This window comes from Lampetra planeri, chromosome 46 (genome assembly GCF_965212315.1).
Source record: "Lampetra planeri chromosome 46, kcLamPlan1.2.h2, whole genome shotgun sequence".
In the NCBI taxonomy this organism is placed as follows: domain Eukaryota; kingdom Metazoa; phylum Chordata; class Hyperoartia; order Petromyzontiformes; family Petromyzontidae; genus Lampetra; species Lampetra planeri.
This window is the reverse complement of record NC_136152.1, coordinates 2,387,752-2,459,840: the sequence shown is the minus strand read 5'-3', so window position 1 is coordinate 2,459,840 and position 72,089 is coordinate 2,387,752.

Below are 72,089 nucleotides of genomic sequence, written 5' to 3'. Positions count from 1 at the left end.
AAGCTGCGAGCGCGTGCGCGTGTTGGATGCGCGTGCGCGTGTGGGTGCGCGTCCGGGTGCGCGTGTGGATGCGCGTGCGGGTGCGCGTGCGGGTGCGCGTGTGGATGCGCGTGCGCGTGTGGGTGCGCGTGCGCGTGTGGATGCGCGTGCGGGTGCGCGTGTGGATGCGCGTGCGCGTGTGGGTGCGCGTGCGGATGCGCGTGCGCGTGTGGGTGCGCGTGCGCGTGTGGATGCGCGTGCGCGTGTGGGTGCGCGTGCGCCGCGTGTACCACTGCGTGGGCGTTCTCCTTCAGCCCAGAACATAACTTTGGATTTTTTTTTTCAATCCGATTGGAAGCACACACGTCCCCATGAACGGCGCTGAACGGAAGCGCTGCTTAGTATCAGTCCTTTCGTACAGCGTGCGAGCGTAGCCCACTCGTGTGCCCCGTGTCAGCGGCGATATATTTACGCGGCGAGCATGGTGTCGCACCTTTGGTTCTGACAGTCTGCACAAAGGAATCCCAGACACGACTCGCAATTTCCATATATAGACATTTTAATTGTATTGCTTACGTTCCAACGAGCATTCTATTCTGTTGCAACTTTGGTTATGCCCACGTTTAGTTTTAAGTCACGCCCAAAAAACATGGAATGTTTGTAACAACAAGAAAAATTGCCAAACTTATGATGATAATGATAATTGCTTCTTTAACCAGGAAGCCACGCTGAGTTTAGGAAGTATTTTTCAGGAGGGTCCTGTGTTGTACGTTTTTTTATATTAAGATGTTTTCAGCCAAGCTTATGAGAAGAGGATCTGTGGTTAGCGGTTGTACGATAAACGGCTTAATGCGATGCAAAGATGTGATACAGGCGTATCTTGTCAGGTGCTTTGGAGTAGTTTTCACATCACGAGTCGTTAATGTGTCATGAAATTCTCCAAGGTCAACTTTAAAGAAAGATTTTATAAAAGTAATGGACAAATACCAGATCAGATCTTGTGTTTGAAAAACAAACCCACATTGACCATGCTTGCAAATCCTTTCAGCACCATCGCACACATTGTTGTTATTCCAAACTGCTTAACATTGTAAGCACTTGAAAAGTTTACAGATGTAGTTGCGAGAGAATGAAGTGGGACTTGGGCAGGAAATGTCACTTAGGAGGTATGATGATGGCAGATGGTCAACAATAATAATAGCAGCTGAGTGGCAGACAAGGAATGGGACGCACCCCTGAAGAGATGGAGCAAAGGAATCACTTTGTATCCATGCCGCTGCCAGGTGGATTTGCCACATCGCAAGATCATGAGAGATGGTGGCAATGGCTTAAGGAAGCCTTCATCCAGCAGCCGATTGACCATGGCTGACCATGATGATGACCACCACAAAATTGCTCAGGCATTGTAGCACTTGCAAAACACTTTACATTTGAAGCTCTTCATAAACTTTACTGCATGTAAACATCTGGTCACTGTCAATACTTGGGTGCTGTGGTTCGAGTAAAGTTCGGCTTAGATCGGGTTAAATGAGGCAAGAAAGTCCAGCGAGCGATGAGTCTGTGAAATGTATTAAAAGCCCTCTAAACTTCCTGCTCTCTCTAATCCCCTTAAGGCCACAGACCTGACCATGAAAGAAAACTCTCTGCATTGTACATTGTTAAAAGGGCTCTGTGTAAAAGCTTTCGCTCATTAAAAATGAATCACGAACAGGAGTAGTGTTCAGCTTCAGCGTGTTGCCTCGACGTTCTTAAAGTTAATCATTGACACGAAAAGAAAATAGAGACGGAATAAAAACACGTTATTGATTCAAATAATTATTACATGACTTCGAATCTGCGGGAGTGCAGCTGAGTGGGCCGAGTGCCTTCCACGGTGGACAACACACAAACTTTTATTCTACTCGTGAAATCAGCACCGCCGAATGCTCGTTCGGAGTTAGCGCTTCCCCCCCGTTGAAGCGTGGGGTTTTTACACACCTGCTCGCTGTACTCACCACTTTACCAATTCACGTGGAAGCAATGGGTTCAATTCCCATTGCTGTCAGCAATTACACTGGTCAACAACAAAAAAACATTTTTTTCTGGCCTGGACTTTTGCAGCTGGCTTAGACTAATTTCAGGGTGCCGATTCCAAAGCTGGTCTCAGATTTGCTCTATCACATCTCATTTGTATGCTATCGGCATACCCCATTTTCATTGATTTTACCCCAAATTAACTCCGTCACTTATGATTGCAAGTTTTTGCGAGTCAGTGACTGCTTTAGTGTTAAAATATGGTGCTGTATTTTTAGGATAGTGTGTTTATAATATAATTTTATGAAAATATCCACATTTATTTAATATTTTTCTTCTGCAGTTTTGATTGAAAATGCAATATTCGATATCTCAAAAAACCTGATGTGATAGACAAAAACTGATGCCAGATTTAAAATCAGCACCCCAAAATTACCTTAAACCCGTTGGAATAACTTATGCCAGAAAAAGTGTGTTGACCAGTGTAATTAGCGTGGACGTGGAACACACACAATTCGAAGGAGAGTTAAAATTCTGGTCAGCGTCGAAAGCCCATCATCCCTCCGGGATTGATACAATATGCACTGCTTTTTTTGTCCCTGCCATAGGAATGGGGAATGTTCACAAATGTGTCGCCCACAAATCTTAATGTTTAAATACTGTGCAGTGCGGTCATCAATTCCTACACATAAACACTTGCACACAAAATTTCCCCAGCTTTGTTCACTCATTCTGGATCAAAGGTAGAGTTTGTGTACTCATCAGAGAGCGCATTGCTTTCTGCATGATCCTGAGAACTCTGGCAATAATTTAAGTTGGTATAATGGCAGTGGTTGTTCTACAGAATTATAACTTGAGCTTCCGACCCTGTAAATTGTGAATCTATTCTTGGAATCGAATATGATTCTATGGTTCCGAATGGAATCCCCATTCTAAAATGATGTTTAATATTAACTTAAATTCTAAATGGAACAATGCGCGGTCTTGGGGTTGGGGATTGCATTGAGCCCAGTATGGTATTCAGGCAAGGATAGAGGGCCCGTGCTGTTGGGGAGGCCTCGTGGAATCATAATTTAAATGTATGCGGTGCTGTGGTGTTGCGATGTTAACTCTCTCGCCTAGTATGCAGGTCGTGGGTTCAATCCCGATCCTGACACCTGTATATTTGGAGTTTGTATGTTCTTCCCGTTGTCGCGTAGATTTTTCTCCGGGTCCTCCGGTTTTTCCCTCCACATTAAGAAACATGCGTTCATGTATGTATGTATGCATGCATGTTGAACTTCCTTTATATCATACATAGCCAACCATGATAATTGGAGTTGCGGGGGAAGGACAACAAACTATACACAAAAATCAGTTCTGTCTGCTATAGATGTCTACGTAAGCCACAGGATTATCCACCCCGATTCTGGCTTGGTGTTCAGGGCAGATCTCAATACAATCCCTGCAAGAATCTCCCAGCTGTAGGCCAACATAGGAATGTGGAATTGTCATCATTGGCTCAAGACTGCCAACCAGAGATTTAGCAACACCACCCCTACCGTGCATCTGAACAGGGAAACCACACGTGATGTGTAGAATGAAGTCCAAATAAATTAAAATGGAATAAAAATTGTATTTCAACGCGATGCTTGTAAATAGTTCATGTTTATTCGAATACATCAACAACGATCTACATTCTCACAGTTAAATATTGACTCTTGCTAATGGTGTTACAGATCTTTGGGCATTACGGCTTGAATTAATGATATCACTAATGGTACCGAATTTCAATGCTGCACCAAATTTGTTTAAGCCTGAAGACTAGTAAAACTGTGATATCAAGTCAAATATAAACACATCTCCTTCTGCATGGAGAAATACAATATTCTATCTCGTTACCCGATTCACCACCAACGATTTAAAACCACCAAACTGATTTAGTTTCAGAGGCTAGCCTTTTTGCTGTTGACAGGATTACGATTGTAATCATTAATGAGAGTGGCAGAGAGGCATAACATCATGATGGTTTTTATTTTCTAACCTACTGCTTCCCGTTTGCCATTCCCTCAAAGTGACCGCATCTTAATGGGATGGAATTATTTTTATTAAAAATCGACTCTTCTGAAAAAAAAATGTACTGCACTTTTGTTCAGCTGAGTAGCCACAATGTGCACACTTTGTTTATAAATGTGTAGCCCATTTCCTAATTCGGCACCTTACCGACTAGTGTAGTCAAAAGATGCTCACACTCAGGATGGCATTTTAACAACAATAATAATGATGACAAAACGCCCTACAGCAGACAGATCAACGGCCCTCACACCATAGCTCTTCCCTTCACTGTCCCAAAACAGCTGGAAAAAATGGCCCCTACGCCTTTTTAACATGACGGCCAAAATGTAAGTTGTCCACAAATGTAAAGTTTTTTTTAAATCCTTTTTTTACAAAGAGTCCTTTCTAATTGAGTTGCCTGAGGTGGTAAAACTGTGCTCAGGACACTTTCCTTTGCAGTCGGAAGGTCAAAAGTTCAAATCCCGGTCAAGGGTCAACTCATCCAATCATTTATCTTGGTCGAATGGCTTCCACTGTGAAAAGTAAAACAAGCAATTGTCCGACGGATAGACTGGGCACCCATTTTAGGAATGTCAAATTTCAACCACATGTTCGGGACCTGTCAACGGAAATTAGCACCAGCCCAAATGCCAGTTTCAACGTTGAAATGCGACAACACTAATCCCTGCCATTGTGTTGACTCTGAACAACGTCCCACACCTACGCACGAGATTCAGAGGGAGTCGTTTTGGAAACACGCGGCACGAACTCTGCCCAACGCAAATGTTTGCAGTCAAATGGAGTGGACAAAACGCGTGGGCTTCAAGCCACGTGCCCAACAAGTACTGCATCAGCAACTCCACCACCACGCTGCCCTGCTTCCGCTACACCAAGGGTGGGGAACGTCCGGCCCACGGGCCATATAAGGCCAGCGAAATCATTTGGTGTGGTCCTGCCAAGGCAACCGCAGGCGGGACTCGAAATTCAATAAATCTAAGAGCAAACCTGGAAAAGCATCAATACCAGCTAACATCACACGCCTCACCAAAGAGAAGCAGTTCCAGCCATCACATTAGGGGTGAGTTCATTAAATGTTTGACCAAATATATACTCCGCGCCAACGATTAGAGCGGTTGGCGATGTACGGCGCGAAAGAAGTTCAACATACATGCGTGCGAAAAGAGGATAAATAACAAGACAAAAAATTATATATATATCCTCGAACCAAAGCATGCTCCCCCCTACTCCCCAAGAAATTGTGACAATTAATCGAATCGATTGATTGAGTTACTCAAACCATCTTAAAATCCGACTTCCTTCCTTCCCGACTTTGCCTTTGACACGAGCTGACGTTTCGCGACATTGATTGCAGCATGAAGCCTTCACTTGTCACCGAGTGTTGGTGACACGGAGCACGAACACACACAGCTGTCAACCTCTTATCAGCAGTGCCCTACCTTATTACAGACCAATTCAGACCGTATTGGTCATCCCGTGACCCTTATAAATCTCAACGTTCATCCTACAAAGTCCCATCAGAAGGGAGAAACACAAACAAATACAGTAAAACCTTGGATTGCGAGTAACTTGGTCTGCGAGTGTTTTGCAAGACGAGCAAATTTTTTTAATAAATGTTAATTTGATAAACGAGCGAGGTCTTGCAATACGAGTAGTACGTGTTTACGCTTTGTCTGCCGAGCGTCACGTGATCACAACTGATATACGAGTGCTTTGATATACGAGTGCTTTGGATTACAAACACGTTTCCGGAACGAATTATGCTCCAAGGTTTGTCTGTAGAGTAAAATAATGTGGTTGCCCGTATTGAAACGGCTGCACGTGGTATGGACCTGACAACTCAATTTCCCTGTACACGAATACCGGTAAACTGTATTGGTTGATGGGTAATGTGAACATGCAAACAATGAGGTCTGGAAGGAGAAAGCTCAACTCGCATTCGCCATCTCTCACTCGAATCAAGGCTAAGTTGTGAAAACATCGACATTGTTATATTTGCCAAGTGTCGCTTCCTTCCCCCGAGGTGTCTCAAATGCAATTGCATTGCCCACAGCACCCAGTGGTAACTGATTGCCCGTTTCTAACCGCCACAAAGTTACCCTTCGGAGAGAGACACCTTGGGAAGTGAATGCCGAGCCATTCACCTGATGGCGCCCGCTGACAGGAATTGCATAATTAATCGGAGAATGTACCAAAGGCAGATAAGAAATAGAATGTTAATTGCAAATTAACAAGGTAACCAAATCCCTCCTTCACCCACCCCCTCCCTGGAAATGTTTCGTTTGTACAAGTGTAGTGACAGGGTGCCATCTGTTGACCAGGAGAGATGATTACAGGTATGGGTGCGCTATATAATAGCCAACCATAAGGGGGGCGTAACTGGGCTAAAGGTCAGAGGCGGGGTCAGTCGGGAAGCTCCGGGAACCTGCTCGGAGGTTCTAGAAGGGGGCGTGGCCGGAGACGGGGCTTGACCACGCCGAGGAGTATATAAGGTGGACGTAACCGGAGTTTCGGGGCTGTCGTGGGGGTCCGGGTCCTGGCTGCCGTCGCTGTTTTCGCCGTCATTTCTTCTCCATCGCCCGGCCGCGTGGCCGATCCGCTGTACGGCTCCCATCGTCGTCGTCGCTGTATAAGTCAGCCAGCTACATAGTTGGACGTCGGCGATGGGGCTGTATGAGTGGGTCAGCCATGCGTAACCCAGTGATTGTGCCTGTAAAAGTGTGAGAAATAAACAAGGAGCCCTCTACACGTCGTGTCTCGGAAGTCGCTCACTACACAAGCATTGTAATTAGTTTTTTTATTTTTTATCGTGAACAAGTAAACAAGTGTGGGTGCTAGTGGCTGGGTTAGTTTCGGCCCGTGTCACGTGATGACAGAGATAAGTGTGTGTCTGTATGTATGTATGGGTGTGTTGTGTATCTGTGTGGGTGTCTTGTGTATCTGTGTGGGTGTGTGTATCTACTCATGGGCATTTCTATGTCAGAGGAAGAAATTCCAGATTCGTGTGGTACGGGAACAGTTTCCCATACGACAACCACTGTTAACGACCAACAAAGTGGTACTAATTTTATTCACCAACGACTAGATGATGGGCTGAGGTGGTCCCTGACCGGAAGTCTGTCTACAAGATTGAATGTCTGTTACCGGAGCGTGCAATGTCCACCAAGTATGAGTGCGTGCCTCATTTCATCAACCAACAGCCATGCATAGCTGCGTTTTACCCATCAGTGACATGATTTGTGAATTCAACTCAAACCTAAACCGACGACAATAATAATTTCAACTTGTAGCACGCCGCAGAGCGTCCATTCACTCTCGAATGGAAGAAGACAACTCGGAGGCTCGAGGACGAATCCCAGCCAAGCGGGAAGGCAGTAGCCAGGAGGTGAACCGACGCCAACAATTGCCCCAGCTCTGCGGTCCTCTACATATTGAGATGTCTTGAGCCAATTTATGAGTGCTTATGCATGACGACAGGGACGGTCGAGCTTGAGGCAACACCCGTTTATTAACACTTATGTAGGTACAGTGTATACTCGAAGATGTAGCGGCCTCGTCACCCGTTTCCTAAGGGTAAGTATTCCCAGGCAAGCTCCCACTTATTCTCACACCCGTCCTCTCAAGGAGACGACCTGATCTGGCCCTGGCTAGGCACAGATCCGACCACCAGCCACACGAAGTCGGCCCTTAGAAGGACATCGACCTTCGCGGCTCTGGAGTCGCACCGCTGGCTTGCTCTGACTGGCACTTAGAAGGACAGAGATCAGAGGCGTTCCAGGGACTAGCTAGCTTGGCCTTCGATCTTCACTGGCTCTTCATCTTGACCCGTTCCCAACGTACTGCCTCGAGCTCTCTGGCGCTCCGCCTTTTATACCGAATTACCACCGAGGGGCGGGGCTGTGTGGGATCACAGCATCCCCTCCACAGCCTGCCCAGGGTGGTAACCGTTGCGGACGTGATTGTGGACACCCCTCTGTAACCGTCTGTTTCCCTCCCGTAACACCCCTACACATGTGAGAGGAAACTTGAACACCCAGAGGGAAAAAAACCCACGCATTTTGTGCAGATGGAACAGATGGAGATTAGTCCGCATTGGCTGTACCCCCTTCTGGCAAATCCAGGGTATGGAACGTCCTCGATGCCCCCAGGAAGGGAGTTTCACAACTTCTGTGTGATCCATCAACCCTTGCTGCGTCCACAGTGCTCGATTACAAGTGTGCATATGTGTGTCATGTTGAGCTCCCTTCGCACCGTACGTAGCCACCCTAGCTCCCAGCCCTATTCCTGACCTGCATCCTAAGCTCTACGCCAAGTAACCATTAAGCGGAACCTTTCAACTTTAATCTCTGACCTTTAATCTGGGCGAGTGGCGCTGTGGTGAGAGTGCTCGACTCACATTATCATTCCGATACTTTTTGAACGGATTGATGTCTCACTAAAGGTTAAGTATATATTTAACCGAAAACAATTGATATTTTATGAACTAATAACATAAGCAGCAGCCATGGCAAATCATCATTTTTATTAATTATTACAGATAATTTAACTCAAACCTAATTCAATGTTGCAATCTGCCATTTTTTTTAATAAAATGTCGTAAATTCAAGGCTATCATTCAGCTTAAGTCTGGAGTGGCTGCAGATGTCACTCTAACCCACCGTATGTGCAATTCGATTCCCGCAGGTATCATGAGCTTAAAGATTCAACATTAGTTGATAAACCAACGCAACATCGTACATTTTACCCGACAATTTTTTTGTACTGTATATTATTTTATTCATATCGTCATTTATGCGATACAATCATTTCAGCAGTATTGTTTCAAGGCAAGCAAATTCTGGTCCAGGAACAACACTGTCTTATTAGCAGTCAGAATTGCTTGAATGAATGCTGGTGAATTTCCCATTTTACATTTTTACACTGCGGGTCCTAGTTTGAACTGAAATGATATAACACGTAACTCGGCGTAATCATCAGCGTCATTGTGGATAAATATAAATAGCACGATACATAGAAATATCTCCTTCACATATCAATCTCTCCACTTGAATGTGTTTTTTGGCACAACCCGTCAGCCGCACGGCCTTCTGGGAGTGGCAAGATGTTAACTACCTCGCCTGGTATACAGGAGGTTCATGCGCTCAAGCCCAAACCTGACACTTGTATATTTGGAGTTTGCGTGTCTCTCTCCACGTGGTCGCGTGGATTTTCTTTAGATTTTCCGGGGTTTTCCCTCCACACTTAGAAACATGCATTGCGAGTCAATTTCCACACGATAATCCCCTTTGTTGGGCTATCATTTGTGGCCAGGTCGCTTCTGAAAAATAGCTACATAGCTCAGTGGGACCTTACCTGGTGCAATAAAAAAAGGTTTCGTTTCGTTTCAGCAGCATTGTTTTAAGATACGCAAATAGAGAGGTTCAAATAAACACGCTGTTGCATTTCGTGAATTAAATTATGATGACGATGTAATTGCATCTCTCTCACATTTAAAATGTAGCAATCAGATTTATTTTGAATTACCACCTCGAAAAGATATAACTTTTTTTCCCGATTGAAGTGTACTTTGTATCGTTATCATTGTACACGGCTGCAAATTGGTGGAATGTTTAGTTTTTTTTGTGACGAGTGTTGCAATGTTGTTCGACTACTCGTTCGCTTATATTTGCTTTCTAATCCACGTCTGCGTTGAACAAAAAAAGAAGAGAGACCCCTTTATTTTCCGTGGCCTCGTGTCTGGTTCAAATGAAGCTGATGATCATGGATGGGCCCGCGAGTCAATAAAAGATTCTTGCTTTTCAAAAGCAATCTGCGCGGCAGATTCATTGCAAAGCTGAGTAATGTTTTATAGCCAATCTGATCTCAAATCGTGATTTACAGCGGGCTTTCAGACTACCACAGAAATGATCAAATTAGATTTTCTCCCACGGAGAGCGCACATTAAAGCACGCTTTTTTTCTTCAAAGCATCTAGGAATATGGACATTTTTTTTTAATTTTGGGAGGAGTAAAAGGACGCAGGCAGAAAGAATAATCATTTCAATATGAAATTCACAGCCTAACGCTGCAAAAAGGCTTAGAAGATCTGGCAACCAAAAAAATATATAGTAGAAGGAGACTGTTCTTTATGTACATGTGTCCAATGCAGAATTCGCGAGCGCTTTCTAACGATACTTCGCCCACTTGTGTCAAGAATGTGGATTGTAGTAATTAAAACACGCTGGCCAAAAGCATTTGCCACCAAGAAACAATGGCAAATGCGTCTTACAATTAGTGCTCCTATCTCTATGGGTCTCGTGTCTGTGCGTCCGTCTGTGTATTTGTCTTGTGTGCACTGCGCTCACAATAGCAGAGGCAAATATTGAAACCAGCACTGGGCCTCCTCTAGGTCGACTCGGCCTGAAATGAGTACCTGGTGCGGTGTGTAAACATCAGCACTGGGGAGACGAAGGCGATCGGGCGTGGCGCTGGCGACCCCACCCACCTTGTGTGCCGTGCCGGTCTTCGTAGATGCACGCTCACGGCATTTGCCCCAACAAGTCTGGTGAGGCTATACGGGGGATCTTTGTCTTTGTGTGTCTGTGCACCGCCCCACAATGGGAGGAGGAGGAGAAGCAACGATGATAACGAACAGAGTAAGGAGTGGGCAGCACAGGCGGTCCATCTGCCGGTCATCTCAGTCGATTAACCCATAACACCTGGGTAGGACCTCCTGCCAGCAGCGAGTCTTAAAACATGTAATGTGGCTTCAAAGTGCACCTAGCCTGGCACAAACGCTGCGTTCACATCACCGCCACTTAGTGGCAAATGGTGGCAGTTGTTATTTGGGTATGTGTTTGAAGCATTATTGCAAAACGGTTGCCACAAGCACGCAGAATGTTGACGTTTAGAAATGATGCAATATTTCCTTTGAAGATTTATACGCGGCACAAAAAAAAACAAAAAAACAGGTTTAAGAAGAGGCAGCCTGCAGTTGAAATCGGTATGGTTGCCAAGTACCGTTTTGCTTTGTGCCAAGGTACATCAGGGATGCTGCCGTGGTGCCACGAGTATCACGCACCGGACTTGCAATCCAAAGTTTGGTCTGAACAACACCGGAAGCAATCGATTATTTTCAGACGTCTTGGAAGACGTTGGAGTACCAGATCATTTTACCGCACACGCGCGCGACCTGTGGTGAGCCCAGTTGCGTTGCTGGGTGTACAGAGGTGGGGATTTGACAAAACAAGCAAAAAACAAGAATATAAAGGTGTCAGTTTTTGTACCAGTTGAAAGGGTAAAAACCTATTACTATATTTTGCCACTGGTAAAGGAGGTCTCATCGTGTAAATGCTTCACCCGAGCTCTCAATACTCTGATAGTGCGCTGTCTTTGAGTTGTACGCCTTTTGGCGTCATCTGGTCCAACACCAATGGAGACTAGGCTCTAAGAAAAGCTGTCTCGGGTGTGGACCAATCAACTTCAAGGACAGTGCATATCATTATCAGAGTTGTTTCTTTTTGTTTGCATTTTGACTGCTTGTGTTGTGGTTATTGCAAACATGATCCCTTGTATAAAGGTGTCAGTTTTTGTACCAGTTGAAAGGGTAAAAACCTATTGACTAAGAATACGTGTGCCCTATTGTTTCAACTGCAGCTCTGGAATCGAACCGGTGCACCTCTGGGTTTGCAAGTCCAGTGCGCAAACCATTAACCACGCGGAAACATTTCTAGGTGAACACCGCACCGTACACTACGCGCTGGGTGGATAATCGTAGTTCACGTATTCACGAAAAGGCTACCAAATGCAGCGCTAATTGTATTTACAGCAAATATGGGCAACAAAAATAACCTCAAGCGGTGACACGTGACATATGAGTCACTCAAAAGAGGCAAAGAAAGAGAGAGAGAGAACAAAAACTGGAATTGCAGTCACAAAATTAGAGAAATGGGGGTTCTCATTGAAAGGAAATGCAGATTTCTGTGAGGGTGGTGGTGTTAATGGCGGCGGTGGTGGTGGTGGCGATGGTAGTGGTGGCGGTGGTGGTGGTGGCGGCGCTGGTGGTGGTGGCGATGGTAGTTGCGGCGGTGGCGGTGGTGGCGGTGGTGGTGGCGGCGGTGGTGGTGGTGCATCTGCCGCAGTTTGGCACGGATAAGGGGGGGGGAAGTGGGGTGAAGGGTGCCTGGGCGGACGGGGGGCATCGTTTTGTCTAATTGGGTGCCCGCCGCGGAGTAGAATCCGACTCTGAAACCCGCGTGGGTGGTCGCCCCCCTCCCCACACCTCTCGTCGCGAGCGGTGATTCATCAACAGGGTTCGCTGACATTGTCAAAATCCCGGCGTTCATTCACCGGCGGGGAGCTTATAAATAGCTGCTCGTCGACTGCTGCAGCATTCACAATGTTTCGCGTTGTTTATTGTCATTGTTATTATTGTGGTCGTTTTTATAATTGCACGAACAAATTCATAATTTGGGGGGGGGGGGGGGAAATTTGCTGTTTTTTATGGACTTTGTGAAACCGGGCATGGAGAGGTTTAGCGTTCGTGATCAGAGACGGGTGTTTGAGGTAATAATAATATCTTCTTGGTTATTTCGGTAAAGTCACGTAGAAGGGAAATAATAAAGTTATAAAAATAAAACATAATAAAAGAAGACAGACCTGTTCTCCACCTGAGGACGGCTGCTTGCGTTGTGGCCGAAACGTCGTGAGAATGATTTTATTATGTTTAATTTTTATTATTTTATTATTTCCCTTCTACGTGACTTTACCTAAAGAACCAAGAAGATGAATCCCTGCAGTCACGAAAGCTTTAAATCGAAATGTAATAATAATAAAAATGTATAATTATTTGTAAGGCTGCTTGCACTAATGTATCGCGGCGGCAATGCGCGCGTTTCTCATACACTTTGGAAAACTGGACTTTTAACAGAGCTAACGGACTAAGAGTGTCTGGTCCGCGAATATGGTGCGCATGCGGGCGCTAATGCGTGAACGTCCGCGGCTGGATCGGGGGAAACAACTCGCCGGTGAAACGGTGAGGGAATAACGAGGAAGGGGAGATCGTGATGGATGAGACGTGTGACGTACGGGGTAGAGGAGGGCAATATTACTGGTAGGAACCTCCTGGTTACACCAGCCCACAAGGGATTATTGTGTCCGTCGTGCAGGGAGGGGATGGGTGGGGAGGGTGGGGCTGGGTGGGGAGGGGAGGCTGTGGAGGGGCTGGGTGGGTAGGGTGGGGCTGGGTGGGGGGGTGGAAGGGGTGGGGCTGGGTGGGGAGGGGAGGGGCTGGTCACCCCGTGGTGCCCTTATAAAACTCAACGTTTAACCTACTCACGCCGGCTTGTGCCCGCCCTCACAGTCAGCCATATTTGCGGAATACACCACGCCGCCTTTGACCCTGGCCATTGACCGAGCAATCCAACGTTCCTACCAGCTCCCTCCGCAGGAATGTGTTTAACCTGGCAGGAAGTAGAATGGCACCCAGAGGTCTAAATCCTCACAAGCCAGGCGGTGGCGATGGTTCTATGAAAGCAGATCTGGGTCGGGTGTCGGAGGTGGGACAGCTGAGGGCTCTGCAGAGGCGATGGTCAGACGTGGCAAAAGCCGAGTGGGGGAGTGGTGGCCTAGGCAGGAGCTCGTACGCTGCTTGTGGCAGAGGTGCACGATTCAAATCCAGCAGCTGCCCTGGTTGATACAGCGACGTCGAGGATGCGTTCCTGATAGGTGCGACGACGATGACCTCTTGACCTGGATTCCCATAATGCATTGGGGAACCGTCCATAAATGACGTCACGCGATTTTGTACGATTTTTGACCCCACCCCTCCTCGTCACACGGCGTCACAAAAAGTCAGACTCCCCTCAAATATGACGTCACAAAGCTCTGCCCCCCCCCCCCCAAACCATATTTCCATTTTGAAAATAAAACATGCTTCAAATCGCTTTAAACTATTGTCATTCTAGTGCGTATTTAATGTGGCGCTGCACTCTGATGTTGTAGGAGAAAACATTTATTAAAACGTCTATTTAATTAAGTAGAACGTGTTGTCTATATTTATTTAAAGATTCGCATTTTGATGTGACGTCACATTTCTCAAACCCCCCCCCCCCCCTCGTCATAAATCGTCACAAATGTCTGATCCCCCCCCCCCCCAGGTGCGTGACGTCATTTATGGACGGCCCCTTGTTCCTAATCGATGAAAGTTATTGAAACATGTATAAAGCTATTAATAATTCAATGTCTGTAGATGCGTCAATCTTTGTTTAATGATTAAAAAATACATTATTTAGAGCCTCGTGTCAATCTTCTGTTGTATGAACGCCTACCCCCAAAGCCTTTCAGTCATCGAGACGTGTTTGTCCAGGGGGGAGGAGGGTGAGTGCAGGGAAGGCGGCTAAAGGTAGGGAGCATCGATCCAGCAGCATAGAAGTACAGTCCAACGCATGGCCACGCAAGCCCCCTGACCACGTGTTTACTGCATCGTGGTTGTCCACCCAAGCACTGTCCTTCATCTCCCGAGACTTGACGAGATCGGGGCAGTTTCTGAGCGATTCGGCTGTCAGCATTGGGAGTACAACGGCGTTTGGTTATTTACAACAATGAATAATGCCAACTTGTAACGCTCGCTCTCGAACCGCGAGGTCGACCCGGAGGATACGAGGAGGAACCACAGACGAGCGGGAAAGGCAGCAGACAGGCAGAGAGCTGACGCCAAAATTCCCTCCCGAGTTCTGGGGTCCTTTATATATTAAGGTGTTATCGGCCAATTCATGAGTGCTTACGTGTGGGAGGAAACCGGAGCACCTGGAGAAAACCCACGCATGCGAGGGGCAACACTCGATCCCATACAACACTCTATCCCATACAGCACTTTATCCCATACAGCACTCTATCCCCTACAGATATAACGGGTGGAGTTCAATTTTATACCTAGCCTCATGGTAGTACCTCTAATACCAATAGATATCGCAATGCTGTGTCGTAATGGGCTTTACAATTTCGCCCCAGGATCAGCCGTATGGCACAGCTGACAGTTAAATTCTGGAAATCGCCTGGTAATTTCTGTTGGTTGTTATTGCTGCAGTGTGCCTTTTGTTGTATAGCCAACGCCATGGACCCAGTATGATCATTTGTAAGATGGTAGCAGCACGAAGCCGTCAGGGATGATGGTGACGGGAGATATATGTATCACTCAGCCTGGGTCTATAATTATCAGAACTGTGCTGCAGTGTACTGCAATAAAGTCCAATACAATACTCGTACTGGTGCCAGGAATTGTGTTGGACACAAATTCGTTGGCACGTGTCGTGTGGGGTACTGCAAGATCCGACCATGTCCTTCCGGTGCTCGGTGAGCTGAATTCGCCTCCTGTTGCTGAACAAAAACATTACGAGGTCGCGCTCATTGCACACACGAAGTGTTTGCCACAGATGAACTACAATACCTTTGCTGATCTCGTCAGGGAAGATAAACCATGACATGAACTCGGGACATCCTCACAGCAGCGGTTTTTGGCTGACCGTCATGTTAATAGCTTCATTAGACCTTATTCTTAGGTTTTTTCGGTAAAGTCACGTAGGTAAAACATTAAAATTAATAAAAGTAAAATAAAATAAAAATCACCGCCGTATTTCGAGCGAAGTTACCGAAAAACCCTAAGAATATGAATCCTTGCAGTCACGAAAGCTTCAAATCTAGAATTCATTAGACCTCCTTTGCCAGTATCAAAATATAATAATAGGGGTTTTTCCCCTTTTTTTCTGGCAAAAAAAAGGTTTCAGTTTTGTTGCCAGAAAAAAGGGGGAAAACCCTATTATCATTAGTCTCCCACTTATTCTTGGTTCTTTAGGTAAAGTCACTTCTATGTGTAGTAGTACAGCACTAACCGGTGTGTTGGAGAGCAAATCCACAACATTTACAATCTGAGTACGACGTTTCGCCAGTGATTTCAACCGGCATCATCAGGCGACAGCCAGATTCCTCCAGTCTAAATGAAGGTTCTGCTTTCTGAAGGTGCCGTCAGTGTGCTGTGTTATCAAAAACGCGTTCACAAATTAAGTTCGCAGCACTCCACCACACGGAGTTGTCGCCTTGCCGTGGTAGAGAATCTCGCGTGCCTCCATGGCCCAGAGAGAAAAGCCGGTGGGAGCATTGGGCTTCCCAGCAGGTCCAACCATGCCGGACTGGTCAAAGGGTGGAGGGCAGACGAAATGTACAACCCCTGGTCCTCCAGGCCGGGGGTTTCGGCGTGGAGCTCACAACCCCACCCTGGGGAAAAGAACTGCTATGGAAACTGCAACAAGAACACATTCAATTACCACGGGCCTGTGTTGGGATGAAGCAGAGAAAGCTGCCAAAGGACCGGCCGGTGTGGCGTGGGATTTGCTGCGGCCTTATGCTCCCCATAGGGAGCGAAGGGGAGTAAGCTGAGCTAAACTAACTCCGCCACGCGGGCTGCGGAGAAATCGACGCGCTCCCCTAGGAGGAGGCTCGTGCTCTTCAATTCCTGCAGCCACCGGTTACTCTGGTAATAGGCTGCAGGGTGTCCGCAAAGGATGTCATCCGTTATTAGAGGATCGTAATTGGACTGCAGTGTGAAACGCGTGGTTCGGATCCCGTGGTCGCGCGAAAGATGAAGGGAGTGGCCAAAAAAGAACTAAGAAGGTGGGGGGGGGGGGAAAACCGAAGGAAAATGCCGAAAGAGAGTTTGAGCGGCGGATGGCAGCAGCGTTGGAAACAATCGCAGCCGAGGTGATGGAAAACACCGGGCAGGCACTCTCTCAAATCCAGACGTGGTGTCGTCACAGGGCCGCCCGCAGTGTTCCCGTACGCCTGGGGATGCAGGCCCAGAGACTGAACGCCACATGCCCCCCCACCCCCGCCCCTTATTAATATCATTAGTGACACCGGGGTGACGTTTAAGTTGGGAGCGACCACGCCGCAGTACTGTGGTGGCGTTGCTGAGAGCCACATCATACTCTTTGGTTCTTTCGGTAAAGTCACGTAGGTAGAACATTTATAGATCACGGCGTTTCGATCGCATTACAAACAATCGCCATCAAGTGAGACAAACACAGGAGGAGAACTGTATATTTAAGTGACTTTACCGAAAGAACCAAAGAGTATGGATTCCTGCAGTCACGAAAGCTTCAATTCAAGCCACATTATTGTTGTCGGTCCTTTAATCACCTAGAGCCGCCCACATTGGAATCTGGGATCTCAGGGGTGTCGGAGTGAACTAAAAACTCTACTTTTTTATTTTATTTTACCAGGTAAGGTCCCACTGAGCTATGAAGCTCTTTTTTAAGAAGCGCCCTGGCTACAAATGATAGCTCAACGAAGTGGTTTATCACGTGGGGCATTTATAGCAAAAAAATATTCTAAACTCACGTTGATTCTCAATGTGGGGTGGGGGGGTTAATCCACAAATCGGGGAGAGCGTGCAAACTCCAAATATACAGCCGTGAACGTTGTGGATTTACTCTCCAACACACCGGTGGGCTGAAGTAGTAAACTAATTGGCGCGTTGTTTACGTGACAAACCTTACCGGCCGTGTCGGGTGGTGGAGGGTTACGACACATTTATAAATAACGCGATCTGACCCAAAAAGCTTTGATCGACTCATTGTCCCAGCTCTGGGTCACGTGGTGGAGGTGATGCGGCCGCTCTTCGTAGCAGCGCGCAGCGGCAAACGATTTTTTTTACGCGTAAACACGCGAGCCGCTTTACCCATCGATCGTTTTGGGCGCACATATCGATCGCGATTCTCTCGCAAACTTCAAACACCAAAAATAAAACCAACACTGCCACCACCCCCCCACCCCCACTCGCTGCCCCCCCCCTCCCACCCCCTAACACCTGCGAGCACGAATAGCGTCCGATAAATCCATGTGCCGGGCTTTTAACTTTTATCGAGCGCAGAGCGACACAGCCTTCAGATCAAGCCGACGTCGGCGACTTTTCGAACGTTCAGATGACGTCTATTGCGAGCAATCCCACAGATTGGCAGCGTGGGAAAGCCTCCGAGTGCGCGTGGAACGACTTTGGGCGAACGTTGGACGTTTAATGAACCGTGACCTATGGCTTTGAAATGTTTTTTTTTTATTTTCGAGCAATAACATTTAAATTCCAATCGAAAAGGAAGGTCAAACACGAGGTGTTTAATTAATCGTGGCGTTAACTCTGTAACGTGCAAATGCATGAACATGTACCCGTTTGGGCAACTAAATGCGTAATTGTTTTTTTTTTAAAGTGACTATTATCACTTTGAGTCAGGTGGCACTATGGAAGAACACTCAATTAACAGTCGAAGGTTGTGAGTTTAAATCCCGGTCAGAGGTGTCGATCCGACACATCATTTCTCTGTGGCTGATTCAAACGAGCATCGCTTCGTACGAATTTAACGGTGAATGTTGTTGTCGTCGTCGTCATACAGAGAGAGATTAAATTCCCGTCGTAGTAACGTGACATTTACACTGCTGACTTAGTTCCACAACATTGGAGGTGACCAGTGCTGAATACGTGTTGCAGAGACACTCTCACTTGTGACTTGTCACTTTAAAACGTGCTTCTTTATTTGTGACATGGACAACGGAGACGCTTGGACATTCATTGCAAACGTCAACAAACGAAAGCCGTTACCACAGATTTAACAACAACATTTTTACTATTTTTATGAACATCGGCGGAAGGGTTACGGTTAACGATTTCTTCAAAGATTAAAATTGCACCAGGGGCCGTCCATAAATGACGTCACGCACCTAGGGGGGGGGGGTCAGACATTTGTGACGATGTGTGACGAGGGGGGGGGGGCGAGTTTGAGAAATGTGACGTCACATCAAAATGCGCAACTTTAAATAAATATAGACAACACGTTCTACTTAATTAAATAGACTTTTAATAAATGTTTTCTCTTACAACGTTAGAGTGCAGCGCCACATTAAATACGCACTACAATGACAATAGTTTATAGCGATTTGAAGCATGTTTTATTTATTTTTGGGGGGGGGGGGGTCTGACTTTTTGTGACGCCGTGTGACGAGGGGGGGGGGGGGGTCAAAAATCGTCCAAAATTGCGTGACGTCATTTATGGACGGCCCCACAGGCACGCGCGACAACCCATCCTGACTCTCACTCCGCTTTGGAAAAGGAAGAAACCTACCCCCCCCCCCCAGGCAAAAAAACTAAAATAACGCGAGCAGATTGTGTGAACCGGGCGTCTAAAATTCAGCCCACACCGGAACAACATCATTGGTGGGCCTCCTGCCTGTAAAGGCGCTTGACTGATAAAGTGTGCGGCGCGTGTGCTCTCCGTGCTGCGTGGGTGGCCGCGGTACAGAGTCACTAATGAATGTCGCCCTGAAGCGCTCTCCAGCCGCACTCCGTTCCAAAACGAACGGCGTCACAGTCGCGCACCTCGGGATGCCACCTCTGGGCCCGTCTATAAATGACGTCACGCGATTTTTTACAATTTCCCCCCCCCCCCCCTTTCGTCACACGGCGTCACAAAAAGTCAGATCCCACCCCTAAAATATGACGTCACAAAGCTCTGCCCCCAATCCCCCAAAATAAAATATGCTTCAAATCGCTTTAAACTATTGTCATTGAAGTGCGTATTTAATGTGGCGCTGCACTCTGATGTTGTAGGATAAAACATTTATTAAAACGTCTATTTAATTAAGTAGAACGTGTTGTCTATATTTATTTAAAGTTGCGCATTTTGATGTGACGGCACATTTCTCAACCCCCCCCACCCACCCCTCATCACACATCGCAGTAGGCTTTTTGCGACCAATATTTTCCTAAATAAATGTTTGTTTTTTTGGGGTTAGGTCGCTTAAATATAACCGCGTCGTTAACCCGTCACCACCCGACACAGCCAATTCGTCAGGTTTGTCACGTAAACAAAACGTGTCAATTAGTGACGACTCCAGCCCACCGGTGTGTTGGAGAGTAAATCCACCACATTTACAATTTGAATACTAGTACGACCTTCTTGGTTCTTTCGGTAAAGTCACGTAGAAGGAAAATAATAAAATAATACAAATAAAACATTATACAATAATTCTCACGACGCATTTCCCATAAATATGCTAAATTCCTCTTGATATTTCTAGATTTGAAGCTTTCGTGACTGCAAGGAATCATCTTCTTAGGTTTTTTCGGTAAAGTCACGTAGAAAGTAAAATAAAATAAAAACAAAAATCACGACGTTTCGGAGGCAACACAAGTCTCCGAAACGTCGTGATATGCAAATTATTTTGTCAAGGCGCTCTTCTTCCACCTCAAACCCAGCTTAAATATACGCTCCAAGCTTGGTGGTGTTTCATTCTTCACCTGAAGACGGCTGCTTGCGTTGTGGCCGAAACGTCGTGAGAATTCTATTTTATGATGTTTTATTTTTATTATTTTATTATTTCCCTTCTACGTGACTTTAACGAAAGAACCAAGAAGATGAATCCCTGCAGTTACGAAAGCTTTAAATCGAAATTTACTAGTACGACGTTTCTTCCATTTTCGAAAACAGGTGTTCGGCCGAGAGATCACTGACAGATGAGGTCAGCATGGCATCTGGGGAGAAAGTGCATGTAGGAGGGAACCAGATTGTGCAGAGAAACCCCACGCATATTTGGGGATGCCACTCAAGACGACACGCAGACAGATGATGTAAGAACCCCAGGAGATTTCCCTGTAATGTGTTGACCAGGCCAAAAGCCCGACTGCCTTCCAACGTCTAACGAGAGAGGGTGCGTCGATGGCGAGCGATTTCATCGTAGGCACTGGCACCAACCAACGTGTGATTTCAACGAGAATTTACCAAAGCAGTCAATTGGCTGTTGTTTGGCTGTGGAAGAGTCAACGTCAGAGTTTTAGGGCCTCACATCGTAACGAGCTTCGGGAGAAAGTCGTCCTCACTCGTGGCTGATGATCCAGCGCTTTAAACTTCACAGGCCCGGGGTTGGGGGGAGGGGGCTGTTCTCTCCATGGAGCAGCCCCCTGTTCACGTCCTATGTGGTACATATTTTATGCGCCACAGAGACAGAGAGAGACAGCATGAGCTCAGTAAAACCGCTTACCAGGATTTGAACTTGCGATTATTCATAGGCAGGGTTGTGGACACACTCCGGCTTGGAGCTTATGCGATGACTTCAGAAGCAGATGACTCCGTCATTGCAACCTGAGCACAGAAATAGCCCCGTGATCCATCCAGCCATATCCACTCGAGGCTTTTGGTTCTGCGGGTGGTATTTTTTTTGTTATGCCAGTCACTGGCTATATATAACCTTAAGGGCCAGGCACACCAATTGGTGACTGGGCTTAGACAATTAAATTGCTATACTTGCCAATACTTGTGAGTCAGAAGTGACTCAGCTCGAGCTAAAATTCTCAGAGGCCACAGTCGTATTCATTGTGGCTCTGACATTCTAACTCATATATCTACAACCCTGAGCTCCTCGTGGGAATTCGACATTCCCATTGCGGGTGGGGGCGGTGGTGGAGAGGATTGTGCTTAGTCGTCTTATCCACTGTTCAATTCCCACGATAACGGTGCTATATTGTATTGACAGCCACGGAATGGAACACGTTCGAGGGGACGGCAGCCGAGGAGATGGAGCACTAAAATTGCATGCAGGTGCTAGGTCGATTATTAGATCGCAAGGATCATGGAAGACGGTGAGAGCGTGGGGAAAGATTTTATTCAGCAGTTGATTAATCATGGATGATGACAATGATGATGTGGATTAACACCAGAGAGCGATGATTCGCAGAGTGGATCACAACAATTGTGGCTACTCCTGCCTCTTCCGAGGCATTTGGCCTATTGTAGAAGAGTAGACCAAATTACTTTCCAGAAGGTCTCTCGAGGGCTCTCTCCACAGGGGTCTCCTTCCACCAGCGGTGGCGTGAGAGAGAAACTGCAGGGCTGCGCCTTCACGTTAAAGTTCGACCCAATTTGGCTTCACGAAAGAGAAACTGGATATCGGCTGCCATCCGGTGTCAGATGTGGAGCAGTAGACCTTTGGAGTTAAGAAGCACACCGAGACAGAGATACGTTTACACGCAGCAAACAGCCGCGATATCACTCGTAATAATCACAACAAGAATGTTGAAAAAATAAAATTTACGCAATGCAATCAGTATTATTTAGGGCCAGCAAAGTAGAGACCCGTGCCAGCAAGAACAAGTTAATGATTTGTTGCTGGATTTGTATTTTTGTCGTCGACCTTTTTAGTCAAACTGTATCCATTGCACGCCGACTAACACGCCGGCGCGGGGGTGCGGGAGGCGGTGGCGGTGGCTCTTGAAAGGTCATTTTTTTTTTACATAAAACAGGCAAGCGAAAGGCCATTTTAATCGGAGAAGGGACGGCGACACGATACCATTTTTTTTCCTAGTAATCTCACTAAACGCGCTTTATCCTCGACGGAGGACTGGAGAGAGAGAGAGTGTGTGGGGAGGGGAGGTTTAGGTTCGCTATCGGCGGCTTCGTCTTCGTCCGCGGCGGCGGCCATCGCGTTTAGGAAAGCCACGCGGCTGGGGTTCAACCCCCCTCCGTGGCGAGAGGTCTGATTCATCCCTCTCTTGTCCCACCGACGTACGCGTCGAGTCGCAGCAGCAGCTGCTGCATTTCAGTGGCATTGCCGTTCAGTAGCATCGAACGTAATGCATCATCGTGTGCAGAATTTGTATTTGCTAATGAAACTAAAACGACTAAACATTTAATTTTTTTTATTTTATCGGGCAAGGTCCCACTGAGCTATACGGCTCTTTTTAAAGAAGCGACCTTGCCACAAATGATAGCTCAACGAAGTGGCCTATCGCATGGAAATTTACAACAGCCAAAATGTTGATTCTAAATGTGGAGGGAAACACCGGAGAAAAATGCACGCCACCACGGGGAGAGAATGCAAACCCAACGTATACAAGCGTCAAGGTCGGGATCGAACCCAGAACCTCCTGTATACCAGGCGAAGTAGTTAACATCTCCTCGTCACCGTGGCACCCATGAGCTGGGCCAGGCGTCTCAGCGGTGGAGCAATCTGGCTCCCAATCGAAAGGTTACAAGTTCAAATCCTGGTCGGGGGTTGACTCATACCATCACCTCTACCGGGTCGATAAAATAAGTACCGCACAACTTTGTGGGGGGGGGGGGGCGGGGGGAGTCAACAGTGGTGACTGCCTCATGGGTAGACTCACTCCCAAAATAAGAATGAGGAATTTACAGCACGGCCTCAAGGCCCGTAACAAGGACATGAGCATCGCCTCAAAGCTAATTTGCCCGAGACTTCAAGCGCGCCGTATAATTAGAGAAGGATGTGTGGGCGTTGTGGTTCGCACTCTGCACTGTGGACCTGTCGATCCGAGTTCTATTCCTGGCCACGGATGGACATCAGCGATGAGTGCGAACTGTCCACAGCCCCCTCGTTCACCAACCCGCACTGACCAGCGTTAACATGATCAACGCACCCACGTGACCGACACGACGTGACTTCATATTTATTATTACTGCCTATATGATGCCTTGGTAATGGCTTGCCATGTTACGTCGCTATAGAAATAGTCGTCATCGTTGTTATAATCGAGGCATAGAGCAGTGGTTCCCAACCTTTCTGGACCCCGTGGATAACCGTCGTCAAACCTTCAAACATTTTCGTAGACCACCAATGCACCACTGACATTGATTTTTTTTTGAAATGGTTATGCAATTACTCTAAATCGTAGTACTGTGTCTGCAAGCTCCGCGGACCACTTTTTCCACGGCCTTACAGACCACTGCACCAATGACATAGATTTTTTATATGGTTATGCAACCACTCTACATCGTAGTTCTGTGTCTGCAAACTCCGCGGTCCACTTTTTCCACGGCCTTACAGACCAATGACATTATTTTTGTGTATGCAACCACTCTAAATCGTAGTTCTGTGTCTGCAAGCTCCGCGGACCACTTTTTCCACGGCCTGACACAGACCACCGCCGGTCGTAGCCAAAGGGGCTGGGCACGGACGGACGTCGGGCATGGGTAGGAGGTGTCCCAGTAACCCCATCCCCAGCGACGGCTCGAGGGCACGTGGTTTCACTCCTCGCAATTCGCCAACACAAAGCAGAAGCGCTCGCACGCAATTGACCAAGTCAAGTGGGGCGACTGCACACGTATAGGCAGGGAGGGTTGCTTTTATCGCTTCATCACCGGCTGATCACCGCGACGGTCATTACTGTGTGACAATGTTAAACGGCGGGGGGGGGGGGCGGGGTGTGCTAATTACTGGCGAAGCCAGTGGGGGGGGGTGGCACGTGCCCCCCAATGATCCGAGAGAAATCCCTAATTTCGATCGGATCATTGGGGTTTATTAGTAATAAATCGGCATTTTGCGACCCCCACTGCCACTGTGTAGCATATTATTACGTGCCAGGGACTCTATGAGATGATAGGACACTATCCTGAGTTCATAATTGGCAATAAGTAACGGCAAAGCGGTAATAAGCGACTCACAGAAGTGTGCGCATTTGCGTATACAGAACACGACTTCCCTAAAGGCATCACACCTTCAGTAAGCGCGATGCCGATCACACAACGCGGTGGTGTCGGCCGTGAGCGGGAACGGGCCGCCGGGTTCGTAGTGCAGCGTAGCGCTAACCGCTGCACCACCGCTCCCCACGACACGCAACACAACATACGCAGGCGCGCCCGGGGGGGGGGGTGGGGGGGCGTCAGCGGCCGTCGCGTTCACGTGCGCGCGCGGGGGGGGAGGGGGTCTCGCGCTCTCGACCAATCACGCGCGCCGCTGCGTCGTGACGCCGCCTCATTGTTCGACTCTGCGGGAATAAATGTACCGGGGGAGGGAGGGAGAGGTCCCCGATGTTCCAAAAGAAGTTCCCCACGAGAACAGGTTCCCAAAACAAAGGCGAGGTTCCCCAAGAGGTCCGTCTGCGCCGCCGGCGAACTCGGTCCGTCCGACACCTGCGACACGTGCGGCACGTGTCTTCGATGGAGTTTCTCTTTGTTGTAGCGTCATGAGGCGCAAGCAGCTCTTTGAGAGCGTCAGCTGCGAAACTCGCACACCTGTAAAAAAATAAATATATAAATGTGTCGTTAAAGCAGCCAATTAGTAAGGTTTGTCACGTAAACACGGCACGCCAATTCAGCACTACACCAGTGTGTTGGAGAGTTAATCCAGAACATTTACAATCCGAGTACGACGTTTCGCCAGTGATTACCAGTAGCTTCATCAGGCGGCAGCCAGATTTGCGGAGAAATCCTCGTCCCGTTTCGTTCCTTAAATCGAGGGGTCGATGTGATGACGTCGTTTGTGAGCCCTTCTCGTGTGAAGGGTCGAATGCATCGCACGCTTGCCTACTCTTTCTCCGAGTGTGGAACTCAGGTCCACAGCTTCCCACATTATTCTAGAATGACGACGATGCTGATGATAGTACAAATGGCAGTGTTTTTTTTATTTAGCCAGCAATGCAAAGCCTCGCCGCAAAGAAGCTTTGAATTGCCCTCTGCCTCAGCTTAGAATGAGGGCCGTTTGTCAGAACGTTAATCCACCTTATCATTAATCTGATTTCGTCAAAATGAAAAGTAAAAGGCGCAGCTATGCAAATTAATCCCACTCCTAGCAAGAGGGACTTCACTTTGGCGAGCGCCAGAGAACTGTTATTAAGGGTTTTTTGGCCTAATCTTCCACACTGGCGAAATGTATTTCAAGAGGTGCTACATTAATTTGCGATACATTCTCGGATTATAAGGTTACGAGATTTTTCTTAGCTCCACAAGGTGCAAAATCTGCCACATGAGTCCATGGTCAAGGATCTATTTTGCATTTATCACACGTTGTACGTACTGTGTGTTGAACTTCTTTCGCACCGTACATAACCAACCGTGCTGATCGGAGGCGCGGAGGAAGACTAACAAACTAAACACATAAAAAAAACAACTTGATATCCACGTTATAAAAATACATTTCAACTCAACAAATCACATCAGCACAGCAGCTAGCTAGTCCGTGCAAACGAAAAACAAAGACACTTAAATCGCTAAATAAATAAAAACAAGTCTTAACTCCGCGTTTCCATGCAAAAAGGGTCTTGTTTTTTCATACTTTGATACTGGCAAAAAAAAAAGATCCCATTTATTTTTTTACTTAATCCTCAAATCTGGAGGGCATCTCCTTTTGCGACACAAGCCGGCCAAACAAGTGGGCGAACCCTGACGAGTCGTCTGGAGTGGGGAGGCAGCATCGGCGACTCGGAGCGCGCCCTGGAGCGTTCAGCCCCAACGCGCTCGGCACGTGGCTGGGCGTCGTGGTGAGCAGTCGTCGCCTTGATGGATTGATCGATTGATGGATTGATCGATTGATGGATTGATGGATTGATGGATTGATCGACGTGCAGGAGTGTACCTCGGAACGTATCGTTATGCAACGCCGATTAATAACAAAAGGAAATATTTCCGGCCATGTCGACAATTATACGACGCGTTTATATATATATCTTATTAATCACTTTAAATATATGGTGCGAATATAATGATATACGTGCTGTATAGACTTTTCATGAAACAAACTAAAAACACCTGAATTAAACTTCTGCATTTTCTGTATGCGTATTTAGATATGAAGTGTGAAATATAGTGTGAAAATATGTAATGTTAAATGGAATATAGAGACTTGATTTGAGTTGAACAATGAATGTTCGCGAGACCCAGTAGGGTAAAACCCATTGGTAATGTTAACGCTTCTGGTGATCACAGGCCTAGAATACCAAATACAATGATGGACTAAAACTGTTTTACTTTTATGGGAGTTACAGGACAAACATGTTCTTTACGTTCTGCAGATGTAGATGCCACTGGTTCTTCACGTTCTGCAAATGTAGATGCCACTGGTTCTCCACGTTCTGCAGATGTAGATGCCACTGGTTCTTCACGGTCTGCAGATGTAGATGCCACTGGTTCTTCACGTTGTGCAAATGTAGATGCCACTGGTTCTTCACGTTCTGTAGATGTAGATGCCACTGGTTCTTCACGTTCTGCAGATGTAGATGCCACTGGTTCTTCACGTTCTGCAGATGTAGATGCCACTGGTTCTTCACGTTGTGCAAATGTAGATGCCACTGGTTCTTCACGTTCTGTAGATGTAGATGCCACTGGTTCTTCACGTTCTGCAGATGTAGATGCCACTGGTTATTCACGTTCTGTAGATGTAGATGCCACTGGTTCTTCACGTTCTGCAGATGTAGATGCCACTGGTTCTTCACGTTCTGCAGATGTAGATGCCACTGGTTCTTCACGTTCTGCAGATGTAGATGCCACTGGTTCTTCACGTTCTGCAGATGTAGATGCCACTGGTTCTTCACGTTCTGTAGATGTATATGCCACTGGTTGTTCACGTTCTGCAGATGTAGATGCCACTGGTTCTTCACGTTCTGCAGATGTAGATGCCACTGGTTCTTCACGTTCTGCAGATGTAGATGCCACTGGTTCTTCACGTTCTGCAGATGTAGATGCCACTGGATCTTCACGTTCTGCAGATGTAGATCCCACTGGTTCTTCACGTTCTGCAGATGTAGATGCCACTGGTTCTTCACGTTCTGCAGATGTAGATGCCACTGGTTTTTTGCGGTCTGCAGATGTAGATGCCACTGGTTCTTCACGTTCTGCAGATGTAGATGCCACTGGTTCTTCACGTTCTGCAGATGTAGATGCCACTGGTTCTTCACGTTCTGCAGATGTAGATGCCACCACCATCTATTGCACGGCGGTTGAACGTATGACTCTCGATCCGAACGGGCAACTGGACATATGGACCAGGTTTGTTCGTATCTATGAAAGTTCATATGTCGAATGTTCGTAAATAGAGGAGTCCCTGTACAAGTGGTTTTTTACCATTGGCTGTGTTTCTGTAACCTGAGATGGAGCCCCGCATTCGTGTGCAACTGTCGCCCAAAATTATCGCATTGCAAGCCACATCTCGCTGATGAGACTCATTCACAGTGAAGCCAGGCTTTGTATTACCTGTACGCAGACAATAACAGCTGCTGCTGTTTTATTGCACGCAAACGACAGGAGGCACACGGACAATGTGCATGTATAATTTGCGTGCATAATGCACGTTCATTACCATATGAATATCTGAAGCGGAAATAGATACCCATTGTAATTTAAATGCATTCATTAATCCCCCCCCTCTCCCCCACTTGGCACGTGAAGGGCTCACAAGTGACGTCATCAAATCTACCCCTCTATTTAAAGAACGAAACAGGAGGAGGATTTCTTCACAGCATCTGGCTGTCCGCCTGATGACGCCGGTTGTAATTACTGGCGAAACGTCGTACTCTGATTGTAAATGTTGTGGATTTGCTCTCCAACACACCGGTGTGCTGTACTAGTAACGAATTGGCACGTTCTGTTTACGTGACAAACCTTAATAATTGTCTGTCGAGTGGTGGCGGGGTTAACGACACATTTATATATTTATTCTATGTTTGTGGTTAAAATAACTGTCCTTGCTTGCTTAATAATTAATTACCCATATTTCGCTGAGGCTTCAAAATATGTTTTGGAGGCATCACGTAACCAAATCGTGTTCCTTCTGAACAGCGTGGGCACTTTAACAGACATTAATCTAATCTGCAGCGTTGACGATGCAACAAAAAAACACATCCAGTAATTGCTGGACAAGTTAAGCTATTCCGGGGTCAGCGAGACCGTCACCTAGGACAGCATTTCAATGCGCTCCCCTTTGTCGCATTATGCTGCAAAAAAAAACATCACGCACGACAGAAGAGTGGTCGTGTGTCGTGACATCCCGGGGTAACATAACACATTGCGGCGTGACCTCTGTCCAAATCGTTATCTTATTGCACGCTTCTTTAGCGAGCGGTTGTCAGGCGAGCAGGAATGTTACACGTGGCCACTGATCGTCATCGTCGTTATCATCATTATTCATATCATTATTATTATTTTCACGTCGCGTTCGACCGCGCCGAGAACGCGGGGTTGTAAACTGGGAAGGAGGCAGAAAAATGTTTGTCAACAATTTGGTCACTCGGGATGAACGATTAATCGATTTCAAATCGAAATCGCAATTTGAAACAATGCGATTAGCAATCGCAAAGGCTGCGATTTTTTGCGACTTGAAAAGTCGTGTTACTTTCTTATTGGAATTGTTTTATTTTTATTATTTCACTTTATTTAACTTAAACATTGGTCTATGTTTAATTGTTCTATTTCTATTTTTTTTTTATAAATACATGTTGGAAGCAATTAATATATTTTAAGTTCTCATGCTTGCGTCAGAATATATAGAGCAGTTCATATTGTGATGGTATCACGTGGTAATGCTCCATCATATGTTTTAAAATCTATTACACAGTGAATATTGAACTGAAGCTTGACTTTAAAAAATGTAATCGCAAATCAAATCGCAATCACAATATGTCAGATAAATCGCAATTAGATGTTTTCCCCAAATCGTTCAGCCCTAGTGGTCACGGAAACTTGGCGACTTTGGCTGCGAGCAACGGTAGGTCGTAACAAAGTTTAGAGACGACTCAGCGGCGTGAGAGGCTTTCTCTGAAACGACACTCGGTGGCTCTGTGTTGGAGAGCCAAGGCAGAGGTCGCAACCGGGTACCCGATACCCGTACCCTACCCGATACCCGGCTACCCGTACCCGGCCGGGTACGAGTACCCGTTTGCAACCCTGGTGCGGTCGGGTACGGGTACGGGTAAGCCGTGAGTCACTGGTGAGTAACCGTTTGTCACTCATTTCCCAACGTCTTGTCTCTTCTCACAATTCAAGTTCCTAGAATCAACCCAACCGCGCCTGCAACATGGCTTCATCCCAGAGGTCGCAATCGGGTACCCGTACCCTACCCGATACCCGGCCGGATACGGGTAGCCGGGTATCGGGGAGGGTACGGGTACCCGATTGCGACCCTGGTGCGGCCGGGTACGGGTACGGGTAAGGAATCAAAACCCGTTTGCGACCTCTGGGCCAAGGCGACCCCGCTTGGACCTTGGATCCCAATCCGGGTTCCAGCCACGCGGTGACTAAACTGGGTTCTAAATAGTTTCGCCCAGATAGATATATAACGTGCACAGCTCACAACCCTCGAAGGTTATGAGTGCAAATCTCTAATCATCATCATCATTATTTATCCCTTAACCATAATGGTGGTGGATGTGCCACTTACGTCTCGGCTGTCAACTCTCTCCACGCTTGAGAGCTTTTTGCCAGGTGCTGTGCTGGTTTGTCGGTTCGTGTTATCACGTTTGTCATCCAATTGACCATGGGTCGTCCTCTTTCTCCTTCTACCATGCCCATCTCGCTATGGCCAATGAAAACAGTTCTGCTTTCTGAGAAGCCAAGAGTTGAGGCCATGTCAAGATATTCCCCCAAACGTGGAATTCACGTCAACAACGGCTCTCGATCATTACTTAAATATTTGTGAGGTGATTTTACATTTGCAGCTTGGAATTGCTTCTCTTTATATTCTTGGTGCTTTTGGTAAAGTCACGTAGAAGGGATTGTGTTGCAATCGAAACGTCGTGAGAATTGTATTGTTTATTTTTCCCTTCTACGTGACTTTACCGAAAGAACCAAGAATATGAATCCCTGCAGTCACGAAAGCTTTAAATCGAAATTTTCTTCTCTTTACTGGCCACTACTAATGTCATTATTGTCTTGCTTTGTTACATTATACTGTTGGTGGAAGCTGTCTATGATGGGATGTAATATTTGAATGTAGCTTCTAATGACTAAAAAAATCTTCATTCACTCTGTGCCATAAATGCATTTATCCAACAAATATATGTTTAAACATTATTATTATTATTATTGGAAGCATGTTCTCCCGATTTTTCATTTTAAAAAAAATTTCAATTGAATTTAACGAAATAAATAAATGGCACTTAATCCAATTCACTTAATCAACGTGAAACGGAAACTCAGTAGAGTACGCATGATAATTAATTAAAAAGTGTCCCGATGGGGATGTATTTTACACGAAGCCGGTTTTAATCACCAGCGAAACGTCACGGAACTCGAATTGTAAATGTTGTGGTGGGCTTACTCTTCAACACACCGTGTGTGCCGTACTAGTAACTAATTGGCACTTTTTGTTTATGTGACAAACCTTACTAATTGGCTGTGTCAGGTGGTGGCGGGTTTAACGACCCACTCATATTAATCCAAAAAACACCTCTATTATGGATGATATTGGTCGCGAATGCCCTACTACTACTACGTGTTAAATATTTGAAAGATATTTGTCATTCAGTTTGTAACTTGACAAGCATCAACAAAAGTCATAGGATGGGCAACACATCAGAAATCAACAAGAAAACCCCCTTTCCAAAGTGCTCCTTTCTTGTTCAAGGCAGCATGGCCTGACCTGGAGTGCAGGCAGGCACTTTCATTAAATATATAAATTATCTTTTATTCCACATCCTCCATCGCATCCTACATTACAACATCCTGACATTCCAGACGGCATATCAGCAGGCTGACACCTTTAGTGAAGTCAATGGTTGCTTTGTAATTGCTCAAAAGAGACATGAACGGCTGAAATTGCAATCATTTTCAAATTGTCGCCGTTCCAACTATGAACGTACTCAAAGATGCTTGTTTTGATCGTCATCGTCATCGTCGTCGTCGTCATGCTATTATCGATGGATTGAAAGATATTTGTCCGTCGCTCCGACGTCAACTAGCAGAGCGAGGATAAGCCCATGGTGCTCATGGCCACAAGAGGTAAGGCAGCACGACAGCGAGCTTTACCAAACACGACGAATGATATAGCCATGTTCGATCAGTAATCAAGGGAAATCACCAGTAAGTCTCAACGCTCGTCGTTAAACAGCACCCTGCTCGTGGTTTGAGACAGCGACAGACCTGTTCTTCACCTGTGGACGGCTGCTTGCGTTGTGGCCGAAACGTCGTGGGAATTATTTTATTATGTTTTATTTGCATGATTTTATTATTTCCCTTCTACGTGACTTTACCGAAAGAACCAAGAAGATGAATCCCTGCAGTCACGAAAGCTTTAAATCGATATTTATTTTTATTTTATTATTTCCCTTCTACGTGACTTTACCGAAAGAACCAAGAAGATGAATCCCTGCAGTCACGAAAGCTTTAATTCGAAATTTAAAATCCATTTACATTTGTTGCTACTACTTGTTGGCGGAAACCAGAGTCATTGTAGCAAAACACGAGAAATGTGAAGATCATGTACGCAATGGCGGAGCCAGGATTTTCAGGTCGAGGGGGGCAATCGCTCCAGCAATAAAAAATGATAGAGGAGTTGTGAGTAAGTAAGGACTTGTCCCTTGCTTTTTATTAGACCCGTGTGCGGCGATGGCGCAGCCATCGATCGAGGGTCGAATTCGAACCGCGTTGTGTGATCGGCATCGCGCTCGCTGAAAGTGAATGCCTTCAGGGAAGTCGTGTCCTGTGTATACGCAGCTGCGCACAATTCTGTGAGTCACTTATAACCGCTTTGCCGTTACTTATTGCCAATTATGGAATCAGACTATTGTCTGATCATCTCATAGAGTCCCTGGCACGTAATAATATGCTACAGGGTGGCAGTGGGGGTCGCAAATGCCGATTTATTTCTAATAAACCCCAATGATCCGAGCGAAATTAGGGATTTCGATCGGCTCATTGGGGGGGGGGGCACGTGCCCCTCCCCCCCTCCCCCACTGTACGTACATTTCCGTGCACGCTGTGCTTGCGAACAGCCGCTTGTTTGGGAGTTTCTGCGTGGCTGGAGACAAGGGGACACCGCGCATATGAATTAGGTATAATTCATCACGGAACAAAATGTTGCCGCGGCAAATGGCAAATGTTTTGTGAAATTACTTTCCGGGTGCCTGCAGCTCAGCCCGTGTCATTTATTAACCTCCGTTGTGCCTCAATAAGCCTGGATGCTCCGATCGTATGAAATCACTCCGCCGGCGTTCGTAAAACTTGTCCGCTGGCTTCTCCCGGCGTCGCCCCGTGGTGTTTGTAACTCGCCCGGCCGCAGGTTTTTCTCTTCGTTTTGAAATCGGCCACGGAGCAGATGGACGGGCGAACCAAAAGTTGGGTTAAATTCAAGTCGAAGGAGTTAATTGCGCGGGGCGGGGGGGGGAGTGGGGGAAGAGACGGCCGCGACGAATGGCCAATGCCAAAGGGATGAATGAACGGAAGAGAAATATGCATCGGAAATGCGGAGGAAACCCACGTGGGAGACGCTGAAAGGAACGGCGGCGAAGAATCAGGGGCAGCCGCGGAGGGGTGGAAGGATTCGCATTTGTGCTCGTCGAGTCTTTGCCGTTCCTGGGCACTGCAACACGGTGGCTTCTAACGGTGGAGCGCAACGTGCGTTATTATTCTTGAGTGGCCGCGCGTCTATTTGGCAGCCGGTGCGTGCCCGCGATCCAGAACGTCGCAGGTGGAGTTTGGTGGCTTGAGCAGAGCTGGGCGAACGTGGCCAGGAAGTGGAAGTCCAGTGGGTCAATAATATGTCGGCATGGTTTGGATCGAGTGTCACCCCTTCGTGTTTCCTCTGGGTTCTCTTGATTTATTCCCACATGCAAAAACTCAGCATTGAGGAATCGCCCAAGGATCCCAACGCTGAACTCCTCTTGGGGCATCTCTGGATACATAAAGGAGTAATTATTAAAGGTAAAAGGTGCAGCCCAGGAATTGATTTATCATGCCACTGCTGTAGGAAGGACGTATACTGGAGATAGCTATACAGATCCCCTATTAACCATTTCGAATTCTGATGTTTCTTCCGATTTCATTCATGTACGTCATCAGAACGGGATCGGAGGTAAAGGGCCATGCAGGAGAGCGTGTGGCACAGTTTGGCGGCAGTTATCGTGGAGTGGCAGTCGTGTCGCTACGGTTCCCTGCGGTGAGTACAACGTCTCTAAATATAACGCCCGGTATGCAGTGCCGGACTATCCTAGTAGCAAAAGTCGCTACATATGTAGCTACGGGCCCCGCACTTTCAAAGGCCGTGCGCTAAATGCTTTCTAGCTATCAATTCCGGTTCAGTGATTCTGCACTTGTTCTATTACTATAGTACTATACCGCCTTCAACTTTTATGAACGACTGGGTGTTTTAGGTTAGCGATTTGTCGTATTATCTGGTTGTATAAAAAATGACAAAAATACAATTACTTTACTTTGCAAGTAAAAAATGTGTGTTTTAATATTTACTTTTTTTTATTTTGGGTCCCTTTATAACATATGCTACAGGCCCCACACAAGCTTAATCCGGCACTGCTGCTTTGCCTATTTAATTAAAATTAACGCTGGACCACTTGCGCATTCTGAGATTCAGCGGTGAACGGGATACCCACCCGGCAACTTGCAGACGTCTCGGAACGGGAAGAGGTTAAGGTAATTTGGCCTACTCTTCCACTCTGGCTGTTCGAACTCCTTCAACGTAGTCGACCTTCTATTGGAACCCCACATGGATGGACGTTCGAAAGCGGTTGGGTCTGGGTTGCATGCCGCATTGGACAGAATTTCTCATCCGACCCTTCACCAACAATTCTGTATGCGGGACGGCACCAGCGCGTGGGCGTGCGTCATCGCGCTGAAACGCCGCTCCCTATCGCAGCATTCCACAGTCGGTGCTGACAAATATCAGGATTTTTGGTTCATTCTCTGGCAGGCCAAGACGAGAAGCTCCAGTTGACGTCGTGTTGATCTTCCTGACAGGGAAACTGCGACCGAACATGGGCCATTCAATAAATATCATCGTTACCTTTCCGGCATGAGGTTGACATTTTTTTTTTACTGCGGAACCTGGGTGTTTTTATTCAGTGCTCAGGTGCTTACTCTCTGGCTTATAATGAGGGATCTGGGTTTCATCGCTGGTGGTGGTGATGTGAGACAAAAATGTAATGCTTCCACGCAGGAATCCGGCCTGATAAGGCACAGCAAATGTGAATTCAGTTCGCTTTACAGTTTTCCGTTAGCATTTCTGCCACGCAACGGACAAAACACTTGAACTCATCATTAATTATTGAATGAACTGTTCCCGCACTTTCGTTTTTCCCTAGGCCTGCTGATTTTTGCTTGATTACTCACAAAGTCAGAGTGATTTACAGCTGAAATGAGCGCTAGGGTGGTGCTCACCTCCTGTCTTCCATAGGATAATCACTGTTTACTTCTCTGCAAAGGGATACTCATTTTACCAGCTCAGAGTGATGATTGGCCCACATTAAACCCCCGTCAGGATTTGAACTCGCAAGCATCCGATCGGAAGCTGCTCGCTCTACCACTCAGCCATCTGGTCTGGGAGCTGTTACTAATTTTTGTTCTCCTCTGAGGATGCAAAGGACAAAGTGGAAAATGTTTTAACTTGTAGGCTTTCGTGACCAATGTTATCCATAATAGAGGTTTTTTGGGTTAGATTGCGTAAAAATAAATGTGTCGTTAAACCCACCACCACCCGAGACAGCCAATTAGTAGGGCTCGTCATATAAAGAGAACGTGCCAATTTGTTAGTAGTTCAGCACCCCGGTGTGTTGGAGAGTAAATCCACAACATTTACAATTCGAGTACGACGTTTCGCAGGTAATTACAAACCAGCATCATCAGACGACAACTCTGGTTGTCGCCTGATGATGCTGGTTTACTCTCCAACACACGGCGTTCTGAACGAGTAACCAATTGGCATGTTCTGTTTGCGTGGCAAACCTCACCAATTGGCTGTGTCGGGTAGTGGCAGGTTTAACGACGCATTTATATTTACGCGATATAACCCAAAAAAATACCTCTATTATGCACGATGAGACATCTCCTTTACCAGTGGCAAAATATAGTAGTAGGTTTTTACCCTTTCAACTGGTACAAAACTGACACCTTTATACAAGGCATCATGTTTGCAATAACCACAACACAAGCAGTTAAAGTGAAATAAGTAAATTGTACTGATTGCTACTCGTATGTGATTCACGAATCAACCTCTGGAGCCTGGACACGTGCGACTGTGGCTAGAGCCTGAGCATCAACCGGTCGAGCAAACGCACTTCTCGTCTTGAACAAATACATTTTTATTTGTGTCCATTCCTAAATAAATTTTTATCGTCTCTTTGTACCTTCGGCAGACCGCAAAAAAAAAGAACAACAGCTCACCGGCTCTCCGAATGTGTTTCTCGCCCAAGGTCACCTTGGTATTTGATCAAGTAGTGTGGCCGTCATCCAGTGGCAATATCCGTAGAGAGAACAAATTCCGCATGAATACCAAATCTCGACCCACACGCTGGGCATTTTTTTGACCGATATCAAACGGACGTGGGTAGAAAAACATATTAGAAGTCTCTTTACTTGAAATACCATCATGAAAAAATATATATCACCAACATAGCTTGCAGAGTAATTAAAGTCTCTCTCTCTCTACTTATTAAATTACCCTTGTAGTGTGAAACCAATTTAACACATTTCCCAACTTCAAAAGTCAGTGTATCTCTCTCTCTCTCTCCTCAAAGCATGGGTGGCCCTAAACCAGGGGTGTGAATTCCACATTCACATGGCAGGGACCAGTCGCTGCAAAAAAACGATCACCACTGTGGATTTTCCCACAAAGTGGCAATTGTTTTATTGCCCCTTGAGGATGATGTTTAGAGGCAACTCCTGGACCAGCATTTGAACCTTCAGCTCTTTGAGTCAACCGAACAACAGCGTGAGCAGCGTGGCATCCCTTCCAATCCTGTGGCAACGTCTCAAGAAGAAAGATGCTCTGCACGAGTACCAACGTGTAGGGACATAATAAAATAGTTTAACATGAACCGCAGCGGGTTCTTTTGAAGGGTTATAACATGTTCGGGGATCCATCAAAGCATGTCATTGGCTGTAAAGTTGCCATTAAAGACGACTATATGATAATAAAAACAAGTACAATGGTCCAGCACATGCAGTGCCCGCATGGAAATGCGGTGTAGCAGGTGTCGGCGATTCGTCGCCTACGTCACAAATGTCTTGCTCGAATCGCGAGGGCATCATTGCCTCAAGCGAGTGAAGCGCTCCCAGCAGTCCACCAACTCGTGGGATGTTTACCGGATCACAGGAGAGTTTAACACGGAGGATGTCGCAGACCAACTGTGGCAAATTACTCGATGAAGCTGATCTTAATCACCAGCGAAACGTCACGTTATTCAAATTATAAATATTGTGGGTTTACTCCCCAATACACCGGTGTGCTGAAGTAGTAAATGATTTACGCGTTTTGTTCACGTGGCAATCATTACCAATTGGCCGTGTCGGGTGGTGGCGGGTTTAACGACACATTTATATTTCGATTTAAATCTTTCGTGACTGCAGGGATTCATCTTCTTGGTTCTTTCGGTAAAGTCACGTAGAAGGGAAATGGGGGAGCGAGCATGCCAGATCTGACAGCACTCGCCACTGATGTGAGTCATCGCCACGTGAAATGAACACGGATCGCCGGCTATCATTGTGCAGCAAGCTAGCTCATCGCTTTACCACCGCTTCGCCCCTATACTAAACATCGTGCCATGGTGGCTAGGAGATGTTAACTACCTCGCCTGGTATGCAGGAGGCCGTGGCTTCGATCCTGACCCTGATGCCTGTATATTTGGAGTTTCCGTGTCTCTCTTCCCGTGGTCGCGTGGATTTTTCGCCGGGTCCTCTCGGTTTTCCCTCCGCAATTCAAATCAACATGACGCGTTTCGAGTATTTGGCTGTTATAGAAGTCCCACGTGATAAGTCACTTCATTGAGCTATCATTTGTGACCAGGTCGCTTCTGAAATGGAGTTATATGGCTCGGTGGGGCCTTACCTGCTGAAAAATAGTCGAGTTTATTTGACTTTTATTGAGGGCCCTGCCTGTGCTGGAACATTGCGCTTATTTCATTTTGTTTATTCTTTGACAAACACAGCTAGAACGGGGGGGGGGGGGGGTGGCGAGTTAATGTCAAATCTGTCAGCAGCCATAGGCAGCTGTGCCCCCCCCCCCCCCACCGGTTTCGTTCACTTCACGACACGACGGACATCTGCTTGCCGCGCGGTTCTATTTAAAACAAAATCTGCCTCGTGACTCGACCCGGCCCAGCTGCTGACTCAGCCGAGAGGAATGGCGGTTGGGAATGGCGGTTGGTGTGCCCGTGGGCCTGTGTCGAGGAAGACTTCCGGCGTCGATCCGAAGCGCCTACGTGAACACAAACACGACGATGCACCCCAACGATCACACGAATAATGAGGACGTGGGATGTGTGCTTGTGCGTGTGTGTGTGTCTGTGCCGGTACAGTAGGGGGCACAGGTGGTGCATCAGCCAGTCATCTCGATCATCTCGGTCAGTCGACTGGTGGCACCTGCTGGGTCTGCCCCGTGACCTCCTGCCAGCGGGCGTTCGAAACTTCACGTGGCCTCAAGGTGCACATGGCCTGGCACAAGCGTCGTGGGGACGTCACCGCCACTTAGTGGCGAATGGCGGTTGTTGTGTCTGTGCATGGGGAGCGGTAGTGTAGCGGTTAGCGCGCTGCGCTATGAACCCAGTGATACGAGTTCGATTCCCGCCCACGGCCAACACCAGTGACGATTATCTGAACCGGTCCCGGGCCTCCCCTAGGTCGACTCAACCTCAAATGAGTACCTGGTGCAGTATGTAAACATTGCCACTAGGGAGACAAAGGCGGTCGGGCGTGGTGTTGGCCACACACCCCCTCGTGTACCGTTCCGGCCTTCATAGGTGCTCGCTAACAGCACTTGCCCCTACAGCCTGTTAAGGCTACACGGGGGGTCTTTGTGTGTCTGTGCATGGGGAGCGGTAGTGTAGCGGTTAGCGCGCTGCGCTACGAACCTGGTGACCCGAGTTCAATTCCCGCTCACGGCCAAACACCAAGTGGCCATTATCTGAACCGGTCCTAGGTCGACTCAGCCTCAAATGAGTGCCTGGTGCGGTGCATAAACTTCACCACTGGGGAGACAAAGGCGACCGGGCGTGGTGCTGGCCACCCACCTTCTAGTGTACCGTGCCGGCCTTCATAGGTGCTGGCTAACAGCACTTTCCCCTACAGTCTGTTACAGGCTACACGCGGGATGTTTGTGTAGTTGAACACGTGGTCTTTCTTTGTGTCCGTGAGTGTGTTGGAGACAGGTCGTACACAAAGCTGTCGCCCTGCTCTGTCGAGTCTAACCACCTCAGTCTGTCTCGTGACTTCTGGCCAACAGCCTTCATCACTCTGGCAGTCTAGCCTGCCACAAATGACACTTTCGTGTGTATTTTTGCGATTCTTATTGTACCCACAGCGTTGGTGTACACGGTGATTTCTTTTCTGGAAGACTTTGCAGCTTTTTTCCTGGATTTTTCTGTTTGCGCATAGTCACTTTAAGATGTTTTCTTATTCATACTTTTGTTTTTTGTATGTTGCGGTTGCACCCGATTCAAGAGCTGAATGGCTCACAGGGCTATACCAAATAAATGCAACTGAAATGAAACTGAAACTGACTGCATGCATGGGTGTGTGTACGTGTACTTGTGTGTGTGACCAGCTCCAATTTGGTAGCAGAGGTCTCACTCCAAATCAATCGGCCGCATTATCTTTTCATCGGGTGCGTCGCTCCACACAAAGCTTCAGGTCTTCTCGGCCACAGTCATGCCCTCCCTTCTCTAAGCTTGTGAAACGTGGACCCCTCTAATGAAACATTTGCACCGGTATAAACGTTCAGGCTGGCCTGCCTATGATCCATCCTGAGTTTAACAGGCTAGATTGTGTGATGAGCTCACAAATCCTCGAAAGATCTGGGCACATTTCCATCAGTGAGGTTCTCCGGCAGGCAAGGCTGCGTTGGCTGGGTAATGTAGTCCACATACCCGGCCACCTAATGCCCAAGCAGCTTGTTTGGCCGGATAGAGGGGGCTAAACGGGCACGACACGGGTTGGAAAAAAGATGGACCGATGCGGTACAGGAGGATGTGGAGCTGAGTGGACTTGCCGAAGACTGGCACCAGTGATGTGAAGATCGGCTTCTATGAAGGACGCTATTGGTCAGTTGGAGGCAGTCGCCCTCCAACAACAACGGAGGGCCGAGGAGCGACGCTCGCGGCAACGAGTGGAGCGCCGGGCGGCTAAAATGCAGCGAGTTGGCACAGCAGTGGGCACAGCTGTTGCATATCTACCGGTCATCTCAATCAGCCGACCCATGGCACCCGGGTCTGTCCTGTGACCTGCCAGCGAGCCTTCCGTACATCACGAGGCCTCGGAGTGCACCTAGCCTGGCACAGGCGCCGTGGTGACGTCACCGCCACTTAGTGGCGAATGGCGATTGTTGTGTAACATACTTGTGAGTTGTCCACATGTCCGCGTGTGTCCGTGTGTGCGTGTGTTTGTGGGTACACGTGTATGTGTCGGTCTGTTCGAGTGAGGCAGAGCCTTACCATCAAGCAAAGCATCTGCCTGGGTGTTTTATGTCATCATGCGCTCCCGTCTCCTGAACCCTTCATGAGTAATGGGACAGGTGTGGAAAGAGCGGAGGAGTTTCCACACCGAGGGCCGTGTGCTCATAACCAGCTCCAGCTCGGCAGCGGAGGTCTCACCTTGAACCGGTTGAGTGGAATTTTCCTTCAACTGACTGCGTAATGCCGTGTGAAAGCTGCCTTTCCTGTCACTCCATACGAAGCTCCGAGTCATTTCAGCTAAAGTTATGCCCTCTCTTCTCTACGCTTGTGAAACGTGAACCAATTTAATGGAACATTTACACTGTATAGAAACATTTATACCGTCCTGCCTACAATACATCCTGGGTAAAGCTAGAATGGATTGTGTGAGGAGCTCACAGAACCTTGAAAATTATTTAAACATCCCAATTAGTGAGTTTAACAGGCTAGATTGTGGTGAGGTTGCATTGTCTGCGCGATGTGGCTCGCATTCTCAGCCATTGCATGCCCAAGCAGCTTCTATTTGGCCAGATGGAGTGGACTTATGTGATACGGTTGGCTTTGGAGCTAAGTGGACTTGCCGATAATTACGGTGCTAGCAGTGTCAACATCGGTCTCTGCGGAGGGGGAGGCTCGTGAAAGACGCTGCTGAGCAGTACCACTCCAACAACAATAACAACGGAGGATTGGAGGATCGATGTTCACCACAAAGAGTGGCGGCTAAGTTGGCAGAGTGGGGAGCACAGTTGGTGGATCTGCCGACCATCTCGGTGAGTCAACCCACGGCACCTGGGTCTGTCCCGTGTCCTCTTGTCAACAAGCATTCAATATTTCACATCGCCTCAAAGTGTACGCAGCCTGGCACAAGCGCTGTAGGTGACATCGCCATCACTTGGTGGTAAATGGCAGCTGTGGTTGCTATTGTAGTGATTCACTCAGCTTGTCACTATCCTAGAGACCAATGATCAATTCCCGGCCGTGTTGCACGTCATTAGCAGCACGTGGCATGGGGACTTGGCTCGGGTCAAACCTACACGGGCCCAGTGAAAAACAAGCTATCGCTTACTGTACCCAGTCGCACCAGAAACATGATATGAATAAATAACCATTTGTATTTATAGAGCTCGTAAGCGGGACTGCGCCTCGAATGCTGATCCTGAAAAAAAGAAACACGTACACGATCTCGTGGCTGCAGCAATCCATACTCTTTGGTTATTTCGTTTAAGTCACGTACACGGTTTGCACGCGTACAAAAATAATACTAGTAATAATAGTAGCAGCAGCATAACAACAGGAGACGCAAGGCTCCTTTGGAGGACGCCCTTGCTTGGGATTGGTGAGGTGGTGGGGCAAACCCATAGCATGTTTGGTTTAACGCCGAAGGAAATGCGCATCCATTACTGCACTGAGCCTGGCTAGCCCTTGCATGGGCGATCACTCGGGCTTGACAGGCATAGCAGGGATGGAACTGTGGGTCAGCGAATGCCAGTGGTTGAGCCTCACCACCCCGCGCACGCAACGTGAACCCGACGCCAAATCGTGAAATGGCCAAGAATTCGCAGTGTGGGAGCTTCCTCGCACAGGGCGGCGAGGCTCGGTGAGATTTCCTTAGGAACGTGGCCCTCCAGGACTATTGTTGTTGTTGTTGTTATACAGGAGGTCAAAGGGGTCACCGATAGCACCGGCCTCTTTGCGATCGCTTCCTTTCGCTAGATCCCTGCACGGCTGCGGATCGAGGAACCTCTCGTGGGAGCGGTGCCTACATTGCTAAAAAAAAATTCTACTTCTTTTTTTTCGGGTAAAATATCAACAACACGGGGTCCATTGCGCTGCAGTACGATACAACCGCATTGTTGTACAAAGGCAAAGATCACCCGTATAGCCTGCAGAGACTTTTGGGGCAAGTGCTGTTAGCGAGCAGCACCTATGAAGATCGGCACGGCACACGAAGGGGTGGGTGGCCAGCACCACGTGGCCTCGTCCGCTTTAGTCTGCACGGACCTGTTCCAGGAACACAATCACGATGATCATCCCGACCGAGTGTCACTCGTCGGTCATCGGACCACGATGTCTCTGTGTGTTACTATATATACATAGGGAGTATACATCTACACAATGACAAAAATCCTCAGTTTGGCCTTTAACAGACTGTTGGGGCAAGTGCTGTTAGCGAGCACCTATGAAGGCCGGCACGGCACACGAGGGGATGGGTGGCCAGCACCACGCCCGGCCGCCTTTGTCTCCCCAGTGGCGATGCATATTACACACCGTACAAGGTACTCATTTGAGGCTGAGTCGACCTAAGGGAGGCCCAGGACCGGTTCAGATAATCGTCACCGGTGTTGTTGGCCGTGAGCGGGAATCGAACCCGGGTTGCCGGGTTCGTAGCGCAGCGCGCAAACCGCTCTACCCCCCCCCACCACACACACAGGTAAAGGTGCAGCCCTGCAATTTGCTTGCGCATGCTGTTGCAGGCGGAAGGGCATCAACTGGAGGCAGCTCTAGAGAATCTCTCCAGAGAGCGCGTTTTTTGGCCTACTCTTCCAGATGTCTTGGAGTAGCTAGGAGTAATCCACACTTTACCCCACATGCCGTTCGACTAACTGTGGTTGTGCCCTTTTACACTAATGGGTGGACAGCGACGAGAGAGGTTTAAGAAACTTGCACCCTTGTTTTTAATCGAACTGACAACTGATGGATTACAAGTCCAGTTTGTGAACCATTACACGACAATAGCAACCCATAAATACAGGGGTGATCCACCTACAGACACCCCCACGATGATAATAAGAAGCGTGATGGAGAAAATTTAATTTTATTTCCAAGTCTCGACACGTCTCCCACCACTCTCGGCACACACATTAAATATTGTAATGCTCTGCTCTGTAATTTAAGGAGCCATCGCTTTTACAATGTTCAAATCACCTGTTGAGATGGAAGTAAAGGGGCGATCAGAATTCAGCGGGGTATCTATAAAGGGCTCACAATATATAAAAAAAAAACACCAATATAACTTCGTTTTGCAAGCACGATTCGTCGTATGTATTGCGAGCAAAGCGACCGCATTTTAATCAACAAATCAAGGCACATGTTTTGTGAGCCGAATGGTACACAGCTTATCAATTTGACCTTTCGAGGCAAGCTGGTCGACCCTTCGTGTGATTGACCGTGAAATCCCATGACCCCTGCGTGACCCGAGCACATCTTTGTGCTCGGTGTTAAAGTCAACTGAGCAATCGCACCGGGCTCATCTTTATTGGCAGCTTTGGTCCAGTGGGAGAAATTTCCACATTTACACAGCGGGAGCTCACGAAGTGATCATCAACATCATCATCATCATTATCAGCCATGGTCGTCAATCCACTGCCGGACGAAGGCTTCCCGAAGTCGTCACCATCTCTCACGGTTCAGAAGTGCGACAATCCGCGCGGCACTTCGACACAAACGGATTTCGTCGCTCCATCTCCCCGGCGGCACCGCCCTCTGGGAACCGTTCCATTTCATCGGCTGCCACTCGGCCGAAATGTTTTGACCGTCGTCTGTCGCGGTCGTCCTTCGAGCGAGCTGCCCTGCCCTGCCCAAACAACCCACTCATGAGTTCGAATGACGTCTTTCGCTTGCCCACGAGTTCCGATTCGTGCGTTGTTCACCTTTCTGTCTGCCTCTCGATGTGACACTCCAAGCGTGCACCTCGACACGTTTCTCCGCGAGGCTTTTACACACTCCGTCAACCCCGGCGGGAAGCTGGGCTAAGTCCACTCCTCGCTGGGAATTGAAGCAAGCGTTCCAATCGTGGATTCACGGGAGTTTGATTTTTTTTATTCTTGCTCTTTGGTTTTTTTCGGTAAAGTCACATAGGTAAAAATGTTTAACTACGTGACGCATGTAACAAAAATTTACTTACGTGACTTTAACGAAAAAAACAAAGAGTATGAATCCTTGCAGTCACGAAAACTTCAAATCTAGAATTTCTTATTCTTCTTCCTACATTAGCATGCGACTGGATGTTATATAATCGTTAACAAAAAAAAAACCCACTACGATGATGTCTTTTAATTATTCAAGAATGCCCTGTTGCGGTCGTTGAAAACTACCATCAAGCAGGTTCTTCTTGAGAAGCTGTTTGGCATTTGTCCTCATGAGCATTGAGTATGCGCGTGAAGAAATTTGGAGAAAACGCACACACACGTGCCAGCATACGACGCTCAAGAATCTCTTTCTAGATTGTTGAGCAACTTGCTCGCTGTACCGCCATCAAGTGGCCACCTCGTAGCCCAGCAAGTTGCGAATGACATCGACCCAATGACAAGGAGCACGTTTTGTATTCGCGATAATGCTGAGAGCGCAAATCTATAACGAGGGAAGAAGTCGCTATGCGATACGGGGTCTGCACTGGTTTCACGGTCGAGGGCCAGGGCGCTGTGCCCCATCACAATTCAGTGATTTGCAGGTGAATGAACAAAAAAATGGGAAATTTGGACCGTGATGCCAGCACACAATGGCGGTAATAACCAGGGCGACCTGCCGCATTCGAACCGCGAACCTCCGCTACAAAGCGGAGAGGCGCCCGTGCCGCGGTTACGGAGTGCTCGTCGCACAATCGGGAAGCTGCTGGTTTAAATCCTGATCGGGGCGGGTCAACAGAATGACTGCTACTGCAGTACATTGTGGCAAGTGGTCGTTCCACAGACCAAGTGGGGCCCCTGCCGTAGAAATGTGGCGCTTCCACTTTAGTTGCTCGCTTGAGCAGGGAGATGCTCTCCCTTGACGTATTCGTTGGTTATCACTGAAATCTGCACGCGGGGTTGAATAGCCTTGCGCCCAACCGTACCACGCGGGACGTGTCCGATTTGAGAAGCCGAGTGGGTTTGTACCTGCAGAACGCTTGCAACGGTGGCCACCAATCACAACAGACGTTATGGGCTCCAGGTGCCACGTGGCCTGCGGTAGAGGAGAGTTGCAGACACATCCACCGTTGCAAGTGCTGCGCTTCTCACGCTTCCACGTCTACGCGGCCCGCATGTGCCAACCCCCATTGACGAGCGTGGTCACGTAGAGTCAAATGGCCTTCACGACCCGCACACAGGCATTGGGGGCGCCTCATCCAGCAGTGGATTGACTAAGGGGTCACACGCGCAATCAACTCGATAGAATGCAATGCAAAGCAACAAGGTTTATTGGTGAATCAGCACCCATCCTATCATCACGAGCACGGTGACCTTGAAGTTCACCGACTCCTGCACCCATGCTGAGGACTCGGTCTAGGGGACTGACTCTGTCGTCTCACTCACACGGTATGAAGCCACCGTACCGCAGGCCACGGCAATACAACACACACATTCGCGCAACAAAGAGAAAGATCACCCCGTATAGCCGCAACAGGCTGTTGGGGCAAGTGCTGTTAGTGAGCAACTATGAAGGCCGGCGCGGCACACGATGGGGTGGGTGGCCTTTGTCTGTTTACTACACACCGCACCGGGTACTCATTTGAGGCTGAGTCGACCTCAGGGAGGCCCAGGACCGGTTCAGATAATCGTCACTGGTGTTGGCCGTGAGCAGGAATCGAACTCGAGTCGCCGGGTTTGTATCGCAGCGCGCTAACCGCTACACCACCGCTCCCCAATCACTCACAAAGACAAATATCCCCCGTATAGCCTTAACAGACCATATAGGGCAAGTACTGTTAGCAAGCACCTATAAAGGCCGGCACGGCACAGGAGGGGGTGGGTGGCCAACACAACGCCCGGCCGCCTTTGTATCCCTCCTGACGATGTTTACACATCGCACCAGGTACTCATTTGAGGCTGAGCCGACCTAGGGGAGGCCCAGGACCGGTTCAGATAATCGTCACTGGTGTTGGCCGTGAGCGTGAATCGAACTCGGGTTAGCCGGGATCGTATCGCAGCGCGCTAACCACTACACTACCGTTCCCACTCTCACAGACCTACTCATCTACCCACTCACACCCCCACTCAAGTACTCACCCATTCACTCACCGTCTCACTCACCTACCCACTCACCAAATCACTCACTCACCACACTGCTCGTCACAACACTGCTCTTCCGAATTTTACTTCCTCAACTTTCGTTCTTTTTTCTCTCCATGGAACGATCACGTCCCCGCAAAGTGGTGGCAGTAATTTAACGACCTCCCACCGTCTCTTGTTGCCAAGCTCCTTAGAAGCCTCCTCAACGAAATGAACGTGTCCACGCCTCTTCCTTCTTACAACTTTTCATCGCGCTGTTTATCTCAGGCCACGTGACGTGTTGAGCCTTTTTTTCTTTGGTTCTTTTCGGTTAAGTCACGTCTAAAAATAAAATAATAAATTAAAATAACATATTACGACGTTTCGATTGCAACACAAGCAATCATCATCAGGTATAAAAGAAATAGCAACAAAAATCTAACTAGAAAACTATAGACAGACATACAAGCAGACAGACATCACAGACATCACAACGGCACACAGAGAGAGGACACAAATCGGCAACACAGTATTACATCACATTTAGATATTTTGCTAGGTTATTTAATTTTCGTGTGCCTGTCTCCTAATTTTCAATTTTGCGTGCCCGTTTTCAATTTTGCGTGCCCGTTCCACATTGTCATCTTACTTGCAACAGCAGTACGTTGCCGTACACTCATTGATATGCTAATTCTCTCTGCCCCCTCCCTCTCTCCGTCCCCGCCCCCCCTCTCTATATTTAAGGGACCGTCACAGAAACGACCCCTCTCTTTGTGCCGATTTGTGTCCTCTCTCTGTGTGCCGTTGTGATGTCTGTCTGCTTGTATGTCTGTCTATAGTTTTCTAGTTAGATTTTTGTTGCTATTTCTTTTATACCTGATGATGATTGCTTGTGTTGCAATCGAAACGTCGTAATATGTTATTTTAATTTATTATTTTATTTTTAGACGTGACTTAACCGAAAAGAACCAAAGAATAATTCCTGCAGTCACGAAAGCTCCTAAATTAAGATTGAGCCTTTTTTTGGCCCTGCGCTCAGCGCGATTGCATTCGGAGAAAGAATGCGGGTTTAGTTACTGCAGCTACATACTATTAACACTCCTTCCCTTTATTAATGCTACCCCTATCCCCTCCCTTTGATGCTGCTAATCCTGCATAATGCACGGGCATAATTACTTTAAACCCCTCGCCAAACCTCCTACGCATTTCACAAGTAGTACTAATCGCTTATCTGCATTTCCCATAAATATGCTAAATTACTCTTGATATGCAAATTATTTTATCAAGGCGCTCTTCGCCCCTCCATCCCAGCTTAAATAGTCGCTCCAAGCCTGGGGCGTGTCATTCAGACTCTGTCTACTCGACAGACCTGTTCTCCACCTGAGGACGGCTACTTGCGTTGTGGCCAAAACGTCGTGAGAATTATTTTATTATACTATGAGATCTCTTTTACCAGTGGCAAAATATAATGGTAGGTTTTTACCCTTTTAACTGGTACAAAACTGACACCTTTATTCAAGGCATCATGTTTGCAATGACCACAACACAAGTAGTCAATAAAGCAAACAAAAAGAAGCAACTCTGATAAGGATAATAATATGCACTGTCCTTGAAGTTGATTGGCCCACACCCGAGAGTTGCTTCTTTTTGTTTGCTTTATTGACTACTTGTGTTGTGGTCATTGCAAACATGATGCCTTGAATAAAGGTGTCAGTTTTGTACCAGTTAAAAGGGTAAAAACCTACCATTTTATTTTATTATGTTTTATTTTTCTTATTTTATTATTTCCATTCTACGTGACTTTACCGAAAGAACCAAAAATGCGGGCCGTGTTTGTGGCGGGGGAGAGAGGGCGGAATGCAGCAGGAGACGAGAGAGAGAAAGAGAAAGAGCCGTCAATTCTCGCCGGACAGATCGCGAGCACGGCATTGCGTGCGGGGGCCCAGGCAAGCAATTTACCCCGAGCCCAGAGGGCACGGCGGGTGTCGACGTGGCGGAGATCGTCTAAAGGTCGGCAAAGCAAAGAAAGAAATCGCTTCGGCGCTCCTCGTGCGCCTTGCGGGGCGAGCGAGCGGGGTGTGCGAGACGCACGCCCTTTTCAGACGAAGCCCACCGGCGCATCGTCCTCTTCCTTATCGTCCTCCTCCTCCTCGTCGTCCTCCTCCTCCTCGTCGTCCCTACAGACGGTCGTGCCAGCAACGTGTTCACCCCAGGGCCGGATGAAGCTAATGCGGGGGGCCTGTAGCTTATGTTATAAAGGGGCCCTAAATAAAAACAAAACATACGTAAATATTAAAACACATAAAAAATGTTATACTCTTTGGTTCTTTCGGTAAAGTCACGTAGGTAGAAAAATAATAGATCACGACGTTTTGATCGCAACACAAGCAATCGTCATCAGGTGGAACAGATACAGCAGTAGCAGTTCTCCTGCTATTTTTCTACCCACGTGACTTTACCGAAAACAGGACCCTGCGGGGTGGGCTGGTAGGAATAATACTAATACCGGTACAGGGATATCGACCGCACACACACGCACACGCGCACACACGCGCATAAACGTACACACGCACACACACACGTAATGAAGTTGTGTTGCTACGCTTCCAGTTCGCCGTGAATAACGATCCGAAGCCCAATAGCGCCCATTCATCACGCCGCTCGAGTGGGCCGGACACGCACACACGCACACACACGCACACAGTCACACATATACACGCACGCACACACAGACACGCACACACGCGCATACACACGCACACACACGCACGCACGCAAACACACACGCACACACACACACGCGCAGGGGGAGCGGGCGGCCATCTTGTCGGACGGACGGACGGACAAACGGACGCGGACGGACGGACAAACGGTCGGACGATATAATCTATTGGTGGTCTGGTCCACTTCGTTCCTACCAGTATAACCAAAGAGTATGGATTCCTGCAGTCACGCAAGCTTCAAATCAATACATGTTTTACTTGCGTAGTAAATTAATTAGATTTTTTTCATTTGCTATACAGCCAGATAATACGACAAATCGCTAACCTTACACGCCCGGTCGTTCATAAAAGTTCACGGCGGTATAGTACTATAGTAATAGAGCAAGTGCAGAATCACTGAAGCGGAATTGATAGCTTGAAGGCATTTCGCGTGGGGCCCTTGAAAGTGCGGGACCCGTTGCCACTACATGTGTAGTAGTAGCTACTACACATGTAGTAGCTATAGTAGTAGCTACTACACATGTAGTAGCTATTACATGTGCAGATACATTGCTACATTGCTACTCGTAGTGGTAGCTACTACATGTGTAGCTACTACATGTGTAGTAGCTACTACATGTGTAGTAGCTACTACTACGGGTGCGCGTTTCTGTGTCAGGCACGTCAAGGCAGTGCGGATCAGCCCCATGCATCATCCCCTCCAGGGATAATCTTAAAACATCGCCGCAACTGTTTTTGTTGCTGTTGTCGTTGCAAGTCGCCGGTTGTTTTTCACAATATAGAGAGACTGGTCATAACCACAAGAATGTGGAACTTCTACAATTGCCTAAAGAGCACCACTCGGTGTCAATTTCGCCAGGCCACTCTTTCTGATTGCACTGCCCTTGTCTCTTGAGTTCTCACCACCTGGTCAAACAGAAGAAAATAAAACTAAAAATGAGAGTCTGGGAACGTGCATAGTGTTTCTTTTTTAACAATGTATCTGCATTAATAGAGATTTTTTTTTTGGTTAGATCGCGAATTTACGTGTATTTATGCCATCTAACCCCAAAAAAACTCTACTATGGATATGGGTCGCGAAAATCTACGTTTTAAACTATCTGAATTCATTTCTAATTGATTTAGTTTGACGACTGCACCAGCCAATAACGGCCTCCCATTACAATTGTTGATGTCAAAGCGTGTTCAACTCGAGTCAAGAAGGTGAACACGTGCAGAAATAATTCACCACGTGAAACGTGCATTGAGGTTATTTAGATAATTATTTTGTATTCTTTGGGTCTTTCGGTAAAGCCACGTCGATCGAAAAAATAACAAAAAGCAAAATCACGACGTTTCGATTTGCAACACAAGCAATCGTCTTCACGTGAATAAGTAATATTAAAAAAAACACTTTTTTTTAAACACGCTTTTATGAAATGTACTAGTAATGGCAGAACTCCACGACTCCAGGAAGTGGCCCCGAAGCTTGCCATAACGTAAGGGACCGTGGCCAATTACAGCCAACGTCAGTTGACGATGGACAATTAGACCCAAGCCGAAACATAACATGTAAAACCGAATGTAAGAAAACATATTTTTTTAATTTTTTATGATAGAATATAGTATTGTCATCAGTATGACATAAGTATACCAAGTTTGCAGTCGATACCACATTGGAAAGTGGGTTAAAATTGAGTTGCAAGATTTGAGGATACGACAACGACAACAACACAACAGACAGAGTGAGTTAAAAGAACGCGTGTAAAAAGAGGGAGACATCTGCTGTGGCAGGCTGTTTATAAAGGCTTAGAGATGGACGGGGCAGCTAATGTTAACGTAGGAGCGAGTAGGAGAGAGCGAGTGGGAGGGAGCGAGTGGGAGTGAGAAATTTGCTTGTAAATGTAAGTTCGGCGAGGGCCAAGCTCGGCTAGGGCCCAGATATTTGGTGCCATAAATGTCCAAATGATGGTCAACTTTGTTGAGCTATAATTTGCGGCCAGGACGCGTCTGAAAAACAAGTGAATAACCTCAGTGGGCTTTGCCTGGTAGGGTGGGGATGGTTCAGTGTTGTCTCTGGATGTTGTTTGGATGATTTGTTCACCTTTCTTGTGATTTTCACTGCTCTTCTTGGTTCTTTCGGTAAAGTCACGTAGAAGGGAAATAGTAAAATAATAAAAATAAAACATAATAAAATAATATTATAAAATAATATTATTTTATTATTTCCCTTCTACGTGACTTTACCGAAAGAACCAAGAAGATGAATCCCTGCAGTCACGAAAGTTTTAAATCGAAATTTGCACTACTGTCGTGTTTTTGTACTGTTTGTTATTGTGGCGTTCTTACCTCGTGCCCCTACTGGACACCTGTAGAAAAAAAGAGCTTTATAGCTCATCGGATTCTTCCAGTATAAATATTCTGATTGTGACGTGTTGTCATCGGAAAGGCAGCGCAGCAAGCGGGATCCCGGTCCATCCGTGCAGATTTCAAGTTTGTTCACCGCCGCCTCGGTGTGGCGTGGCATTTCCCGGGGCCACACTAATTTCCTTCGGCGCACGCAATCCTAATGATCGTTGTCACCACCACAACACACCACCACCACCACCATCCCTTGAGAGTGAGCGTGTACATGAGGGTAAATGAAGGAATATTATTCCACGTAGTTGAAACGGTCAAATTAGCCGCGGTGTTTTGTTGTTGTATTCGCGATGCCTCCTCCCAATGATGCGATAATTACCTGACAAATATAACAACTTCCAGAATTCTCATTAATATAAATAATTGTTCCGTTTAACGTCTTCCTCGGGGAGTCTAGTTTCAAACGGTACCTCGGGGGTGAAGGGTGATGTTGTCACTCGCAGTTGCAATGCATTCAACATGCACTGCAGGTAATTGCCTTCTAATACTCCATAGGAATCGCATTGCATAATGTAACGCGAGCCTTCAAATGTCATTGGAGATGTCGGCTCGTAATCCCATCTCTGTAACTTAACTTTAATTGTTTTCTTTCCAGATAAACAGACAGCATGTTCACATCCCTGTTCTGTATGTGTGTGTCGGGGGGGGGTGGTGTGTGGGTAGGCTATAAGCCAATTAACAGGAACAATGCGTTACAATTTTCGATTTAAAGCTTTCGTGACTGCAGGGATTCATCTTCTTGGTTGTTTCGGTAAAGTCACGTAGAAGGGAAACAATAAAATAATAAAAATAAAACATAATAAAATAATTCTCACGACGTTTCGGCCACAACGCAAGCAGCCGTCCTCAGGTGAAGAACAGGTCTGTCGGAAAGACAGCGTCTGAATGAACACCACCAAGGCGCTCTTCCCCCTCCAACCCAGCTTAAATATACGCTGCCAAGCCTGGTGGTGTTCATTCAGACGATGTCGAATTGCAACGGGGTGACGGACGTCGGGGGGGGAGGGTGGGGGACGTCGTGAACGTGCACAGAGGGGGGCTGTGGCGCGAGCCACGCCTCGCCTCTGCCTCTTCAAACTCCACGTGGCCTCCGTCGAAGCCACGTGGAGTTTTTTCCCAACCAGGATGAGCCGCGACGTTGAGACTGCTTCCAAGGACCCATCGGGAAATGTTGCCATGGGAGGTGGGTGGGCGAATAGGTAAGGCGGGCAGGCCGGGCGGGCGGGCGAGTGGGTAAGTATTTGAAGTGACAAATGGATGTTTAGTTGAGTGCACATGTCCTCGGCTAGATGAATCAGCCTCATGATGAATTGTTGAGGCGCCAGCTCGTGTAGAGTTTCCCGCCGTGCGAGTTACAGGAAGGCATTTCTCATTTCATGACATGACGATGCTGACAGCATCAGTGGAGTACAACTGGGAATGACTTCTCATAAACAAAACCATGCGAATAATAACGTGTGCGCTTCAAGGGACACCCGCACACAACACAGACAAAGACCCCTCTCACCCGCCGTATAGCCTTAACAGGCTGTAGGGGCACATATGGACTCATTCGTGCACCATTGATTCGTTACAGGTCACGGACATGCAGGGGGAACCTACAGCTCATGGCCTATACCCGGACCACGACTTCATTTCGTACGGCCCACGGCCACACGAGGCATTAGCGTCATGGCCCAGCGACAACGCGACGTTTCATCCGTTTCTTGCAAACAACCCGGGCCGCGAGTGTGTGCCGGGACCCAACATCGACGACGGATTTGAAGCTTTCGTGACTGCAAGGATTCATATTCTTAGGTTTTTTTCGGTAAAGTCACGTAGGTAAAAAATTTAAATTAATAAAAGTAAAATAAAAATAACATAAAAATCACGACGTTTCGGAGGCAACAGCGTGCTTCAGCCGCACCGAACCTCACAAAAATAATATTCAGGGCCTACCTTGGCTCCTCCCACCCTTAACCAGTATATATACAAATACTGTGTTCTTGGAATTGCTCTCACTTGATACAGCAATCGTGCTGTGACGGTTCCACCTGAAGACGGAGGCTTGTGTTGCCTCCGAAACGTCGTGATTTTATTTTATTTTACTTTTATTAATTTAAATTTTTTACCTACGTCACTTTACCGAAAAAACCTAAGAATATCGACGACGGAGTCTGCGGCAGCAGAAGCCAACGCGAGTGGTTCTCTTTCGCGTTCCTCGGAATCGCTGCGAGGGGGCGTGCGTTAGCGTGTGGCCCGCGAAAGGCATCGGACAAATCCTTTTCGGTCCCGAGTCAGGAAAATGAATCTGCAGCCACGCGTTGAAGATGCGTTACTGTGCAGGTCCCCTCGTTCATGAACCCACCAGCACAAATCTGTAACTACCGGCACTCACCATGAGCAATCCATTGTGCGTTGGCTGCTCAAAACCCACCCGCATTTCCACGAATTCACGTCCATCGATGTGACGGCATGCATTTGTTGTGGTTTGCATTTGCTAAATTGTTCCCCGTGTCCATATCCGACCACGAATTATGGGCGCCTGCGTGAGTCCGTGCGTGTTTGTGTGCGCGCGTTTTTCTTTGCGGCGCGCACTGCTCATATCAACGGTTTACGTGAAGTCCACAGGGCGCTGTCGGCATCGTCTTGTCACGAAATAAGAAATGAACTTCGTGGAAGTCGCACAGCGAGAGGGCCAACCGAGTAAGGCAAAACGGTGCCAGAAGATGAACTCACAGAGGGGCTCCTTGAATCACTCGCGACTCGAGGGACCACGGAAATCCACCCACGTGAATGTTCACAAACTGCTCAGAGCCACCAGTGGAGATGCGGCACTTGACTTTGATTTGAATTCAATAATGCGAGATGGCGCGCCCGCCGTGTCCCACAAAGACTGCTCGTCACGTGACACGCCAAATAAAGCAACCTCGCAGCAGGGATTATCCCAACTACGCAACATGCCGTATCTAACACGATTGCGGGTTTTTTTTACACTCTTTTATTTAACTCACTCTTGTCTGTTGTTGTATCCTCAAATCTTGTAACTCGATTTTAACCCACTTCCCAATGTGGCATCGACTGCAAACTTGGTATACTAATGTCATACTGATGACAAAAAATATATATTTTTAAACATTATTTTTTATGTTATGTTTCGGCTTGGGTCTAATTGTCCACGGTCAACTGACGTTGGCTGTAATTGCCCACGGCCCCTTACGTTATGGCAAGCTTAGGGGCCACCTCCTGGAGTCGTGGAGTTCTTCCATTACTCGTACATTTCATTAAAGCGTGTTTTTTTGTTTGTTTTTATATACATATTATTTTTCTTCTTGGCTCTTTCGGTAAAGTCACGTAGAATGGAAATAATAAAATAATAAAAATAAAACAATAAAATAATTCTCACGACGTTTCGGCCACAACGCAAGCAGCCGTCCTCAGGTGGAGAACAGCAGACAGAGTCTGAAGACTCTGTCTTCTCGACAGACCTGTTCTCCACCTGAGGACGGCTGCTTGCGTTGTGGCCGAAACGTCGTGAAAATTATTTTATTATGTTTTATTTTTATTATTTTATTATTTCCCTTCTACGTGACTTTACCGAAAGAACCAAGAAGATGAATCCCTGCAGTCACGAAAGAAGCTTTAAATCGAAACATATTATTTTGTTTGCACGGTGGCCGGGCTGGGATCGTTGTTAACCCGCTGCGTCGGAGAATCTGGCGTGAATGTGTGACTGGAACTCAGCATTCGAACCAACACGTTCTCGGCGGTGGCAGCTGAGTGCGCAGACGCAGCCAGGAGCGACTCGCAAGCCAACAGGCCACTCCTCCGTTGTCATCATCGCCCGCAACCTCAGCATTGTCAACAGCGCACTCCCATAGCTGTCAAACCCTGATCAGTGCCCTACCTTATTACAGATCAATTCAGACCTTATGGGTCACCTCGTACACCTTATAAATCTCAACGTTCATCCTACAGTCTCATCACGAGGGAGAAACACAAACACATAGACAATCACCACGACTACACTCACCACTAGTACACTCACCACTACACTCACCACTAGTACACTCACCACTACACTCACCGCTAGTACACTTACCACTACACTCACCACTACACTCACCACTTGTACACTCACCACTACACTCACCACTACTTACCTGTCAGCCCCTTATCAGTGCCCTACCTTATTACAGATGAATTCAGACTTTATTGGCCACCCCGTGCCCCTTATACATTTCAACGTTCATCCTACAAAGTCCCATCACAAGGGAGAAACACAAACAAATAGAGATGTTGTTTTTTTGCTCGTATTGAAACGGCTGTACGCCGTATGGACCTGAAAACTCAATTTCCCTCCAAAAGAATACGGGTAAACCGTATGGGTCGAAAGATATGCACTTCGGAGGTAGGATGGACCCACCTTAATATAGGAGACCTCTTTGTAGACATCTCCATCTTAAAATCAATTGCATGTCGCTCAGTTGAATACGAAACATTGAATTGCTGTAGCTGGGTGAAGCGGTACCAGCAACGCACAGGGGTGTCCGTGGATTTCATTGGGCGCCACGGTGGCTAGGAGATGTTGACTACCTTGCCTGGTATACAGGAGATCGTGGGTTCGATCCCGACCCTGACAATGTCAATATATTTGGTGTCTGCGTGTTCTCCCCGTGGTCGCGTGGATTTCTCCGGGTCCTCGACTTTTCCCCTCCACGTTTAGAAACGTGCGTTTATGTTTTTTTGTCTGCTATACATTTCCACGTGATAAGCCACTTCGTTGAGCTATCATTTGTGGCCAGGTCGCTTCTGGAAAGAAAAAAAGAACAGCTATACATAGCTCAGTGGGCCTTACCTGGTAAAATAAAAAAAAGTTTCTAGTTGTATAGTCACTGACAAGCAGCCAAACTACGTGTGAGCCGCCCAGCTGCAGAGTAACGCGACTGTGCTCGTAAGAGTTAGTAGAGCAATTTGTTTTTTTTATTATAATCTCTGTGCAGTAACAAATCATTTGACATCCAAGGCAGCGACTCTCCTGGGTGTCAGTAAAGCACATTCTGTAAATACAGGATGAAATATGTACGTGAAATTAAACTACTTTAAATGCACGTATTTGCTTTCATTACTTGCTTTTATAAACCCACGTTTCATATCTAACCTCTGCTGCAATAGCAAAAAAAAAAACTGCCCCATATTATTCTTACATTTTCTTCCTTCAAATTTCAGGGTCTTTCCAAGAAATCTCACGGCAGAAGTCTGTCCCTGGCGACAGGCAAAGTTGACGGCTTCGACTCTCTGCCCTGCGAACTCACAACGGCGGCGTTTTATTAGCGAATCGCTACGCAGTCTCTGCCCCCCCCCTACACACATACAGGATAAGCGCGTGTATGTGTACCTATGGACGCGCGCGCGTGTGTGTATGGGGGGAGCGGTAGTGTAGTGGTTAGCGCTACGCTGCGCTACAAACCTGGCGACCCGCGTTCGATTCCCGCTCACGGCCACCACCGGTGACGATTATTTGAACCGGTCCTGGGCCTCCCCTAGGTCCACTCAGCCTCAAACGAGTAACTGGTGTGTGAACATCGCCACTGGGGGGAACAAAGGCGGCCGGGCGTAGTGAATCCAAGTCCCGGGCGAAGCTAGTTTATATTTGTAGATGATGGTCGTGAGGTGGCCTGTTACGTATTCCGACCGCGGGGACGGCCACACCGCTTGCCAGTGCTGTGGCCGGAATTGTAATCCACACAGGAGCCGTGGGACAGGGTGAGTTGGGGAAGCGTTTTCACTCGCGATCACCGCTCCGAGGGTTAACGCTTTGCCACCCCAACAACAAACTGGCGGTGCACGATTGGCTGGTGGGTCACTCACGGACTTTATATAATTGTTTTTATCCGGCCAATAGCGGAGAATGCGCAGCCTTATCTGCATTCCACGTGCTCGCGGAATGCACTCGCTGTCGATCAGCTGGGGGAGCAGCGGACAATTACGCGGCGCTTGCCATGCAGCCACTCTTAGGGTTTAAAAAAATAAAGTGTGAGGCTTCTCTCCCCAAGTGATCAGTGCCGGATTCTCCTAGTAGCAAACGTAGCTACATATGCTACGGGCCCCGCACTTTCAAGGGCCCCACTGAGCCCTATAGCTGTTTTTCAGAAGCCACCTGGCCACAAATGACAGCTCAACGAAGTGGCCCATCACCATCACGTGGAAATGTATAGCAGCCAAATACTCCAAACGCGTGACGTTGATTCTAAATGTGAAGGGAAAAACGGGAGGACCCGGAGAAAAATCCACACAACCATGGGGAGAGACGCACGCAAACTCCACACATATAGACGTCAGGGTCGGGATCGAAACTCACGTCCTCCCACCGTGGCGCCCCATCTTTGCAGGAGGCCCCTAAACCCCTCGTAGAAGTTCCACGCCCCTATTCGTGGGGACCAGTGTGTCCACAGGATACTGTTTGTTGCTAAATGTACCTATGCACGTTGAACTTCGTTTGCACCGCCTTACTTAGCGAACCGTGCTAACCGGAGTTGCGAGTGGAAGGACACAAAACTAAACACAAAAAAGCATCTCTGCACCACGCAGCCGATGAAAAGATAATGCCGCTCGACTGCTTGGGAATGGGTAAGGTAAAGCTGCAGCCCTGCAATTGCTTGCTGACACCACTGCTGGCTGAAGAGCCTCCACCAGCAGGCGCTCTAGAGAAGGTGGGTAATTGGCCTACTCTTCCACGGCAGCGAGTCGTCTTTGAAGAGGTGGGGTTACCCCCACACTATAACCCCGCCGCATGCGACCTGCCAATTGACAAGACTATGAGATGTCAACGGTGGTTGACAACTCACAACATGGTGTATATTTTATCGACCACGGCGCGTGGGATGGGTGGGTTGGTGTGTCGAGCTGACCTCTTGACCAGGATACAAACTCACAACCTGAACGATTGTGACTTGAGCATTCTGTTCACGCCATCCGACCATTACGCAGTATTTGGGGGGGAGGGGGGGAAACACATTATGGTAAATTGTTTCCATAACGAGCTAGATAACTAACACAATCATTCGGTTCATTAAAATGCGATTTGGCCACCTGTAGTTAAGATGCGTCGTCGTTGCAGCTATTTAACAATTGTCTGCGGAAGTCAATTGCCGAAGCCTCGGTAGGTAGCCTCTGCGGTTTTTGTCAGCGAGAGGCTGATTGAATATTGATCGAGAACAATTCTAATCCACGCGATTACAAAAACTCTCGGCCGTGATAATAACGCAAAAAAAAACCGATCAATTACTGTTCGGCCGAATTGCTCAGCTGTGGAGCGAGGGCGACTCGCGACGTCGACGGCTGCGAGTTCAAATCCCGACCAATACGTCATCATGTGCACCAACAGGGGCTTGCGCACAAACACGTCCACGTCTACTTACACCTCGTGCTCTCTTTTAGCCCCGCCCTGACTCCCAATACGTTCCATTCATTGGTTACCACATTCTGATAAGCCCCCCCTCTCCTCCCCCTTAACTTGTATTTAAGAACTTGCATCTTGGAATCCCTGCCTCACTTGATACAGCAAATCTGGCTGTGACGGTCCCACCTGACGACGGAGACTTGTGTTGCTTCCGAAACGTCGTGAATTTTATTATTTTATTTTTATTAATTTTAATTTCATTTTTTTTACCTACGTGACTTTACCGAAAAAACTAAGAGTGTGTACCAGACCAGGGGGTTTGACTCAACCTCATCGTCCCTCTGGAGGACCAGTGCAATGACCTCACCGATTGCAGCCTCGTGGATAATAAGTCTCGTCCGACCGCATGAATATCAAGCCATGCCACCACTGGCTCAGAGCTGTGGACGTCACATAAGCAACCACCTCGATGCACGTTGCTTCAACAATATTTCGTGTTCAAGCACTGAAATTAACAATGGTAACAGCTACACTATGGGAACCTCATTTGCCAGTAAAAATATGATAATTGTTTTTTTACCCATCTATCTGGCAACAAAACTGACACCTTTTTACAAGGAGTCATGTTTGCATAGACCGCAATACCTGCAGTCACCAACAGCTGTCTCGGGTGTGGACCAATCAACTTCAAGGACAGTGCACATTATCAGAGTTATGTATTTTGTTTGTATTATGACTGCAGGTATTGCGGTCTATGCAAACATGACTCTTTGTAAAAAGGTGTCAGTTTTGTTGCCAGATAGAAGGGTAAAAAACCAATTATCAATGGTAACAGCATTAGTCTTGTTTACCACCCACGACAGCCTCACTGACTCCCATGACTCTTTTTTTCACGAGGGTCCCGTCAAATGTTTGCAGAGTGGGGTAATCTTTTGTTCAATTCGAATTGAGTCATTTGCAGGGGTACATTTTCAGCATTGGGATGTATGTGGCCAATAGCGGTTACACTATTCTTATTTTTTCGGTAAAGTCATGTAGGTAAAAAATTAACATCAATAAAAGTTTTAAAAAATCACGACGTTTCGGAGGCAACACAAGCTTCCGTCTTCAGGTGGAACCGTCACAGCACGATAGCTGTATCAAGTGAGAGAAATTCCAAGAAAACAGTCCTTGTATATATATACTGGTTGAGGGTGGGAGGAGCCAAGGTAGGCCCTGAATATTATTTTTGTGAGGTTTGGTGCGGCTGAAGCACGCGGTCACACTGAACGTTTTTTTTCTACCTATGGCAGGAAGCTGGAGAACCCGGAGGAAACCCATGCAGAACAGGGAAAGAGAAGACACGCAAACTCTACAGAGCAGGGCTCCCGAGTCAGGAATCGAACCAAGGTGTCTCTTGCTGCGAGGCACGAGTGTTACCAAACTGCGTCACCCTGCCACCCGAGCGTTTCTTAGAACGTCACACACTTTTAATCAAACACCTCCACGCATGGTGCTTCCGATGAAGAGCACCGAGACCCCGTGAAGCTTCCCCGGGTAAATAACTTACGATGATTACAAATGCTTCCCCGTGCATTAATGTACTTTGTTATCACTCTGAATAATTATCACGAGTCGTAAATGAAAGTGCACATCAAAGCCAAAATCGCATATTTAACGTGCGCGGTTTAAAATCAACCAAAGTTTGGAGATGCCACTTCATCTTACTGGACGTAATTTCTGAACAGTTGTGAAAAACTAACGTTATAGCTCATCGGATTCCTCCAGTAGAAGTAAAGATTCTGGTTCTGATGTAAAGCTTGCTGGTCACTTGCTTGAAACTGGCTCTGAATTTCGGGTATGAACAATTAACCCGAACAACCATCAATGTGGGTCTGTCCGTCTCTGCCTCGAGTTGCAACATTGAACCATGAGAACTTTCAGGACATCGGTCTGAGTCTCCATCCATCTGGGAATCCTCTCGACCAGTCGATATCCGCCGCGAGTGGATGCCTGCCGCTCGTCAACTCAAATTACGCAGGCGTTTTTAAATCCTTTATATTAAGTTCACTTGCTTGCTTGCTTGCGCGCTTACGACCGTGCAAATCTTTCGGTCGTTTTTTAACCCACTTCCCGTGATCCAATCGAGCTGACATTTTGCACACAGACTCGTTGTGCGTGACAATTAATTTTCGTGAAAAAAATTTTCCTAATTTTTCCACTTTTTAGAAAAAATTTTTTTATATTTAATTACCAATTGCTTAATGGTGGCAGGCAATCAATTGACCCATAGGTGGCAGCCATCTCAAGCCAGAGGACGAGAGGACTTTAACCGCCACGCATATAAAGGAGTTATAGTGAAAAACTTTGTCTTTACGGGTTAATTTTTTTTTTTACCACGGCCACCAAGGAACCGCTCAGCTCATATCCTGAGATCTACGCAGCTCCAACTGTGGATCACGCGACAGCGGCCAACGTCAGTAAGCTGCCGAGACGGTGAGACGTGCGGTCAGCGGAGACTCTTCCGTCGGGGATCAGGAGGACCCCCAGGGAAAACCTGGCGATGCCCAGGCCGACCCTGTACACGTGTCGGCTGCATCCCGGAAGAGTCACCGCTAGGGCTGAACGATTAATCGATTTCAAATCGAAATCGCAATTTGAAACAATGCGATTAGCAAATCGCAAAGGCTGCGATTTTTTGCGATGTGCGTGTCTCTCTCTCCCCGTGGTCACGTGGATTTTTCTCTGGGTCCTCCGGTTTTTCCCTCCACATTTAGAATCATGCATTCAGAGTATTTGGCTGCACTAACTGTGCACATGATAAGCCACTTCGTTGAGCTGTCATTTGTGGCCAGGTCGCTTACAAAAAACGAGTTACATAGCTCAGTGGGGCTGACCTCGTAAAATAAAACAAACATTTTTAGTCATGTATGCGTGTATCGGCACAATGCGGCCTCGTCGTGTTTCGGGGTTCCATCCATCAGAGGACGCCGGTTTCATGCCGTGGAGGTGAATGAATGCATTTGTTTTATCCCTCGTTTAAAACGGTTTATGGCAAAAAATAAATGGGATTTTTTTTTCGTCAAATGATCGGTGAAGTTCGGATGGGAGCTGACCTTTTTTGGGGACGCTGTGGTTACAGAGGTGCATTTCTCAATGAATCAATCGCCAGAAGGTGGCCTGCTGACACGAGGAGACTCGTAATTTCGAGCGTCAGAGGCACCGGGCAAGATATGCTTGACGTCTTTTGCTCGAAACCAGGACAGCCAACCCGTCATGAAAGCGGGTTGCTCGTGTGCAGTAAGTTTGATGGCCTCTGCCTGGTCACCACTTACTGAACAATCTTTGTTGGAGGCTTCTCATACATGCATACATACAGACAAACAAGACCAAGATCCCCGGTATAGCCTTGACAGACTGTTGTGGCAAGTGCTATTAGCGAGCACCTATGAAGGCCGGCACAGTACACAAGGGGGTGGGTGACCTGCACAACGCACGGCCGTCTTTGTTTCTCCAGTAACGATGTTTTCATATCGCACCAGGTACTCATTTGAGGGTGAGTCGACCGAGGGGGGGCCCAGGATTGGTTCGGAAAATCGTCACTGGTGGTGGCCGTGAATGGGAATCGAATCTGGTTAACTGGGTTTATAGCACAGTGCGTTAACCACTACACTACCGCTCCCCGCATACAGAATACACACACACATACACAATGCAATTCCTTTACCTAAGACCATCTAAGGGCATGTTGAGACGAGAAGTATTTTTAAGAGACCTGGATGAAATAAGCTACATCGTAAAAGGCGGACAGGTTATGGTGCAACAAAAGAAGGGTTCAAAGTTAACACATTCCTGCGGAGGGAGCTGGTAGGAACGTCGGGTTGCTCGGACAATGGCCAGGGTCAACGGCGGCGTGGTGTATTCCGCAAATATGCCCGACTGTGAGGGCGGGCACAAGCCGGCGTGAGTAGGTTAAACGTTGAGTTTTATAAGGGCACCACGGGGTGACCAGCCCCTCCCCACCCAGCCCCACCCCTCCCTCCCCTCCCCACCCTCCCCACCCAGCCCCTCCCCACCCTCCCCACCCAGCCCCTCCCCACCCTCCCCTCTTCACCCCTCCCATTTTTGGATGGACGGACGGACGGACGGACACAATAATCCCCTGTGGGCTGGTGTAACCAGGAGGTTCCTACCAGCATTAATTGTGTTATATTTCCTCGTTGTAGTCCATTTGCGCAGTCAGCACCGTGCCCAGAAATGGAAGAATCCTTTCGGAACATTCACAAAATGCTGTACAATCTTCCCCACATTGGAAAACAGCCTGCGGAAGCAGATTTCACAGAGTCACTTCTGAGAACCTTCAAGTTTGTTTTGACCAGGTAAAGCCCACTGAACTATGTAGCTCTTTTTAAGAAGCGATCTGGCCACAAATGATTGCTCAACGAAGTGGCTTATAGCGTGGAGATTTCTAGCAGTAGCCAAACACTCAAGACGCACGTTTCTAAATGTGGAGGGAAAAACGGGAGGACCTGGAGAAAAATCCACGCGACCACGGGGAGAGAGAGAACATGCAAACTACAAATATACAGCAGCAGGCATCAGGTGTCGGTGTCGAACCCATGACCCTTCCGTATTCCAGGCGAGGGAGTTATCATCTCAACACCGCAGCCCCCTGGCATGAATAAGTGTCCTCTTAGTCACACCAGGGAGACCTACTATGTCCTGTCATTCTCAGAGCTCGTTAATTTCTTTGGCTGTCGGGTGGTGGAAGGTTACGTGCCAAAATGTGCCAAGATCCATTAATGTGGCCTAACCCATAAATAAATGTAATCGTCATTGTGGAAAATGTGAATGCAATAAATAACGCCTCCACCCCATATGTGTCTCTCCATGTAGAAAGTAAAACTCTCTTTAACACAACCGATCAGCCACACGGCCTTCTGGGCGTGCATTTTATCGGCAGCATTGGTCTAATAAAAACAAGTGTGGTCCGCTTTCGATATTCAATGCCTTACCAGCAGAGTCCCGACCACCAGCAATGTGTTGCAACAACCTCCGTGCTATAAATGGAAACGAGCAGCACCCCACGATCGCTCAAGAGCCACGGTGGCTATGAGATGTTGACTACCTCGCCTGGTATACCGGAGGGCGTGGGTTCGATCCCGACCCTGACGCCTGCTGTATATTTGGAGTTTGCATGTCTCTCTCTGTGGTTGCGTGGATTTTTCTCCATGTCCTCCGGGTTTTCCCCTTAATATTTAGAATCAAAATGCGTTTTAGAGTATTTGGCTTCCGCAAATGTCCACATGATGTTAAGCCACTTCCTTGGGCTCTCATTTGTGGCTCAGGTCGCTTCAAAAGAGAGCTGCACAGCTCAGCGTGGCGTTAGCTGGTAAACTAAATAAGTATAACCCGTAAAAACAAAGTTTTTCACTATAAATCCTTTATATGCGTGGCAGCGAACTTAATATAAAGGATTTAAAAATATATTCGCCAGTGCAGGACGCGGGGATCGATCCCGCGACCTTTGGCCTGGGAAGCGAGGGCGCTACCACCTGCGCTACTCCGCCACGGCCTGTGGAGGGGTTACGCTCTGGGCTCTTACACTCTGACGTTTAGCCAAAGCCATGAATGAGTTATATTTGAATATATGTAAAATAAAGCAAGCAAGCACGCAAGCAAGCAAGCAAGCGAACTTAATATAAAGGATTTAAAAATAAAAATTCTAGATTTGAAGCTTTCGTGACTGCAAGGATTCATATTCTTGGGTTTTTTCGGTAAAGTCACGTAGGTAAAAAAATAAAATAAAAATTACTAAAAGTAAAATAAATAAAAAATCACGACGTTTCGGAGGCAACACAAGCTTCCGTTTTCAGGTGGAACCGTCACAGCACACTTGCTGTATCAAGTAAATGAGAAATTCCAACAGATCCTACCCCGTATATATACTGGTTGAGGGGGGAGGAGCCAGGACAGGCCCCCTTTTTATTTTAGTAATTTTAATTTTAAATTTTTACCTAGGTGACTTTACCGAAAAAACCCAAGAATAAAAAATTAGAAACAGATAGAAAGTAGACAGGCAGAGCAGGGAGAGACGCGTGGACTTGGGGGCGACTGAATTTCTACCCAAGTGGTACGACGATGTGGAGACCCTGAACGTCATAGCCGCCCGCCTCCGTACGTCATCCGTCCTGGCCGCACGCCTCCGTACGTCATCCGTGAGAGAGAATCGCCCCCGGCAGGGGGTGTTGGAGCGGCTCGTCATCGCAGGGCGCGCACAACCATCGGCGTGGCAGCCTTCACGAGCACAGAACATTTTGTGCTCATAAAAGTGGATATAGAAAACATTGTTTTGAAAATAAACTAAATAACACGGGAACAGGAGTGGCTTAGTCATTGCGTGACGATGCTGCGAACAGCTCTCGATTTTCAAGAGCAAATGTCACGTTGCTTGAAGTCGCTAACGACAGTCGTACAGAAATAGTGCAAACATTGGCCAGTTCTCATCTGCATTCGCGATGAGCTCGTGGTGGAAATTCCGCGTTGCTGCGGCAAATGTGAGTCGTTATATTGGGCAGCCAATCTTGTTGACTTTCGTTAAATTAGTACTGTGGGAATTTGATCGACCCTGGAGGATGATGGGCTGAGTTAACAACCAAGAGGAGCACTGAACTTGCAACATTTCGATGGTGACAATGAGTATTTGTGAGTGTATCTAAAAACAGCTTCTCACTTGTCAGTAGGCATCAGATAGAGTACATTAACTCACATTTCTGGAGACCAGAACACAGTTTGAAACACATCTAAACTACTAATCTTTCCACAAGTGGCCACATCAACATTACTCTTTTGAGACGTAGCATGAAACGTGCCTGCCACTGACCAAATTCCTCATCGGAGAGTTGGCCACGATGTGACTCGGGCTGAACGATTTGGTAGAAAATATCTAATTGCGATTTTTCTGACAGATATTGCGATTTGATTTGCGATAATTTTTTGAAAGTCAAGCTTTAGTTCAATATTCACTGTGTAATAGATTTAAAACATGTGATGGAGCATTACCACATGATACCATCAAAATATGAACTGCTCTATATATTCTAATGCAAGGATGAGAACTTTAAAGATGTGAATTGCTTCCAACATGTAAATGTTTTAATTGAAATAGAACAATCAAACATAGAACAATTGTTAAGTTAAATAAAGAAAGTTATAATAATAAAAATAATTAAAATTCCAATAAAAAAGTTATAAGACATTTCAAATGGCTAAAAATCGCAGCCTTTGCCATTTGCTGATCGCATTACTTCAAATTGCGATTTCGATTTGAAATCGATTAATCGCTCAGCCCTAGATGTGACCGACCGAGCGTGGTCGATGTTCTAAGCTTGCAGTTGGTGGGGCTGGGCGAATCATGCCAGAATGCGGCCGTGATGGTGGTGTACGAGACAGACAGACAGACAGCCACATAACTAGAGGGTGAGTTGGCATCTAAAACGAGATGGCACATCAAGTGGGGTGGTGACCAATTTGCGTCGCACTCGAGAGTACTTCTCTCGTGTTTGTGGGTTCCTCTGGGCACTCCACTCTCTCTCCCTGCACATGCAGTCATGCTGAACAAGGGAATGATCAAAACAGCCAGAGGGGAAAAAAAACCTTCTTGAAACGGAATATGTTGAACGTCTTTTCGCGTTGTACGTCGCCAACCATGCGAATCAGAGTAGCAGTTGGGTACCATACTCTTAGTTCTTTCGGTAAAGTCACGTAGGTAAAAAATTAAATTAAAATTAATAAAAATAAACAATAAATATCACGACGTTTCGGAGGCAACACAAGTCTCCGTCATCAGGTGGGACCGTCACAGCCAGATTTGCTGTATCAGAAACGTCGTGATTTATTATTATTTTATTTTTATTAATTTTAATTTCATTTTTTACCTACGTGACTTTACCAAAAGAACTAAGAGTATGAATCCTTGCAGTCACGAAAGCTTCAAATCTAGAACCACTCAACTTTGTTCGAGGCACTGGTCAAGCGGTGGCAATTCCACATTCCCATGGCAGGGATCAGCCGCTTCATAGGATGGTCACTGATGACTAGTGGCAGACGGGTAACACTGTATCATTATTATTGAGTGTTTGTCAACGGCACATATTCTCAAGGTATTCTAACAAGCACGATGCAATACAACAATGAGAATAAGCTAAACATCGCCCCCGGTTTTTATTAAACCAGCAGAGCGCAGCGCACCATAGCGGCCTGCACGCCTACATTTGCATAAACTCGCACACAGAGACAAATTAGCCACAGTCACGACAGAGCAATACTCTATGTACATTTTTTTTATTATTAAACGTCCGAATAAAATGCAATGCGCGCACGCGTCCACACGACTCGGCTTGCCGATAAGAAATCATTAATAACCTTAAGTGCTCCACACTGCCTTAATTTCTGTTTCACATTTGAGAACATATTTTGCAGTGTTTTTCCTCAATTGCTGATGTATAACATTTTGATGTAAAGCTTTCGGACTGCAGCGATTCATCTTCTTGGTTCTTTCGGTAAAGTCACGTAGAAGGGAAATAATAAAAGAATAAAATATAAAACCAAAAAATTCTCACGACGTTTCGACTGCAACACAAGCAATCATCATCAGTCGAAACGTCGTGAAAATGTTATTGTTTTATATTTTTATTATTTTATTATTTCCCTTCTACGTGACTTTACCGAAAGAACCAAGAATATGCGTATGTATTATCATTACTACTACTACTATACACTCGTTATAAATGTGCTCAATTCAGGAGACGATGCTGAGCGAAAGTCAATAAGAGACACGACGAGATTCCGAAACCTGTGCCGCTTGATTCATAATCACACTCGGGCCCATCGACATCTCTCCTGGGCACATACAATCGGAACCACTTTGTGGGAAGTAAAACGCTGGTCGGAGTATTGACACAACTGCCCCTGCCATGCGTACGTGGAATTTCCACCGCTCGCTCAGGAACACCTATGAAAATGCGCATTGCTCATCTCACTGCCTGCACTAAGCACAAGATGTGCGAAGACAAGACTGGTAGTGGTTCCCCCGTAATTTTGACGTTTCGACTCTATGCTTGTGTAACGGCGTAAGTAGCGCAGGGGACGTTGACAGATGCAACACGTATTGCTTAACAATTGGTACTATATAGTACGTAGCGCACCCTAACACTGGAAGGGGCAACGGCCCCTTCACCCGGTCTATCCGAGGCAGTGTCCCTCCGCTAGCATTTCCCGTTAGCTCCTACTACACTCCTCTAACCCAGACCATCCTAGTGGAGGCTAACTCACCTGGCCCAGCTTCGGCTCAGGTCCGACCCTCAGCCACACGAGCCTGGCCCCTCACAAGGACACAGACCTCGCTGCTCTGAGGTCGCCCCTGGCTTGCCCTGCTCGGCTCTTATAAGAGCAGCGAGTCAGGGTAGTCCCAGGGCTAGCGAGCTGGTCTTCAGTCTTCACTGGCTCTTCTGCTCCAACGACTGCCTCGAGCTCTCTCGCGCACCGCCTAATATACCCAACTGCCCCCCCCCCCCGAGGGGCGGGGCTGGATGCGGACGTTGATGTAGACACCCCAACGTAACGGCTTGCTACACCCCGGTACGTAACACCTCTACACTTGCATATGGCAATACGTTCAGCTGCTAAATGCCAATGTCGAGTTCTGCCGGCCATGAGATGCCTTCAGGGGAGAGTCCGTTTGGTTTTGCTGTTCCTTCTCCATTGAAGGAGCACACAATGCAGTGGTTTACTCTGTGGTCCATAGTTTGGATTGTGTGTCAACGGTCGTACAACAGCAATGTGGCTCGTCTTTCACTTTCCATCAAGGCTGTAATTATAATATAAATTGGGGACACACACACCCCCCCCCCAATATTCAAGTATGCTCAAAATGTCCCCCCCCCCAATATATTGCTATAAAATAGATTTCTGTTTATATGACTGTGGTTATGGTTGTACTTTGTTAATCCCGAATCTCTGCCATTACATACAATGAAACAAGAAAAGGTAAAGAAGAAATGTAATACAATACACTATTAGACATTATTGTAAAAAATAAATAAATAATCCATCCTATGTGTTAATTTTGTTTTTAATATTTTAGGCAGGAAATGGCAGGAAATTGGTTTTCAAATTTAGATCTTTTTTGTCTGACCCCTTGGAAGATTTGGTCCCCCCCCAATGTTGACTCCATGGCTACGGCCTTGCTTTCCATTCATGAAGGAGATGTGCGCATCAGCCAGTCGATGTTCTGACGGGCTTGATGGTTCCACCACCAGCGTCCTCGTGGAATGCCAAGGCCAGGAAGTGCACGATCTCTTGGTCTCTTACTCCGGACGTCAACGTTGTTCCACTGTTCGCCAGACTTCTCCCGGATCTGGGTGGACGACGGTAGCCTTCATGCCCTCGTTTGGGCGAAATTGACGTCACGGATATGAATCCAGATGTGATCAGTTGTACGATGAACGTGTCATTTGCAACATGTCTTGAAACGTCGGTTCGGAAACCACGCGGCTTCAGGTGATATCGCAGAACTCATTCTTGAGATCCCTTGAAGCGGCCGCCTTGTCTCCACACGGGGAGCTCGGCACTTCGCCCCACACTTCCGCTTCAGAGATAAAGCCTCGCATGTCAGTCGAACCGATGCATTATTCTTCATGGTTCTTTCGGTAAAGTCACGTAGAAGGGAAATAAGAAAATAATAAAGATAAAACAATAAAATAATTCTCACGACGTTTCGGCCACAACGCAAGCAGCCGTCCTAAGGTGAAGAACATGTCTGTCGGAAAGACAGCGTCTGAATGAGTCTTTCCGACAGACCTGTTCTTTCCGACAGACCTGTTCTTCACCTGAGGACGGCTGCTTGCGCTGTGGCCGAAACGTCGTGAGAATTATTTTATTATGTTTTATTTTTATTAGTTTATTATTTCCCTTCTACGTGACTTTACCGAAAGAACCAATAAGACGAATCCCTGCAGTCACGAAAGCTTTAAAACGATGCATTATTCTCAGAGCTGATTCTTTTTTTTTCTCTCCGAATGAATTCAAACATCAAATGTAACGTGATGGTTGAGCACGCGGTTTAATCACGGGCAGTGGCTGACACCCGGATTCAAACCCAGGCTCTAAACGGTATCAGCTCAGCACTCTGGCCCCTGACCCACGCGGCCACGTCTCACTGAAGCTGTTTTAAGCAACCAGACACAGGATTCGAACCCAGGATCGCAGCGTCGCTGGTTCTTAGAACAACTAGGTCTATCCCAGCCACACACGTCTTAACCGAATTTCCATTCATAACCACGAAGATTATTTGCCAAAAGACCTCACACAGAGCACCCTCTGCTGTCCAAAAAACAGAATATATGTAACTTGGCACTGATGTTAGCCATGGCCAGGAATTGAATGTTGGATCACCAGGTTCATAGCGCCACACACCAATCACTTGTGCCACTGCGATCCAGGTGTACCTGGAGCACACCCCACACAAACAAGAAAATTACACTTTAACATGTAGGCTTTCCCACCCAATATTATTCGTAATAAAGGTATTTTTTGGGGTTATATCGCGTAAATATAAATGTGTCGTTAACCCACCACCACCCGACACAGCCAATCAGTAAGGTTTGTCACGTGAGCAAAAACGAGCCGATTAGTTTCCTACTCCAGCGCACCGGCGTGTTGGAGAGTAAATCCACAAGATGTATGACCACGTCGTAACTGAACGCCGTCATCCGCCAACCCTTCCTGCGAAGTGCTTGATGGCAGGCGTACGACATCGGGTCAGAACGTTGAAGGTGTTAATGCACTTCGAGCTCCTGCCCGAGTACACAATAAACACGCTCAACACGGAGCGATGTTTGTCCACGGGGCCGCGGATCGAAGGGGTTTTGTCGTCAGAGTCCAGCCGTGATTTTGAAATGCCTGCTGTCGTGTCGTCGCGAGCAATTCCGCCTTGTGCGCTTCGCACACAGACGCGTGCGCGTTTTGTGCGTGTTTTTTTTTAAGTAATCTATTTATTAATGTATTCAAGGTGTAACCGTGTCTGCGGAATATGTGTATGCACAAGAAATTGTAATACAAAATATATATATATATACACACGTCGGCTCAACGGTTAAAACACAGCGCAATAAAACTCAAGGCGGCTATAAATATTTACATGTAGATGAAACCGATTTCATTTTAGCCTCGCCTGATAACGCAATATACAAGCAGCATGCAAATGCACATTGTCAGAATTCATTACACGCGCTCCGTGTGCCCCAGCAGTTGCGAGAACCACGCCGGATCTCTGGCGCATGAGCATTCACTTCCTGGAGGTCTTTTCTTATTATTCGTATTATTAACAGCGGGGGCATGTGTTTCGGTCGCACGTACGATCGCTGCCTGCCCCCAGTGTTCGCAGCGCCATATGTGATTCCATGCAGAATTCCCAGGGTCAAAAGCTTCGAGTAAAAAAAAATATATAGAAGGGAAATAATAAAATAATAAAAATAAAACATAATAAAATAATTCTCACGACGTTTCGGCCACAACGCAAGCAGCCGTCCTCAGGTGAAGACCAGGTCTGTCATTCAGACGCTGTCTCCCCGATAGACCTGGTCTTCACCTGAGGACGGCTGCTTGCTTTGTGGCCGAAACGTCGTGAGAATTATTTTATGATGTTTTATCTTTATTATTTTAGTATTTCCCTTCTACGTGACTTTACCGAAAGAACCAAGAAGATGAATCCCTGCAGTCACGAAAGCTTTAAATCGAAAAATATAGAAGTCTACCCGTGCACAAAATGAGCATTCGGGAAATTGCTCGATTCCATTATTGGTACCCGAGCCCGTCTCGTGGAAATTCCACAATGCTATGGCAGGACCCAGTGTGTACATCGCGTGGCAATGACAGGAACGCTGACGGTGGCAATGTTGGATGGTGTTGGCTTTCCAGGAAACATTGGGCTTTGCGGCCGCTATTTAATTACACAGAAATCACCGTTGATGCTTCCATAAGAAGTTGGCATCAAGGAGGCTTTCAGCAACGCTCAAATTAAACTGAGCATCCATAATAACAGTTTTTTTGTTAGATCGTGTAAATATATAAATGCGTTGTTAAACCTGCCATCGCCTGACACAGCCAATTAGTAAGGCTTGTCACGTAAACGGAACGTGCCAATTG